Raw genomic sequence first — 72,089 nt, forward strand, 5'->3', positions numbered from 1 at the left:
TGTTTTGGGTTTGGGATGAGAGGAACTTTGATGGGACCTTGAGGCTTTAGTGGTTGTTAAGTGGTGCTTAGGCTGGCCAAGGCCTTTTTGGCTTCCCATGCTCTGCCGGGTGCCTGTAACAGTGGGAAGGAGCCCAGCCAGGAGACCTGAGCCCAGTGGCCAGTGGGGTATTCCATAGCATGGTGTTGTCCGTCCAAGAGGGTTTGTTAGAATCATAAAGGTTGGAAAAGACCTCTAAGATCGAGTCCAACTGTCAACCAACACTACCATGCCCACTAAACTATGTCCCTAAGCACCTCATCTACACGTCTTTTAAATACTTCCAGGGATGGTGACTCAACCACTTCCCTGGGCAGCCTGTTCCAAGGCCTGACCACTCTTTCAGTAAAGAAATTTCTCCTAATCTCCAGTTTGAACCTCCCTTGGCACAACTTGAGGCCATTTCCTCTTGTCCTATCGCTAGTTACTTGGCAGAAAAAAACAACATCCACATCGCTACAACCTCCTTTCAGGTAGCTGTAGAGCGCGATGAGGTCTCCCCTCAGCCTCCTCTTCTCCACACTAAACAGTCCCAGTTCCCTCAGCCGCTCCTCATAAGACCTGTGCTCCAGGCCCTTCACCAGCTTCGTTGCCCTTCTCTGGACACGCTCCAGCACCTCCATGTCTTTCCTGTAGTGAGGGGCCCAAAACTGAACACAGTATTCGAGGTGCGGCCTCACCAGTGCCGAGTACAGGGGCACGATCACCTCCCTGCTCCTGCTGGCCACACTATTTCTGATACAGGCCAGGATGCCATTGGCCTTCTTGGCCACCTGGGCACACTGCCAGCTCATGTTCAGCCGGCTGTCAACCAGCACCCCCAGATCCTTTTCCTCTGAGCAGCTTTCCAGCCTCTCTTCCCCAAGCCTGTAGCGTCGCATGGGGTTGTTGTGGCCCAAGTGCAGGACCCGGCACTTGGCCTTGTTGAATCTCATACAGTTGGCCTCGGCCCATGGATCCAGCCTGTCCAGGTCCCTCTGCAGAGCCTTCCTACCCTCGAGCAGATCAACGCTCCCGCCCAACTTGGTGTCGTCTGCAGTGTCATTAGGCAGCGTGCAAGTGGGTGGTGGGGCAAGTGGGGCGGGGGTGCTGGTGGGGAAGGGTGTGGACCAGCACTACCCTTAAGGGGCCTGATCTCGGAAGCTTAACCAGCGGTGGCCCCAGCTACTGCCGGGATGGGAGACCACCCCAGGGCACCCTTTTTGGCCTCTTTCCGGTTTGGGGTTTTTCCCCTCCTCTCCTGGCCTGGCTTTGGTCATCCTCCTTCTACAGGCTCCTCGCAGCCCCCGTGGCAATTGGCTGCCGGGGTGGAAATGGGTGAAGGGCCATCTCCGCCCTGCTTTTTGTCCCGCCGGCGGGGTGGTCTGCAGCGTCTGCGCCTGTGGTGCTGGCCTGTAGAGCGGGAGACGCATCTTCCGCCTCCTTGGGGTGGGGTGGGTGGAGGTGTGCGAGGCCTTTCTGCCCAGCCAAGGTGGCGGGGGGGCTTCCTGCGTCCCCTCTGAGGAGCTGGGGCCAGTCCCCTGGGCCTGGGCCGGGCGGAGCGTGTGGTGTGCTGGGAGGCGGTGGGAGGCGAGGGCAGGAGGAGGCAGGCAGCAGGCAGGGCGCCGATGGCAGCGCGCCAGCGCTGTGGGTGCCGCTGGGGTAGGACTAGAGGTGGTGATCTCTTCAAGAAAAGACATTCCGAGAAAACCTTCCACCACAGAATTGCAAGCATTTGCAGGATATATCGCATTTTCAGGATGTATCGCATTAGACACCACCACCGAACAGGAATGTTTTAAAGCCTTAGTTTCCCCGTTAGCCACATTTGGCAGGTGAAAGCAAGTGATCTAAGCTTGTGCAGCAAGCCTCTGACCAAGGCAAAAGAACAGCAAAGGCCCCTTCCCCTGCTTTCATCTCTGACAACGCTGAAGCCAACTGTCCTGGTTTCGGCTGGGGTGGAGTTAATTTTCTTCCTGGTAGCTGGTATAGTGCTGGCGTTTGGATTTAGGATGAGAACAATGTTGATAACACAGTGATGTTTGAGTTGTTGCTAAGTAGTGTTTCCATGCGTCAAGGACTTTTCCGCCTCCCAAGCTCTGCCAGGTGCACGAGAAACTGGCCAAAGGGGCCTTCCATACCTTATGAGGTCACGCTCAGTATAGGAACTGGGTGGAGTTGGCCGGAGGGCAGCGATGGCTGCTCGGGGACTGGCTGGGTGTCAGTCAGCAGGTGCTGAGCAATTGCATCGTGCATCACTTGCTCTGTATATTCTTTTATCATCATTATTACTATTTTACTTTATTTCAATTATTAAACTGTTCTTATCTCAACCCACACATTTTCTTACTTTTACTCTCCCGATTCTCTCCCCCATCCCACTGGCGGTGGGGGGAGTGAGCGAGCAGCTGTGTGGCAGTTGCTGGCTAGGGTTAAACCACAACACACACAAAGTCAGAGCAGCGTACAGAGTATTTTTGCACATGTCCCGATTACTGGGGAAAAAATTAATAGAAATGCAAAAAAACCCCCAGCCTACAACACCCAACTCCTCTTTAGAGAGTCTTTTCACTTTAGAAGCAAAACACACCATAAGTTTGAAGATTTACAACAACCTTGCAAGGCTTTCTGAGGACTTCAAAGCACCACGGCTAACACAAAAAGCGCCCAGATAATGCAAACGCAAAACTTGGAGAGTATTAAGTGCTCAACGGGATACTCAAGAACATGGGACTCTGTCATGCCTACACTGCAGTCACTACCATAACCACCGTTCGGTACGGAGGTGCTCTAACACAAGCTTCAGCTGAGTAACAGGATTTCAGCATTTAGTCATTGCTGAGCTCTGACCTAAATTCTGCTGGTACTCAGGTAGGCAGTTTACAGTTCAAGTACAGCTATAGTGTACTTCAAATGCAGCAGCTGTTACAGTATAAGAACAATATAGGTGGGTCTCAACTTCCAGTTTCTATGGAGCTTTGAAGTCCAGCTTTGAGATCCAACTGGGAAAAGAATTGGCTCCAAGAAGGAGAATTACTTCTGAGGACTAAACATTTAGCTGCTAAGAGTATAAAATGTACAGCAGTCTAGCCAGTTCTATGTGTTAAACTAGGAGAACAACACCAGGAAGCAACATAGGTACCTATCTGTATAGTAAAGCAATAAAACATCCATGAGGAATACATACTGAGGAGGTCTACATTCAAATCTTTTCAGAATCAGGCACCAAACTGCATAGCCCTTCCCATGTGTTAATTGAGCTAACTAAGCAGAAAAAGTAATTAAGGGCTGGAGGAAAAATAATGGAACTTGTCCTTTCATTAAATCTAACCACTTTTTTTTTCCCCTACCCTTCAAATAGCCAAGATTTTTGCTCCCAGTATGTTGGGACATGCGATGGGAGAAATGGGACGAATCACTTCACGTCTGTAAAATTATGCCACTGTATCCAGCACCCACATAGAGAGACTCACTGAACCAAGTTAAGGGGCCCTGTTAGTGCTGGGATTTGCAGGCGAAAGCCTTCAACACTCATTCTCCTGGCACCAGCCAGGAGCCTAGAGTTTTCAGAAGTTTATTATTCCTGTTCCCCAGTACACAGTGTTTCACTGATGTATTTAAACAACCTCCTGTCCAAAAAAAGGCAGACACATGCTTACCACTGCCGGGGTGTGATGTCAAACTAACACCAGCCAGTCCTGGGGGAAGGTCCAAGCCTGCAAAAGCCAAGGAGAAGGAGAGAGGGAAGGAACCGAGCAACAAGTCCAATACAGGCAACACAACTCCCAGGAGAGGAGGCAGCCAAAACAGAGCTCGCTAAAGGCATTTTTTAGCAGCTAGTTCTGCTGAACCAAACTGAATTGACTCCAGCACAGCTCTGTCAGCTGTCCCTTTCCATATTGGCTCTGCATAAAGCTTTAATGCCTGAAGTAGTTTCTAACTACTCAAGGCATTGAGATGGGATGGGAGCTAAACATCCAGGTGCCTTCAGGAAGCCTTAGCAAGTGACTTCAGGCTTAGGATTGCTGACATTTTTTTCTTTTAGCTTTGTATTTCCTTGCTGAGCTTCAAAGTTGTTTAGTTGCACATTATTTTTATACTCTTTCAGTAAAACTTTTACTCCCCTCTCTCCTACCAGCCTCCATGAAAGCCAACCATTTTTCCACTTACCTTTTAGCCCCAGATGACTTGCCTCATAGTCGCACCAGCCTGCCCCAATCAAAGGAACAGTATCCATTATTAGAAAAGATAGCACTTAGTTCTTACAACCTATCCTTTCCTATAGGGCCTCTCTACAGCACTTTACCACTGGCTCAGGGAGATGCAACACTCTCAAAATTTGTACTTATCAACACAGTCCTTAAGGACAAGGACCTTCCTAGCCACTCACCATTTACACTCACAACACTAACTCAGACCACGCTAACCCAACAACCCCTTATAGACTGAGCAACATTAAACCCTCACCTGCCAGCTGCACAAGGCTCCCAGCCTTTCTATAGACTCCTGCCAGGACTGTGTTAATTCATATCAGCTGCAGCTTGGAACCAGCTTTCTCCCAGCTGATGCTGTTTCAAGTCATCTCATCCTGAGATAACAGAGCTTAGTAGATGCCATTAGTTTTTCTGACTAATATGTTTCTTCTTCTGAGAAAAAAAAAACATGGTGTCATCCTTCTAGGGGCTTTTGGGATCCTTAAAGGAACCAAAGCAAGCACCAGTTCCTGCCCTAGGACTACATGATGTTCCTCCCGCTGCCCTGCAGAGGGAGCTACTGTTTCTCCTTACAAAGAACAGAGAAGAAAGACCCCAGAGTCTCTCATCTTCCCAAAAGAAGGAGTTGACTTGTTAAACAAGTACTCAAAGGTGAGAACATAGCAAAATCCAGCCCAAATGAGGAAAACCGTTAAATCTACACCAAAGGAGGTATTCATTCTCACAGAAGTCAAGAGGATCAAAGTGTGCAAATTTCTCTGAAGTAGACTACCGGGCCAACTGAGCCCAGAAACACAAATCTTTGCACACCTGGTGGTATTTGGATCTGTGTTTGTAAAGCAACACCTACTGGTACTGCCCTGATTCAACGAGGCTGTTGTCCAGCTGCTAACGCACTGCTCTAATAAAGTTAAGAGGGGTTTTGAAATTCACTTGGATAAAAATTGGGCCAGAGCTAAAGGACATCCTCAAAAGTGTTGCTTAGCAAGGATCTGGATGACTGAGATTTAATAATGGATGATTAGAAAAGCATTGCTGCACTTCAACAGTTTGAATAGTGCCAGTACAGTGCCAGGAAGAGTAATTCAAGTTTGTGTGAACCAGTACCAAAGGAAAACCATTTTCATGAGTTAAGGATTGACCAGTCAACTTTCACGTACAGGATTAAGCTTTACATTTGCCATGGCGGACAATGAATGATAAAAGAACTGTTTTGTTCTAGGATCACTGTACTGAGAAGTTACTTTTCACCTCTGTTTTTTAAAACTATTGTGTTTATCCAAGGTCACTCATGGGAAAAATGAATGGTTAGTGAAACACATATTACTTAGTTGCCAAAATAATAGGCAACTTTTTAAAAGGAGAGAAATGACAGTACCAAATTGACTTGAATTTATTTGACTTGAATTTTCTCCTCATATGGGAAAACAAATGAATATTTACATACTGTAAAGTCAAGTGTCTATCCACCAAAATAATGTCATCAAAAAGTCATCAGAAGAAAAGGTCTTATTATTTGGATAGATTTTTTCCTTCTGTGGTTCTTTCTTCTTGAAGTCTAAATAAATACTTGGGCTGCAGCCACATTTCGTCTATCAGAAGTTTGGGAAGGTTGCGAGCCCCAGTGTTTGAAGTGCAAAAGATTTCCTCTCGGTGAGCAGCATAAGCAGGACCCCAGGGAACTGAGAGAGAGGCTTCACGGCCCAAAACAATCACCTCTTCAAACTGATTAAGATGAAACGCTGTGGGAAGACATTTCCAATCCTCCCCAGCTGCAGCCAGAGGAAAACAAGCAGTCTCAAGTACACCACCAGAAGGAGCAGAGATGTCTACCCTTATGAGATATATACCATAAACCACGGGATGACATTGCCCAAAGGAAGACCACCTGAAGTCCTAGACCTGAGACATCTCAAGCTCTTCACTGGAAATCAATTCACCGCCAGTATAATGCATTTGACTACACGTTCTTTAGGAGTGGAGCCTCGATCTGCCAGGTGCTGAGCACTCTCCATATCTTCACATTGTAGTGGCAATTAGAGGCACTCCACGCTCCAAAAAGATTCACCTGCGATGCCTCTAGCCCTCCTAGGAAGCAACTGCAGACCCAGCTTCATAGGTGCAGAGAGAGCCGGCAGGAGAGCCGGGGAGAGGCTGTACGGCTGCAGCTTCCCAGCCGGGCGGAGCTGCAGCTCCAAGGAGATGTCCCGAGACATCACCTGGGAGATGCCGCTGGCAAGCCACAGCTTTAGCAAATCAGCAACAGCTGCTGCTTTTTCTTCTGATTTAGGACTGACCCAAGTGATAACCCTCATGCCAGCCAAAACCGCGCTGAGGTCTGGCTGTTTTCAGGTGAGCCGGAGCTTGGAGCTGTTGTGGATTTTCATGTAAGACAATGCTTGGGGATTGTAGGACAAATGGCAATTGTCTTATTGAAACTTCTTCTTAATTAGAAAATTTCAATAGGATTTTTCCCTCCCAGTGTCAGCTAGATATAAATGTTGTGAAACAAACCCTTCCAGACATCAAAGCAAGGGAGTGATTGTTTCTGGGTTTCAGGCCGAGCCTGAAACTGGATCCAGACCAGTACTTGGAGACATGCTCTTTCATTTTGAAGAGCCATTGCCCAATGCGATTTCCCAAGGCCCCGAGCCTCGGTCCATATGAGCTTCATCCCCCACGTTCCTCCCGGTGGCCAGTCCATTGTTTGTGAGCGTCCCCCAGTAAAGCGGTTGTAAATAATTTACACAACCCTCAGCCAACCGAGGCAGAGACGGTACCACCACGGCCACGTGAACATCTCCAGCTATAGCTGGGTTAGTTCACACGTGATGCAAAATGAAAAATAAAGCCCTGAGCATTCCAGTCATACCAAGTGTGCTCCCGACAGCGTTCTTAAACAAATCTCCACTGTTCGAGGGACAGAGCAGAACTGGAGTCTGTCTACTTCGATTTAAATCTGTCCCTGAATGATGTCCATGAGTTAACGGGGAGAATTACAAGGGAAGGAACAAATAAACATTAGAAAAAGAAAAAGAAAACCAGACTTTTTAAACACTCAGATGCCTGGATAGTTCCCAGGCTAAGCATCCATGTGTTAAAGAGGAAAAAAAAAAAAAAATCTTCTCAACAGCATACAAGTGTTAGCAGCTCTGAGGCTGCGTAACCTATCTGAATCAGGTATAGATTTACCGGGGGGGCAGTGAAGGGCAATCCCTGCCTTGTTCCCATGAGCTGTGCCTTGCAGGGTGTATGGTCTCAGGCCATACTACAGGGCTGTCTGTGGGCACACAACCCACCCGACGCGGGCTGGCGTGCAGGTTGTCCTCTCCGGGGCAGGGGGAAGCCACCCAGGAAAGCGCTTTTGTCTGTCAGTGTGGGCAATACACTGGGTGGTGTGGTCAAGTGCAAAGAGATTTAGCTACTGTACATGAAGGAGAGGTCTGGCCACTACTGTTTTTTAGGACCATTTCTGCCTTTGCTTTCCCCTGCAGCAAGGGAAAGACTTACTAAACTTTGTTTTGGATGTACCTTAGCCAAAGCTTTTCTGGTTTTAGGGCAATGGCCCCATGATTCTCCGTTTGTGCTCACTTATGCTACTGCAGGACAAGCAGAAGGGCCATGTAGTCCCTCACTCCACTACATGAGACATTAGGAGCCCAAGTTTGGAAACGCGATCGAGGAGCCACTGGTCACAGCCTGGTGTTAATGTACAGCACTGAAACACGGCAAGTCCCCGAGTGACAGTAAGTCGCTTAAATGGTATCTAGCTCATCCCGCAAAAAGCCATCTAGATTCCCATTTGGCCCAGATCTTGTATTTATGTGGTTCAAATTCATGCTCAGGTTTAATGCAGGAATGTTAGAGCTTGAGTGTAATTTGTATTTGTACTTCTAATAGCTATCTAGAAAATATTAGACAAAGCCAATAAAAGGAAAAGCTTTCCCCTGTCTCTCTCCTGAAACTCCTCTTCAGCTTAACCCAATTTTCCAAGTCACTTAGAGGCCTTTAAATAAAATGAAATCCTAACGATGTCGCTGCCATGAATAATTAATTGTACCAGTACAATCTCTCAAACAAAATCCATTCTCATTAGATTAGAGGTTTTCTCAAGACACACAAGTTCATTATGGCATTTTTACATCCTTCTTGTCTCTTACATTTCTTTGTCTTTCCTTATCTATGTCTTGTCTTGTTTGTGTCTGAGACCCAGGACTCCATCACCTCGGTAGCCTCCAGAATGAGATGCCAATGCCCGGGAAAAAGAGCTCCTGTACAACCAGACACACAGTGACAGGAGTCATGAGAGCCCTGTCTGTAGCTTATGGGCAGGCCAGTGGGGTGGGCAGTTCACTGGAGTTTTTCCTGTTTCCAGAGTCCAAGAACTCGATTTGAAAGGTTTACCCTCTGCTAAAAGCTCTAACCTTGAAGAGTTTAGAGAGCCTGGTTCAAGTTTTGTGCAGAATCTTAGTTAAAGCCATTCTCAGTGTTTTAAGTTATAGGAGGTTAAAGTGTATTACGATTCTGATATTAATAACCAGGCATCATTTTTTTTTTTTTACCCAGCTTTGTATTCAGATTAATAAGGATAACAGGTGAGGTAAGGATAGAGCGTCAAATCCATTGCACATAGGAATTTATTTGTCTACCACCATTTTGGTAGGCAAAACTTCCAAGACACTCAGAGCTGCATTTATTCAGAGACCAAAGAAACTATTTTAAAGTATAATAGGAGTCATTCACAGTATCCTTAATAATAGGCTTTGCCGCAAGAAATAAAACTTCTGTCCAGGCACGACCCAATTTAAACTGCTGGCATCTCATGCATTTTTTTCTCGAGCCTCTGACAGTCCAGGCCCATCCAGTGGATTTTCTTCTTTTGACAGTGACAATAGTGTAAGGAATGAGAGCTCCCTGCAGTCCCCAAAGCAACTATTATTAGTCTTTTGGAAGATGCATAAAAAATAAAATCCAGATCACCAAGTGTCTTCAGGAATCTAATTTGATTTTTCACAGAGGCAAGCATTACTTTCGGTGCTGGGGACAGATTCCAAGTCTGATAATTACACTTCACCTCTTACATGTGCCCTGTGACTTCAGTGGGATATGGTAGTGCCGTGCCACTTTGGCTGCTTCCTCACAAACAGCAAACCCTGCAAGGACATGCTGGTAACAGAGAACTGAAAAGCACCTCTGCCCTGTCACGGGATTCCCCAAGCACCATCTTGCAGCTAGCTGTGGTCTTCATCCCCATCACTTTTCTTGGGAGTATACCACTTCCATGGTTAGGAATCATCTTCTGGCCCAAATTTACTTCTTGGAGCTTACATCCATTCCTCTGTAGGCCAGTTTTGTCCTTTACACTAAAGAACTATTCTTCCTGCCAGAGCTTATCCCCTTGATGTATTCACAGGCAACAATCATAATTTCTCAGCTTTCATCTTCTTAGATGATTTAAATTCTCCTGATCATTCAAGTGTCCCTTCCCTCCATGCCACTCCATTTTGGAGATTATCTGTGGTGAAAATGGGAGACCAGAACTGTATTCAGCATTGCACATTAACACCTTGGAGTTAGTAATTCCTTCCCTTCTGCCAATACCTCATTTGAGGTACCTTAAGGCATCAGGATAGTAGATACTTTTTTCCTGGTTACTTTGCACCTATGACTCCCTATGAACCTCTGATCATCCGACATGCCCAGCATACTTACTTCGCTGTTTCCAAGTGCTATGCTCTTGGTTTGTAAAAGTAATTCTTGATAGCAGTCACTAATTTCTCCACCTACTCTTTGCATTGCTGCATTTCATCCCATTTTCATTAGCCCAGTCCTCACTGAAGCACATCACCATCCTCTTCGTGTTGCTGATGCCTCATAACTTCATGTCAGTATCACATTTCATTGGCACTCCAGAGCCTGGCCACAGACGTGTTCTGGCTAGGAGGACTGTAACCACAACATATAACCTAGCACTGGAAAAGCCCAAGGGAAAGGGATGTTACCCCATTATCGTCTGACTGCCCATGTTAATCCATCTTTAAAAACACTCCTAGTTTTTATGCAAGATCATGAACTGAACTATTCAATATGCATTTTTTCCCTCAAGGCTATGTTTAAAAACATGTCTCCAGCCCTGTAATCCCCCTGTCAGCAAAACTTCCTGTTATCTCTTCTTCATCTAGCTTTTGTATTCATCCCTATCTTATCTATCTAAACTAATAAGTTCTCTCAAAGGACCATAAAATCTGCTCTGCCAGACATGACGTTTCTTGTTCCAGTTGTCTCTGCAGCACTTCCCTATAAAGCTTCTGTCTTCATTCAAAGTCGAGAGAGGTTCTGCACTTTTGATGTTGGCTCCAAGACTCCTCTAAAGCCAAGTCCTTGAGCTCATTAGTCCCCCTTGCTCCACTCGTTACTACTCTCAAAGTTTGCTTTCCTGAAATAAAGCATCTTAGTTTTCTTTAACTGACTTTCAATTTAAAGGAACTCTACTGGCATTCAGTCAATCCGAGCAGTTTGGTTTTGATAACCAATTCTTTGGTAACTTCCTTGCTGCTGATCATGAACGACTCTGCAGTACCGATGATTCCTATTAGGCCAATGGCTGGTGAAGAAATCTGCCAGTTACTGAACACAAGACTACCTGGATCCTACTAATCCCAGCTACTGTTCTCCCTACCTAGATTTTCCAGATCAAATTCAATTATAGAAATCCACCCATTTCTAAATCTAAGCCTGGGTATCTGCAAACAAGACTCCCAAGACTAGACCAGTAGATTTTTTTTTTTCTTTTTTACCATCCTTCCCATGAATATTTAATTAAAAGTGGTCTATTTGACCAGTGTTACCCCTTTTAGCTTCTTTGTCATCTGTCATACTGTGAACACAGAATTATCAATACCTTTAGCTTTATTAATCTTTCCTGAACAGTGCACCTCTTTGAACATCTGATTTTCTTTTATGATCTCTGTTCCCAAAATGTATTTGCAACTCCACTGAGATCCTTTGCCAGTAATTCATGTGACTCTACTGCAATATTAATTATATGTTTGTGTTAATACCTCGCTGACCTTGACACTACAATTTTAATTTTAAAAAGAGGAAATGTTTGTAGAAATATACATTACTCTGCATATATATATGCCCTGCTCCTTAACTGAAATAGACTTTTTTTAATGATCTGGGTCACTTCCCTGGCTCTGCTCTCACCAAAATTAGTACTTGGAGACTTACATCTGACAGTCCCTGTACTCCTTTATCTACAACTGTACGCCCTGTATATTATTTTCTTCTCCCTGCGCACAGACACCACCAAGCCTCTCAGGTCCTGCGCTCACAGGACCAGTTCTGTTACTCACTGGTAACTCTTGCAACCAGCTACCACAGTGTACATGTACACCCTCAGGCCAACACTAGCTTGCTTTGCTTATCCACCCCTGCAGTCACAAGGACTCCTCCCACAGGTTTGGCACCTACCCACCTTCCTTCCTCAGACCGCCTCCACCATTATCTCAGGAGCCATCTTTTGTTCTGTTGCTTTGCTTTTAAAAAAAAAAAAAAAAATGAAGTGCAGCATCCTCACACCAACAGGATCATCATGGCTCTGGCTGCTGGGCTCCCCTGCTCTCTACTGGTTTGTCTTTTGCAGAGGTCAGCTCCGTATCTTCACTGAAACCCAGCAACTGACAGTTCATTTACTGCAGTTAAAGGCAGAAAATCTCTCTCATGGTCTAGGACCCACAATTCCTCTTCTACACAAAAAACCCCAACATTTTGCAGCAGATTCTGAGTAGGCTATACTGAACTAAACAGTAGCTTCTTAGATATGCATGTAATTGAATGTGAGTGAGTGCATACGTGTCTATGTGACTATACAGAGTGAGTCAGTCTGTTATCCCTACAAGGAAGGTCACTATAGCTATTAAATTACAATGGGCAAAAACATTAGTGTAGCCATTAAAATCAAAATCAAATTGATTTTTGAGATGATCATTATCCACATTTGCAATTACAATTTTTCCTCTTAAAAATGGAAAATTCTACACTGACAGAAGGGCAGTACAATAGAGTTTTCTGTTAAACTTAGAAAATCAAGATAATTCACCCTTAATGTTCCTTGACCTAATTTCTTTGCCTTTTAGTATCACAAGGGCCAGAGAATATTAAGTGGTATCATCTGCGATGTGGGTACCAAGGCAACAGGCTCTCATCTTAAGGACAAAGTAAAATCTCGTGGTACTTCTATGGAGCCAACAAAGCTCTCTGAAACCTGTTTCAATGATGCTACTTGTGCTCTCAAATACCCGATTTAAAAAACTTACTTGTATTTGTGATCTTGCTATTCTTTGTACTGTTGGGACACTGCAGACCCTCAGTGATGGGCAATTATATCGTGTGAACTGGAAGACCCTCCCCAAGAAACACAGAAGAGGAGTTTAACCTGATGTCTAATGGGAAGTGCTTTCACAACCTTCATCTCAATCAGTGGCATTTCATATTGCCAAATTCTTCACAATAGCCCTGATACAATTTAAAATTATTGGCAAGACCAGTTTTTGAGCTGACACAGAACTGCCAGGAGAGGAGAGAAGGGCAGGGGGAGAAGCAAAGATTTTTCCAAAAATCATTCAGTGCTTTCATACATCACAAAAGCCAGCTCCCAAGGAGAGCTTTTCAGCAGCAGCTCTGGATGCACAGAAGAGGCCAGGATCTTTGTCCACATAAACAGAGAGGCTCCAAAAGCACTGCACTAGCCAAAGAGAAATCACCCTGGGTACGTGCAATGGAATGGAAATGGAAAGATAGCCATTGATTATTTCTTACTTGGGGGGAAAAAAAAAAAATCCCTATTATATAACAACCCACAATTTATTGCGTAAGTTCTTCAACTTGGTTGACAAAAAATCCTGATGTTGTTTCCCTTCAATTAATATTCAAGTTCCACCTGCTTCTTTAACAGACATCAGACATCTCAAAATGCTTACAAACACACAGCAAAGAGGAAGAGACCTTCCCAACAAACAGTTCCTCCTCACAACATATTCCCTGAGCTTCACCATCTGTTTTTCACCACTGCCCACCTTGATGCTACACCAGTCCCACAGAAACAAAGCAGTGCCAGAACAAGAAAAACAAACTTTTACTGTACAGTTATCACTATAATCTATGCCTCAAATTTTACACATGGAAGGTCCTGAAATTACAGTCACAAAAAGGGAGATGAAGCCACTACCGAGAAGAATGGAAGGAAATTGGGATCTATTTCCCATCACAAGTCTCTCGAGTGCTTACAGTCTCCCGTAAGAGGACAGAAAAAAGACCTACTCTAGACACACAAACAATCCGAGGTAGAGAGAAACTGAAGGATATATGATGTTACATATTTCACATACATGCAAAATTATGTACGTCTGTAATAGCTCAGATAACCTTGGGGCCAGATCTTTGTATAGTGCTAGCAGGCCCAAATCCACCCAGCTTATTAACCAGCTTCATATGATGCACACGCACCAGATGAAGAAGAGGGCCAACAGTTCTAGGGTTCTGCCTATGTTTTACTTATATTTCCCTTGAAATTCAAAACCAAGATGATGTCCAGACCAGTTTAGTGCCTTAAAAATGTGCATTCCTAGTTCCTGAACGGGACTTTGGAACAATAGCTATGGTCTCATGAGATAAAGTCTTTGACAGCAACATCCTCTTAAGATATTGCTGCTGCTGAGTGGTGCTTCACGCCACGCCATGCTGCCCCCCTCCTTTGCACTGGGTGATCTGCTCATGTGCCCATGCTGGGAATCAGACCAGAGAACTGATTCAGCCTTTGCAAACCCCATAAAAATGACAACCTCTACGTGATTCAGCCCCTGCCTGGTGCCATGCTGTAACACTGGATAATGTCACCAGTATTACATATTATGGTACCGGATCTCTGCAGATAACTGGCACCTCACTTTGTAAAGGACCTTAAAAGCCCTCTATCAGAGGCCACAGGAATTCCAGCCCTTAACAAAGAAATGCAATCGGCAAAACAGCATTAAGAAGGTATCAGTTGTCCTCCACCAGCAGTGGCTGGGAAAACTTATTCGGATCACTGAAGACAAATGTTTGCTTCAGCAATTAAAAAAAATACTTGCTCTGAAGAATCATACATCATAGCTATTTGCTAGGAAGACCCATCCTGTCTTTTGCATTATAACTAATAGGTAGGAAGATTAATTTAAGACATATCAAGACCAAGTCAGGCATAATCATCTTAATTAATGATGCTTCTGCTGTAACTTATGTGTTACACCCTATCCTTGTGGTCACAGGGGAAAAAAAAAATTAAAAAATCAACAGTGTTAGAAAACTAGCACACAACCCAATAAACGGATGAGTCCACATTTCCCAGAGCCAGCTCTATGTCACATAATCCGGAGGCTGGTTTTTTTCAACCAGATGAAGACAGCAGGGTGCCTAACTTGTTACAGCGGCGCTTCACCAAGCAGCAGTGTTACCACATGCATCAGAATGTGAGAATCTAACTGCTTGGGAATAGGCAAGCTACAGACACGACTGTTTGGAAACAGCCTTGAATATGAAGCCCTCGAGCCAGAAAAGAGATACAACAATGGGAACAATTTCACAGCTCCCTCGCAATACTTCATCCACTTATCTCAAGCAGGACTCACTTCTTTAGCGGCGGCGGAGTGGTTAGCCTTCACGCCAATTGCAATAACTCACTTCTGCTGAGGGTACCGCAGAAGGGTTTGGGTTAGTGATGCTTTTTTTAAGGGAGAGCATCGGCTACCTTATGAACGCGAAGCCTGCTGCTAGCAAAGATACTTGGTAAAAGTGAAAAGAAACATCTTTTTAAACACGCAACGCCCACTCGGCACACGTACGAGCTTCAGCGGCCCGCTGCCGCAGGAGGACAAGCACGCAACAGGCCTTCCCTCCGCAAGAAGCGAACCCGGGACGGCCGCCCGCGGCCAGGCCCGCACCGCCTCGCCGTCCCCTCCCGCTGCCGCCACCAGCGCCGCTGCCACCGCGGGGCCGGCGGGCGCGCGCCCCCCGCAGCCCGCACCCCGCTGACAGCCCGGGCGGGCGCCGCGGCGGCGGGGCTGGGTGGCGGCGCCATCTAGCGGGGCGCCGGGGCAGCGCCGCGGCCCGCCCCCGCCCCGGCGCGGCTGGTGTCCTGCCGGCACGGCACCCAGCGGCCCGGCGAGAGGGGGGCCCCGGCTCCTCCCGAGTTACCCCGTCACACATGACGTGTTTTCTCATTTAGTCTGTTACGCACTTCCTTAATTATCTTTGGTTAACCAATTCGAGCATCAAGCGCTCACTGACTAGGCAAATTGCTCATTTATTTTTACAGCAGTGTGCTGCGGTTATTTCATCACCACAGTTTAACCTTGCACAGGTTACCAACCAAAACACTTCGAGAAAGCCACCCAAACACGCTAACTTTAACACAAAGACAGGGTTTCGCTTTCCTTTCCAACCAGCAGTTAAGGTCAGCACAATCTTTCTGAACATGTAAAGAAAACATGCGCACACACAAAAAACCCGCAGATTTTTAAAAATTAACATACCCACAACTCCCTTTACTTCCATTCCATCTAGATTCTGCCTCCCCGGATTTCTGCAAAGCTAGGAAAAAATGTCAACAGTCTTCCTGTAAGTTTTGTCCTACTTATACACACACACCCCCATCACCACCATGAGATTTAAACTACAATTGCAGCTTCCTACTTCCTGGTATAAACTCCCTACTCCAAAAATGACCAGTAATTTTGCAGTTTATTCCTAGGACAGCTAAAACTATGTGAGGATGAGGAAAACCAGTTAACATCGCCTGGCATTTCATGAGAAGTCTGAATTAAATTCTAGGAATATAATCCTTTCCTTTCTGCTCCTCTCACAGCCTTGAAAAATTTTAGGACCAGCTTTGTTACAGAACTGGCACATAACTATGCTGTTGTAAGACCCACAGAGCAAAGCTTTAAATGAAAGTTTAAACAAAGAGATCAACAGAATGACCGCACGTCTTCAGCCTCACCATCCCAGGCCCTGACAATTCAAGCAGTGAAATCACATCAATATCACAGATGCACATTAAAGGGTGGTGGGGGGAAGATGAGTATTTATTGTTTTACAGCAACATTTCCTCATGTTGTTTAAACAAAGTATAAAGCTCTAAACCAAGCACAAATTAATGTTTTGGTAAAGAAGTGGAAATACCGTTTATGTAGCTTGGGCATTCTCTCACCCTACACTGTGCTTGCTTCTGCAAATTCTAAGAGAAGAGAGTAAGTTAGCCAGCCCTAGCATTTTTATGGATAGTTCTTTCAGGTCCAGTATGTGCTTCCCTCCTCTCCAACCAGTGCTACGGGGTAGATTGCCTTGTAAGTCTAAACTGCTAAGCATTCACATTAGTCACCCCGGCTTCTTTCAAAGCAAGACCTCGAACAGACAGCTGCAAGTGAATAAATCCAGCTGAGAGCAAAAAAAACACCTCCTATGTGGCAGTAGCTGAACAGACACTAGACCTAGCACTTGCGTAGAGCCACTGCCAGGCAGAATGTCTCAATCCCCTTTTTTGGGGTGGGAATCATGATGAAATACATTTATTACCTTGTATTATCTTGTTACTCAGACAAGCAGCAGCTTTGAGGCAAACAAGGGCTGTGAGTGATAAAGTAATTCATTCCTAGTTTGCATCATCCTGCCTATAACAAGTGTAATCGGAAAGAAGAGTACATCACTCACATGCAAAGCCACATTGGCATTAATTTAGTTAACTTGATCACCTGTAGCATCAAAGCTTTCCCAGCACAAGTAACACAGTATCACCCTGGATACTTTGGCAGGTAGCTTGCCAGCTTGCCTGCAACCAAATTAAGAAGGGTGCATCCAGCTGGGCTGCAGTTTCTCTCTGATTGCCCACCTGAACACATCCAGAAAAAACAGGTCAGAGTTCATAATTACTATGCTGGGGTAAATTCTGAACTGCTTCCTTGCAATAGCAAAGGCTGCTAAAAAAAGGCTTACGCTAGAAAACATTTAAAGTTGTACAGGAAACAAGCAGCAGAAACGTAATTATTCACACCACATGATGGAAGTTAAGTGATTTTGCATCCCCTGTTACCATTACAAACCTCACACACGTTTTTTTTTCCCTTCTGCCACAGCAATAGTAAGAAGGTAGTGGAGTATGTCTGAGACAAAAGCAGACTTTTCCTGAAGTACCATGTGATAATTTCTGAGTTACCTGAATTTAAGGGCAACAGGGAGCAACTGTAAAGCCAATGCTGCCTGTGAAGGTCTCCAAACCAAACAATAGCATGAGGAAAAGCTTGCAAGCTCACAAGTTAACAGGAGAAAAAGGATCCCTCTGACCACTATCTTGCACCTAAGAATTCTCCAGTTTGAGTTTATGTTACACTTGTTTGTTAAACCAACAGTCCCATTGCTAAATATAATGTAAATTGTGGTCAAGAAGTCAATGCAGATGTATGTGGGGACATACATCAGTTGCAAAATATTTTTTTTAGAATAAGCACAATATTGAGAAATCATGCAAAAGAGCAGCTGTGTTACTCTTTTCGTACACCTGCTCCATCAGTACTGCTGATCTCATCTGTCTCTTCACAGCAAGTAGTGTTATGGATGGAATATGCTTCGATCTTGTGTCTGTTTCTGGTGTGACTGTCTCTGCCTTAACACACTGTGAAGCTGTTGCACATGCTGGCATAGACTTGCTATTAGATACAGAGACTTCCTCTAAATGTAGGGTATCTGTCATTTCATGTCTTCCTGTAAGGTAAAGGAAAGAATGAATTTCAATCACTTTTTCTGTATTCAAAGTTGTAAAAGTGGGTGATGCACAGGTATGTTACAGAACCATTAATATTGGGGCACATCCTATGCTGCCTTAATCATGCCTTTTGTTCCATCTCATGTTACAGATTTGCTACAATTCAGCATCTTAGCTTTGCCTACAGCCATGTACTACACAATTGTGTTTTGTTTTATGCTATAGAACAGTTCCTACAACAAGGACACACTAAGAAAAAGCAACTGTTCTCCTAGGGTTTTCATTTCTATTCCATCATCACCTGTTACATATTCCATGCTGTTCAATTCTATACCTGAATTGCTCAGAAACTCACAAAACAAAGACCTATCTGTCTAGTTTTCATCAAGCTCTTTCCTTTTCTGAAAAGAAAAAAAAAATGCACCTCTTTTACCTCAATCTGCTCTTTGATGCTTGCTTCATATTTATTCATGACCACACCTTCTCTTACCTCTGCTCCTCCCATTGGCTCTCCTCTGCCTCCAACTCTTTCACTACTTTTTGGTAATGCTTCATACCTCATTCTTATTTCTCACTCATTTTCCTCAGTAACCATCTTTATGCTTTTCCTTGCTGGCATCTTGGGAAGGTTCTGGAAGCTGAGAGGTTCAATGACCTTAAAATGTTCTCGTGGAAGTCTGGCTTCTTCAACTCATTGCTCCTGCTCTACAATCCCATTAAAAATCTCAGAACATCTCCTGCAATATCTAAGTAACTGCCAGGATCTCCCTTTTCACTGTCTCAACCTTGTGTAACCTATAAACGAATCTCTCCTTGCCCAAATACAAACAAGCAGTGACAATTCTACACTTTTCAACTAAATCAGGACTAAAAGCATAAGAGCAACTTTCTTAATCTAGTCTGCTAATAGCAGAGAGCTACCACCAATTGCTTCCTATAGCATGGAAAACAAAGGAAACCTAAACAATGACAGCAAGAAGCAACTGACAGCTGTTAGTAGCTGGATACCAGTAGGTCGTAACTGCACAGGTTACGGATACATTAACCCCAGAACAGAAAGAAAAATGAACTTTTGGGAAAGGCAGGAGAGAGAACACACAGGTCAAACAGATGAAACCTCTTCAATGCATTCCAGAAATAAGTCTTATGACATCCAAGACTGCCACTCTGTGCCATTCCTTTAAAAATGTTAAGTTTTTGTAATAGTTCTTAAATGTTAGTCAAGTTAGATCCATCCACCAAATTAAAAGGGTAAAATTTCTTGGACAATTCTACACATTTTATGTTTATGTAGTAAAGAACCTAAATTGAGAGCAGCTCTCCATAGTAACACGGGAGTAAAACATCATAATTAAACATGATTTATTCATCATTGCTGCCTATACAGCAAATAAAATAATTGATGCTTGTAAGACTTACATTTCTATTTCTCCTCTTGACAGATTTGTAAATGAGAATTATTTTGTAAATCAAACATTCTATTTAAGCGGTTTAAATTAAAATCATTATTCAAATTTATTTTTCCCAATTGAGAGTCAACTCTCAATAAGGCCTACAAATCCTGACAAATGTTTCCAAGTATAAACCCAAAGAAAATTTTTTAAGCTTTAAAACTTCACTGCATAGCTTCAGTAGTTTGACATGAGCAAGCAAAAAATAAATCCTTATTTCTCACTTGTTGAGGCCTATGTAAGAGCTTTGCCCTGTACCTGGAAATCAGAAAATTAGATAAGCTTTCTTTCGGTTGTAGTATAACAGAATCTTTGCAACCATTTTTAAGTTAGATAACACATGGTAACTTCAGAATTAGGAACAAAACCAAATTAAACTTCTTGACTATGATTAAAATATAAAGAAAGCAACCGAAAACAAACTGACAGTATTACTGTGCTATTATCTCATGTACAATTTTCCTTTTCTCAGTTTTAATTAGGTTAAGAATACAGATATCCTGCTGCTGAGATCACACCTCTAACTGTGTATGCACTGCTACAAACATACCACTTTAGTCAGTATCAGTAATGCCACCATGATAACTTTATTCCACTCTCAAGTCTATCATATTCTCATCCTTAATGATGCACTATTTAGTTGTTTGCATTCAAATATGCATATAAACATCCAAAAGAGTTACCATAACAGTTTTTATTTAAAAAACCTAATGTACATGTTTTTCCCCAGTACAGCTGTATTTTTCTTAAAAAGTACTGTATGTATCAAACATTTAAGGTTTATCCCATCACTGTCAACTGTCTTTGAAGAGCTGTCAAACATCTCCAACTTTAATGAACTTCAGTATACCATCAAGAAAAAGCTTTTAGCTTTCTAAATGTATGAGAAGAGGCTTAGTACTTCGTGGCATGAAGACAACATGCCATTAACAAGTAATCCCTGTGTTTACAGCATTCTCTCTGGAATGATATAAACTCCAAATCCCAAGTGATAATTCATACCCTGCATAAAAATAACACAAGATACATTAAAGTTATTCAGATGAATAGATAGCATTTGGAAAGGTCTGTCAACATTCGTATTTTTAACAGCTCTTTAAAGAGGTAATGGTGCAGATTAAGTACAAGCTTTTTGCTTCAGTATAATACACATTTGAAATCAAAATAAAACATGGAAGACCAATATCTTTACATTTTATTCTTCAGAAAAAGAAGAATCTTAAAGAAAGCATTTAGTAGTCCACTTGTGCTTAAAATATTCAATGCATGAGAAAGCCAAAAGAAAAAAATACACATTTTTGTACACCATGATCAAAAAGATAACATTATAAATTTTCAGAAATTGCACTGTATTTAAAACACTCTCTAGAATCTGCTCCACTTCTACGTATGGCTGCTGAGGCTGCCTGACACAGTTCCTTTTCCACTTTAATTGCCAACCTGTGGAGGCCCTTCAGGGATAAGTGATGTGAAGAAGGTTGTGATAAAGGACCAAGCAGAAGCCATGAATCCAGGCTGCTGCTCTGTATTGGCATCTTCACCTGCATCTTCTCCGCTGTCTTCATCAATCCCATCATCCATAAGTCGTTCCTTTAAAAACAGAAATTGAAGCAATTCAACTGCTTCTTTTCAGAGCTCTGACATAAGGTAACCAGCAGTATCTTCCTACATTAAGTAAGTTCTCTCAGAACAACCTCCTGAAAAATAACTAGCATGAAGAAAGTCTGTGATTGAAGTAGAGTAATCGTCAGACTGGAAAAATACAGAATTTAAGCAGCAGGCTCAACACTGAGGACAATACTGAAAGCTTTCTAGTTAAACCGACTACATTTCATAAAATTTGACTTTCCGTCCAGACATTATAGCATACTTGACAATATAATACATAGGAGTCTCAAAAGACATGTCTGCTCTTATCTTACTCACCATCTCTTCAAGATCAGGATTTGCATGTTGCCCATCACGGTTCACTTCCACGTTATTGGCTGCCTGTTGTTGGCCTCCCTCTTGCCTAAAGGGGAACCACCCAGCTTGGTGTCTATGTAAGAAAATGGAACAGTTGAAAACCTCTCTTCTGAAAGGAATAAAAAGATTTTTCTGCTACAGCTAACTAATGCAGTAAATTCTTCAAGTACTTTCAAATGAATGAAGCTACATGTATTTTTCTGCAAGTCTTACTTCTAGATTGAATGGCTATTCTTTGATGTCTGGGTTAAGAAGAGTCTTGCTAAGAGCTGTTCTTTAAGTTTCAGAAGTGCTGTTCACAGCCCTCTGTTCCAGAAGATGAATAATTTACTACAATTAGGTGATTAACTATGCAGAATACTTTTTCTGGGTCTCCTCTCCATTTTTAAGTACTTAAGTTATATTAATTTTCAAAGGCGGCCTTAATTTTCATAATTTAAAGTTGACTTTCTGTGGAAAAAATAACTTAAACTTCAGCTAAAGCTTAAACTACACTACCGTTGTAAATTAAATAAGCCTCTCCTACGTTTTCAAGTGTCTATATTCTGATTTCAACTGTCGCATCTGCATGAGAAACGGAACAGTCCTTGTGAGGACGGAGACTACAGTGTAAGGAAACTCTCAATGAATGCCATCAGTCCAAAATATCAAGCGTTACTGCTGTTTTCCATTTCTATTTACTAAGGTATTTTCACATATAAAGGGAAGTGATGACAACAGTACTGATATTTCTTAATAAAATAGAGAGCTTAAGTCTTTATGATGCATTGTAAAAATATTTTAAAGTCCCTGCAATTCTAGTAGATCTAGCACCCACTATTACAATAACATTACCTTAACTCTGCCTAACACAATTTACTGCACAAATCCCATATGTTATTTTTGAAATATAAATGAGCTTAGCTCTGCAATCTTTCTTTCATATCCAAGCAGTAAATGTTTTAAGTTTATGCAAGCATACGCTTGACCTATATGAACTTCCTTCCCCTCACCCCCACTTTCTAAATTTCCATCCCAAAATTCTACATTTCTACAATACTGATCTGTTAATATCACCAACATTTAAGAGCACTGTGTTTCATGTGTAAGTGGTATCCAACTTACTGTAAAAATATTTTGAGAATTATTTCTTTTTTTCACATCAGTTTCTCTGCTTGTTTGAAACACAATTTTTTTTTTCCTTCCCCATACACACACCATACTGTAAAGGAGCAGTGCCTAAACGTTTGTATTTGTATAATTTTTCACAGTTTAAATGGATTATACACTAGCACCATACTCCACGTATCAGATCTGCAGCTGTACTCAACTGTTGTACTCACAAATAAACCAGCAGCATGGCTCCCATTACCATGACAAATCGACTGAAGGAGGAATAGAAGTATACAATGCTCAGAAGAATTGCTGCTCTAGAGAACGTGTACATCCAGTCCAGCCAGTCCCGGTTGAAGTCCTCCTCATTCACCACCGGGCCACCCTGTGCATTCATCTGAACATTCGGGTTTACAGGCCTGTTCTCCTGGACGGCTACATTTGGCACTGCTGCGGGCTCATTCGCAGGAGCATGTTCTGAATTTACAGCCTGGGCAACTGCAGATCTCACTGGCTCAGTGCTGGAAGTCACTTGGGCTGAAACAGCAGCTTGGCTAAAAATTTAAACATAAAACTAGTTTGTCAAAAAACACGCACCAAAATTTCTAAGCCTATTCTTGTCTTCTTCTCTACATTAATAAAAACAAAGTTTCAGATGTAGTACATATCCAAACAAACTGCATTTTCCCTTAAACCTTTACTTATTAATACATCAATTTAATTCCAATCCAAAACTGGATTTTATAATTTGCTGGACAAAACTTAGTGTAAAACAGCATAGCCAGACAAAATAAACACAAACATTCTGATCCTGCAAACAACATTTAAGTTTTTAATACCTTCCTTTCATTAGTGTAACTCGGTACTACCTAAGATAATGCAGACTTACTATTGCATGTAGTACTGACGTGCATACATTTGTTGCCACCAGATCATCTGTAAGGGACTGAATGCAGGATACATAGAAAATCCAGCAGGAACACCTTGGCCTGGAAATTGGTTGCCTATATTGCTATAAAAGGATTTAAAGAAAAATATTCAGTTCTAAATTGCCACACTTATAAAATGCACTAATATTCAAAAACAATTAAAATAGCATTCTTCCTCTTATTTGTCCCCCTACAACAATGCACTGAAATAACACTGAAACAACATGTAGTGAGATCATCCCACCCATTCCAAAAAAGCACTATATTTTCATACAAGAAATTAATAAGCAAAGTTATTTCTATAGAAAGAGGATTTACATTTTTGTACTTAGATGTCTTGTCACTAGCTGCATCTCTGGGACAAAACCACATTGAAAATTTTTCAAAATTGTGTATATAACCGCAGAAATTTTTCCATACAATTCCTTTTAAGTTCAAAGGTCACCCTTAAAGGCACTGCAGGAGCTGTAAAGGGAAAACTTACTAGTTTCTATAACTTTCCTTTAGAAGCAAGACCTGAAATACTACTGTGATCAAAGACATGAAGAAATGAACATCAGCAAAGACAACAAACTAATCTTTCAGATACAGCTTCTGAAGAACGCAACTAAGAACACTGTAAATTATTTACTTTCCCCCGCCCCTCAATATTTTGAGCATAAGCAATTCTCATCCCTATGGGTTTTTAACTCTGGTTCACATGCAAGAGATATAAAGCTCCTATACATAAGTTTTAGGTTTGGTTCTGTCTGCTTTTAAACTTCTTAGCCTCTCTTACCTCCTAGAGCATATAGCATGTTTTGGCAAGATTTCCAACTCTTTCCCCAAAGATTTTGATGTAGTGAACTGCAGTAAACCAGGACATCTTTCAGGACAGCATGAGAGTATAAAGCATGAAGAAAAGTTTATTCAGACTGCAGGTAGCAAAAGCTGAGACTGCTGTAATTGTACTGCAGACTACACCTGTTCCCTAAGTAAGGCACTCCCTGCAAAGATATCACCAAGAGATTTCATTAGTCTACCAGGCATTCAGATACACAAGACGTGCCCAGAAAGAAAGATGGGAGGAAGACATCAAAATTTTTTTTCCAATCTTACACATGAATAAGTATTTCACTGTAATTCTGGACAAGAGCCTGCCATGCAACTTCATGACGTCTGCTAAAACTGTTTGTTATGTTTGTATTTCGTCACAACCTGTTTTGACAATAGTGGGGGAAGGGGGGGGGGAGAAAAGAAAGCAAAAGCTACTTTCCTGATACCACAATACAAACTGAGATAATCATAGGTAATACTCTAGGTTTCTCCCAAAAATTGCAAGGGTGAACTGGCAGCCCTGCTGATGCTACTTATTTATGCATAATTAACATGCGGGAACAGCAAAGCTGTCAAGCTGCTATTGAAGAACATCAATCATGCTTTTATCTTTATGGCTGCAAGCTTTAAGAATGTGTTTTTCTATCACCTGAACTGATAAACACTTTGAGAAATAAGACTCCTCCAAAATTCATAAAACATTTGACCCTCAAAATGTAAAGATGATTCAAATATTCTACATGGGTGTCGTTAAGTACTATGTTGTCACAAATCACTGAGCAATGTCTCAATTTCAAGCAGGTAGAGTATCACACAGGGATGCTAACAGGCAGGACCCCTCACTGTTCAACCATACCTATTTTCTCCAGCTCAGTCACCAATAAGCAGTGGCACCCAACTTGCCTGAGTGAGTTCTGCAGGAATTCACCAATTCTTTTTCACATCAGTTACAGATTTTAGGGTGGTTCTTCTTTAGAACTGCTAAGCTGAACTCAACAAAAGTTGAGAGGCCTCAGGCTAATAGCCCTCCCTCACAGATATGTCTTTTAGAAATATTACAGGATCTGAGCCTCTACTTCCTTCCAAACTCTTTCAAAAGTTGCTTTCTTGATGTCTTAAAGCTTAATAGTAGATTAAGAAACCAGTCAACCAAGACAAACCACAGAAGATTTCAGTTACATCATGTTCTTTCCTTTCCCATTCAAATATTTTGGTGCGGTTTTTTCCTTTTTTTTTTTTTTTTTCCCCTTTTTTCCAACAGCTCTTCTAGGAGATGGGACTTTCAGAGAAGCAAGACTTAACTTTTCAAGATCTGACTCCATTAATGAGAAAAAGTAGACATTGATATTCAAGAACTGGCTTCTGCCTTAGAATTCCAAATAGCTCTGCAGTATTTTATTTCCTCATCAAAAATCAGAATGAGGCAGCTATTACAGCTGCCAGGGTATTAAGTTAGCTTTTGAAATTCAGGAACAATTCTAAACACAGTGTAATGTATTTCAGGGAGAAGAACCTCTCCAAAGGAAGAGACTCTTCTTGGCAAAGCAAGCTGGCCTGCTGTTAGAAGAAAAAGGAAAGTAGCACATGCTTTCTCCTCATCTTTTTCCAAAAGGAGGAAAGAAAGGCAGGAAGCAGAGTATTTCAAAAGAATAGCAGCAAAAGCACAAGAGCAGAGAAGCAAATTGGATAGGCATAGGCATTCCAAGATCGGAGAACAAAGCAGAGCACACAGTAGAAGAACAGTTAGATAAGTCAGAAAACAGTTTTTAAGGTTCAAATGGTAGAGGTAGATTCAGAATATTCTGAAAAGAAAGAGGCATGCTACTCCTTAAATGGCTACAAAGCTCAGAATTACTTCTTTTGGTCTATGGAAGACCCTAAAATGAGCTAACTGGGATTCAATTTGAGGGAAAGTCAGACTAGTTAGCTACTGTCGTCATGAAGATACTGCTCACCGCTAATGGAAAAATAAGACTTTTTATTCAGACTTAAAATCTGAATCTTTTGTCTTCTGCATGACTGACAATAACTGCATTTGTTTAATGACCTTGACCCACAAAGACATCTCATTTAGTGTTAGTCTCATATGAGCCTGGGATATCAACTTGAAGTGATATTTCAATATCCTCTGCTATGTTATTTGCTACTTTAAAAAAAATATATACAGTAAGCAAGGGCTAGTGATGAAGCAAGGTATTTATGCACTAGAACATACTGTATGCTGTCAGTATGTCATTTTGTTGTTCGCTTTCAAACATTACTATGTACACAATATGAAAACATTTCATCATATGGACTGCCCACACTTGACAAATAATCTCACTGCCTTGATGTTGCTTGTCTGTTTACTGCTTCCAAGTACTCTCCAGTCTGAAATGCAAGACATTTCAGGACTGAGCCCATCTGTTCTGTTTGTACCTGCGTAGCACAGTGGGGCCCTGATCCACGACTAAATCCATAGGAGCAGACAACGCTGTGCTTGCTCTCCACAGCAAAAGACTGACTTGGTAGATATATAAACTACTTGCCCAATCCTACCTCAAGTCTAGATTTTTAGAAAACAGCATTTACAAGAGTTCAAAAGCAACGAAGTTTTAAATTGCTTTCTCTGTAATATTTTAACAATCTGAGTTAGCTGTTTTCCCCAAGGGTATTCAACTCGCACATTGAAGCTTTGTGCCAGGAACTGAAAAAACATCAAAACCATAATTTAATCACCTAATGTTCATGTTACTTATTTGTACAAATTAGTAATGAAAGTGTTGCAAAATGCTCAAGAAAACTGACCCTTACAGACATTTTCAAACATCTGGAGACCGCTCCCCATCAGAAGAGCCTACAGTTCATCATGTGGCTAGAATAAAAGTGTTTGATCATGAAACAGTAAGAAAAATCCACAAGGCAATGCAAATTTCAGCTACGAATCTTCATTGTTCCTAACAAGTCTCAGTCAGTGTATAAATTACATTAAAGCTAGATTTCATTGCCCCAAACAATATTTAAGAGAGCAGCTAAAAAACAGAAGGCACTTCTTATTGCTGGAATACAAGTAGCATTGCCCTGAAGCAAAAACAGATGCATCTGAGAAGATTACTGAAAGCACTAAAAAGGGTTTTTTAAGATGACAGCAAACTACAGCAGGCACTGGCACAGACTATTTGGAGTGGAGCACAGCCAGTGCCCAGCAGTCTGCAGCGAAGATTTACCTTAAGTTCTGATAGCGTTCCATTAAATTACTTTTTAAAATAAGGCCTAAAATTATTTAAGGTTCATTTATTTTGGCCTTTCTTTTCAAGTCAGGACTGCACTTTTGAAGCAAATCTCCAGTCAATTCCTTTTACTAGAGTTTTGTTTGCACCACTTGGATCACCATCTGGATTCCTTTTGGATTACACAAATTGAAAGATGCGATTTAGGTGCACTGCTAATGCTCTTTAGCCACAAATAGGCACCTATTCCATAGTTAAAACTAGAGATACTCCAAATAAGACAGAAAACCCTGAAATACGTGCAGTGTTCATGTCAGGTTCTCACCACCTCTTTCAGTCTACAGATCCACTCCTCTCAATCCACATTTCTTGCTAATACAGACATAGACTTAGTATTTTTATTTATTTATTTTTTATTCTTTTTTTCCAAACATAGTAATGTCTTCCTAACTGATGCTTCCTACTGTATTTTAATTGAATTATTTCAGCTAGAAGACTAAACAATGGTTCTGTTCCCTTTTTGAAATCCATAGGCTATTCCATTCGCCATGCATACTGACAAAAAACTCACTCTCAGGGTATGCTTACGTGAAAAGCTAATTAGAAGGACATTAAAACTTCTTAACAGATTAGTAATTTACACAACAAACAATAAATTGCTTCCGGAATTAATTTACATTACACCAAACAGCATCTTGACAGTCAACCTAGCATCACCTAGCTTTGTCATAAAGGTAAGTATAACCACTTCTGCAAGATGCATGTGGTCAGAATAACCCAAGTGCTCCACCCATTGCAAAGACAATTTCTTTCCAGTAGACAGTACATTTCAGATAAATAACAGAAAGGACTTGAAGGAATTCAGGATGAAAACTAATAAGACTAGTAAAGTCTAGGTTAACTAACAAGAAAGCAAGTAAACTGAACTGAAACGAAATCATTTTTCAACAGTTCTTGACATCTGTTTTCTTTCCAGTGACAGAAACAATTGCTACTGTTAGCAGATTCATAGTTTTTTTTGTTTCAACATTCTCCAAAAAAAAAAAATCTATAGAGTACTGGGAGAAGACCTTGTCAGAAAGAAATCTTTAAAGCATTCCCTGAGGAAGTGACAGCTATCGAATGCACTATCCTCCCATTTTCTCCTTGGAAGAAAATAAAAAAAAGTTTAAGAAGCTGCAAAGATCACGTGGGTTAAAAATTCCTAAAGCTGCTTTTTAAGTGCAAAAAAAAAAAAAGTCGGAATCTTGAAAGTTACATAACAACAGATCTGATCTAGAAATGTACACTGGCTACATTTCACTGGTATGTATGAAAATACTTAAAAATTCTGTTGTAGATACACAAGCGCTTACATGTACTCAAGACACTGGTATATCGTTTCTACAGTTGAATCCAATATGGAGAAGTGAAGAGTTACATCTCTTATGTGTCAAAAAACTAAGAACCATCATATTCTGGTAAGAATTTAGTGTCGATGATTACAATAAAGGGCTAGAAAAAGCAACCAGAAGCAATAATTTTATCAGTTACATTACTAACTACATCCACTAGATAAATATTACAGCTGCACTTATCAACAGAAAGTTGAGGGCAGAAAGCATGAAGAAAAAAATAAAAAACAGTCTGAAGGGGGGCACCAAGAACACTTACTTTTTGACTGACTCCTGGCTAAAAAAATTAATGTTCATATTAAAAGTGTTTCTAAATGTGACTTATGCTTCAAGATGAATTAGTCAAATCATTTTGCAGACTGTGAAAGAAACATAATTGTAACTGAACATTTAAAGTACTTTTTAAAGAGTATCTTTAAATTGCTTCAATCTCACTTACCCTTGCATTAGATAAGGGAACTGGTGGCTTGGTATGGGATTGCTTTGTGCTTGTGGAAGATTACGATGCCTCACTCCATCTGCACTAGTGTTCAACAACGTAGATGAAGCTTCTTGGTTTGTGGGTGAGGCAGCAGTTGATCCAGAACGGTCCAAATTCTTAAAAATAAATAAAATTGAGGTTGGGGATCTTTTTGCCACAATTACAAGATTTACTACTGTGTCTTAAAAAACTATTTGCTTTAATGTTTTGTCATAAGTTTTATTGAGAATATAAGCACCAGGCAAGTCTTCTGGGGTTTTATTGGTTCTGGCAAGTCTTCAGTAAAAATAGAAATTCAAAATTGCACTCAGGTGCACATATAAAAAAAGTGAAGTTTTCAGAAAGACTCAACACTTGACAGGTCCCAGAGAAAACCACAAGTCACTGGGAATCAAAGTTTCAAAAAGCTGAAACAAACTAAAGCTTAATCCAAAAAATATTTAGCAGCAACAAAAATTCTAGTGGCTACCATTAACAAAAGTAACTACCACCTCAGGATACAACTTTATATTCAGAGACAATAGTGCCTGCAGTGGCTTAAAACACCATTCCTCTATTCTTGTCTTCAGTTTCCCCTTCTACTCTTGTACTCATCATCCTCTTCACTGTGCCAGCTGCCCAATCCAAATTGCTGTGCTCACTGGGAAGGAATGGGGGTGGAAATAAAGAAGTAGCTAGGAACTACTTAGGCTCCCAGAAACACACCTAAAACTAGTGTGTCAGACCTTCAATGCTTTCCAAGATCAATACTTAACCCTGGAAGCAGGACAACAGCTGGCTTTCCTAGATTATTTGTCACCATAACAAGACTGCAATTTGGCCATTGAGATGCGTTATTTTAGTTTTAATAAATCCCCAAATCCTGTGGCTAAGCATTACTGTAACGTTTACTCAGTAGAAAATCCTCTTCAACTTTGACAACTCAGGAAGTGAGGAGCTGCAATTAAAGACATCCATATCACATTTGCCCTACAAAGGAAAACAAGAAAAATTTACCACTAGACAATGGGGGGGAAATAAAAATAAAAAACAAATGGAAGAACAAAGGCCATTCAAGCTTTGGGTTTAGGTTGCTTTCTTCAAAGTATTATGAACTTCACACTGTGCATACTGACTGCTTTAAGCAGTCATTAATACAGTCATTTAAATATGACATTTACAACTGATCTACGTAGCAATAAAACAATCACAAAGGAGGCCCCCTGTGTCCTGCTTACAAACAGAGATATAAATACAGCCTTTGAAAAGACAATGTAACCACTGTCCACTCTCTACTATTGCTTAAACTGCGTGTATTTCTGACTGTCACACAGCAGTCAGAAACAGTACCCTATCGACAGAAGAATGAAGCCAGACAGCTTATTACTGGAAGGGTATTTCCCATATGCTGATAATCAACACACCACAGATGAGAAGCACCTACAATGGTATTGTACACATTCCTTTCTGACTAACCTTCTAGGGTTGCTTAGTGATACTGCCAGCTCTGGAAAAAGCCAAGACAATTACAGTGATGACGACCAAGTCATCAACGGAAACATTACCTGCCCTTCTGTTAAAACAGAGTACAATCAAAGAACATCATCATTTTTGGAGGGTGTGGAAAGGGGAAGACTCAAAACACTCTAAACAAGTGTTCTATGAACAGCTTAACTAATAAAACGTTAAGAACACTTTCTACTTCTCACTGTCTTACAGACACTATGACTACCTTGAAGCTACTACATAAGTACTGGCCAATTCCTGACAAGCAGAACGAATGCTGGCCAAGCTCTACCTGCCTATCTCACCACAAGGGCACTAATTTGACTGGTCTCTCTTCAATGGTACAAATTTTCACAAAACAAATCAGAACTTAGTTGTTTTTTGGGGTTTTTTTTTGTGGGTTTTGTTTTTTTTTTTAAATCTGAATACACTGCTCAATTTCTGCCAAAGATATGGGGATATGAAGAGAAAGGAAAATGTACTTTTTGTAAAGAAAAGTGTTAAGAATAAAGAATAGCTTAGAAAAAGTAGTGTTTTATCATCTAATAAACATAATTGTGTTGTAATTTGAAAACAGGTCATCTTTGTTTAAATAAAGTGACACCCTTAAATAATCAAGTCTAATCGTACAAATTCATATGGCATGCTCTACTTTCACCACATTATTTTACAGTCAAATTTTAAAAATTAAAAGAGAAATTCCTGGAAAGCTTCCTCAGCGTAGAAGAAATTAATGTCCTATGTATGAAAAAAACTCACTGAGCTACTGCTGGAGGTTGAAGCTCCGTGACCTTCTCTACTGGTGCTGGGTTTTGGAGAACTTGGGGGTGTCCGGGAAGTACATACCAGATGAACCATATGATATTCATCTTGCTAAAATTAAAGAAAAGGAAGAGCTAAAGCAACAATATTTGAGAAATTTATAAGCAAAAAAGGTCTTTAAAAAACCACTTTCAAAGCTGCCTTTGCAATCAGTAAAGAAACATCATACAAAATGGAGAGACCATAAAGCAAAACTTGAGCCTAGCACAAGAGAAGTCTACTGTTTCACAACTAGTGTTTTCTTTGCAGCTGTCCACAATAATATATTGAACACTCACTTACCCCCAGTTTTCTCTAGAACTGCAATATAGCAGAACCAATGGAAGACCACACAGAGAAACATGAGGAAGTATATCATAAGCTTTAACTTTTATTTTGGAAAAATCTCAAACCCTTTACAGGGCTTGGTTTCCCTCAAGTTAAGAATGCTTACATTTGCATTGAGAACTAATGAAGAGTATTATTCAATAAAGACATCAGGATAAATGAAAAATGTAGGCATTGGAATTACACAAGCTGACCAAGATAAGAAAAATTTACCAGCCATTGCCTCCACCTCACTCCAGTCTAAGCTTGGCTCAAGCCTAACCTGTAGACGCCCAACTGAAGAGCCCATGCAGATATTCCACACTCAGGGAATGCTATTCGAAGCACTAGATGGGACTTGAGTATTCCTAAATATTTGAAAGTGAGGAAGCGAATGAGTAGCACCACTTGAAGCTATGTCAGCATGCAGTAACCAGTCCACACCAATTCTTCAGAATATGCTCCCACACACAACATGGATGCTGTAAGAACTTCAATCTGAAGCTATTTCACTGTACCAAATGAAAACACTCCATTATATCAGCATGCCTGAAGCTTATATGCAACAAGAACAGCTATGACTGTGTATTTGAACTGCACACTACAGCTTCCTCAGTAACAAAATTTTAAACAAGAAAAGCAACAAAAAATCCCTCTGTCCTGTTCTGACATCAGCACGGTACTGTCAAGCTGCAGTTTTTAATGAGATGACATTTAGAAATACAAGGTCTGGAGTTTTTTTTAAACTATTAAAAAAATGTTAAAATGTTTTTTCATTTTTAAGTTTTAATCTTTAGGAATGAAGAAAACTGGATAACTGCTTTTATACACCATATGCATGCATTACTGCCAGCATAGCCTATCCACATCCACATTCATTTAAACTCCTCTACATGTGTCAGTTTCTAGCCCCAAGCAAGCCTCACCATTACATTAAGTGTAATGTCTTACTAGTTGGTCATAGTAGGCAATGATCAGAGAGCATTGAACGCAGGTGATCAGCATCCTGACCACATCAAAAGCCTTTAACCTAACTAGTTACCTTCTTTCTAGATAGGAACTTATGCCACTCGGAAAGGCAAAGGAAGCTAGACATGTTACCTGTAAGCTTACAGTGTACAGCTTTATGCAAAGTGACAGTTTATTGTAATATATTTCTATTTATACATAACAGCATTGGACATCACTATGCTTGAAGAGTGCCACAGCTTCCAGCCTCAAGTATTTTATATCAGCGTGCCCTGGTTTCGGCTGGGATGGAGTTAATTTTCTTCCTAGTAGCTGGTATAGTGCTGTGTTTTGGATTTAGTATGAGAATAACATTGATAACACACTGAAGTTTGAGTTGTTCCTAAGCAGCACTTGCATAATCAAGGACTTTTCAGCTTCCCATGCTCTGCCAGTGAGGAGGTGCACAAGAAGCTGGGAGGGATCATAACCAGGACAGCTGACCCAAACTGGCCAAAGGGATATTCCATACCATATGACATCATGCTTAGTGCATAAGCTGGGGGGAGTTGGCTGTGGGGTAGCGATCGCTGCTCGGGGACTGGCTGGGCATTGGTCAGCGGGTAGCGAGCAATTGCATCGTGCATCACTTATTTTGTATATTCTTTTATTATTATTACTACTACCATTTTACTTATTTCAATTATTAAACTGTCTTTATCTCAAGCCACGAGTTTTCTCACTTCTACTCTTCTGATTCTCTCCCCTATCCCACCAGAGGTGGAGGGAGTGAGCGAGCGGCTGTGTGGTGTTTAGTTGCTGGCTAGGATTAAACCACAACACAGCAAAATGACATGCTCAGTATCAAAGAGCAAGTATCACAATGCTACATTGAGAGATTTAGTAAATCCTCAGATAATATTAGGAATTTACAGCTAATCAAGTAGGAAGAATATGGCAGAGAATGAGATTGAACTTAAGAGTAATCATGCCTTTTTTCCAAACGCTCTTAAAAGCTTGAGCACAAAAACCTCCTCTTCTCCCAACACAAATTTTTAATTTTGTGCTTAAGACTGATGACTATGTTTCTAAATTCACTAAATTTCTTTAACTAAATCCAAGGCCTATAGCTACCAAAACGCCCTTAAAGTCAAATATAGCCCCTGTATAGTGAAGGAAGACATTAGTTAGGCAAAGTTTCTCCTCTTAGCACATAAGCAAGGTTTGAAATTGTGTTTCCTAAAACCAGTCTGCTGTAAGCAGGCCAAGTGAATTTAAGGGATTCAGACTTCATTTTGTCCTTAACAAGTAAAACTAAGCTTTGAGGTAAGTTATATAACCATTTTCATGAACATTTAAGTGATACAGGACATATACTGGTTGGCAATAGTCCAGCTCCAGTTTTCTAGTAAACCTATACATAGTCAATTTCAATCACTTTTGGTAAGCAGTTACATCCAATTTAATAAAATCTATTTCAGAATGAAGATTACTAAGTAACAACAGTGTTAGTCTGCTCAACCAATACTCAAGATTCCTCTGTATCAGTTTCTCCATACTTAATACAGAAGTTCAGCTGCCTACTTTCACTAAAGCATTATTCTCGTTTAGAGACTTTCCTCCATACTAAAGTGTAACCCACTCTTGCAGTCTGTACATTGATTTTTATCTTAATACATTACAAAAGAAGTATCATTACCAACACCCAGGTACTGTATTACAGAGTTTACCTATTTCATAGAATTAAAAACTGTATAATTGTTTAATAGCCTAAAGTATTTTCCAGATACAGTTATTGACGCATCCTGATCTGTTTACAAGGAGTTTAAAGACTACTCAACATAATGCATTATGTTTTCTGTTACCATCAAAACTGAAACAAAGTTCTTGATAATCTGCTCTAAATATCATCTTATTCTATATATTTTTAAGAACTTTACTAACTTAAGGAAGTCCCTATTACTTGGTAGCATCAATCCAAACTATTTGAACCAATCTGAGAACCAAGTGCATGTATTTCAAGATGTCCTACATCAGATGTCACGTGTATTCAGGATTTGGTTTAATTTAGATGTTGACTGAAGAATCCAAAGTTAGATCAGTACAATTATTTTTTCCAAGATAAACCAGCAGAATAAAAAAAAAAAAAAAGAAAAAGAAAAACCGCAAGAACCAACAAACTTTCAAACTTCATCAGGAACGGTTAATAGCTGACGAATAAAACCAGGACAACAAATAGCTTTCCCAGCAGAACCATTCAGGAATTTAGAATTCTGGTTTTGCACATAAATATATTACCCTTAATTTGCTTACACAAGTGCCACTTGTCATGTAAGTTCTTGGATTTAAGTATGTACAAGAAATGAAATGATGTCCCAAACCAACACAAATCTGTTAAATGACTCCATTTAGGTCATAGTGGGAACTGTCCAAAGAAGTCACTCTATGCTACATATCACTTGCTTGGGACTTACATAGCCTACTCGCTCTCCCACCAATTGGAACCATGCCTCAATCCACAAGTATCACAATCCTACATACATGGGATACTTGAAAATACATTTTCCTGAACATATCAGCATTATATGGTTACAGCTCTCAAAAAAACAATGAAAATTTGAAGCTAAACAATACAAATCTAAATTCCTATTTCCCAGAAAGGGATTTTGATCAAATATCATATGGTGTTGATATAAAGCTTACTTTTCTGAGAACATCTTTCAGCTGCAGATGATCAGGAAGCAGTCTGCCAGAATACACCAGTCTCTGATCCTTTGTAGACTAGGAGATGGGACAAAGAAAGGAATTTAGCTTTTTCCTGCTGCACAGATATACAGCTGGAGATAACATTTGCAGATGAGAAAACCCCTTATAATTCCAACCACCAACAGATACCCTTAAAAACATTTCAGAGGCTTCACAAGTCCAACTCACAAATTAATTCTAAAACAGAATTCTGCTATCACGCACTCAGCAAGAGTGCCATAACAATTAACAACACTTAATGGCAAATGCTGCTTAGGAAAACTATCAAGTATATTCAAAAATTCTTTTCTTTTAAAGATTGCTCTTTACACTGCTCCCACTCCCAGGCACTTGCTGCAAAAGTAGATGGAAAAGTGGCTGGGGCAAAGAAAAAACAAAAAACCCCAAAATAGTCAGTAGAATGATGCAATGATAATTAAAATACACAGAAGGGGGGCACAAATTTCAATCTTTTTTTGACAGAGAATTTCTATTATTAGTCCCTGTCCCCATCCCCATCCTAAAAAAAAAAAAAAACAAAACACAAGAGGAAACAAGGAGGAAAGCATTAAAAAGCATGAAGCAGCAAAAGGATTTTTTTTTTTAAAAAGTAGCCTTCAAACTTTGGTAATCTTTTTTGCCTGTTCTTATGTTTTCACAGTTTAAAATACCTTAGTAATGCAAACAAAGATTTTTTTTTCTTTTTTAAACAAACAATACGCTATTCATAAGGTAATACTTTTAACTATTCTACACCGAAGAGATAATGACGAAATTCTTTTGAAAAGGAGACTATCTGGGGTACCTACCTACAGTAAGATGTCCAGTACAGTAAAGCAATAGGCAGTTTACTTGGTTAAAGAAAACAAGCAAACAAAAACCCCAACCCCACTCAATTCAGTTAATGCTGTCAGAAAGAGTTTTAAATAGTCTTAATACTAGTAGGTCACTAACATACTGTAACTACGCGAATAAACAGCTCCCCCCCCCTTTTTTTTTTAAGCGCTTTAAAATTCTTTTAAGACAGATGAATATTTAAGAGAATCCAACTAACACATCAGTTCAGTTTAACTACTGCTTGCATCCTAAATTAATACAATAGTGTTCATCACTTGAAAGAGAATGCTAACATAAGCAAATGCTAAATAAAGAAATCTAGCCTAACATCAGTGGAACAGACATGCATTATCAGCATGAAATATTTGAAGATTTCCCCATCATGCAAACAGCTAGTCTTACAACATCTCTCCTCTTTTTCTCCCAGCTTTCTGCTACCCATTCTGCAGTGTTATTCATGCTAATACTAAGACACAAATACCTGAGATCCAGATCTCTGTGATTAGAAAAAGCTTTCACAGAAGTTTTGCGATTTTTTTTTCTTGCAATTGCTTTTTACAGATTCCCTGTAACTCAGCAGAACACAAAAGATGCAGAACTTGTTTTTTCCCCAAAAAAAATCTGATCATATCACTGGAAAAAAATTATAGATATCTACACAAATAATTATAAAAGTACACATTAAATCTGAGAAGCTTTTGCTTTAATTTTTTTCCCCCAATTCATACTAGCTGTTCATGATTAAATACATGGCTTTAACAAGTGAGTGCATAACCTGCCACGTATAGTACAGAACTGGTTATCACTTTTACTGAAGAATCATTTTCTACATTCTTCTGCATTTTTCTGTATTTTAAAATAGTGACATAATACACTATTTTTTTAAGTCTCACAACACAGGGAACTATTTATTTGCAGCTCCAATGGATAAAATACTGCAATTAATTCAACATCGCGCTGTACTATTTCTATTTACATTTAAAACAAGAACAAAAAATGCCTGTCTCTCATGTCAGACTATTTTCTTTTGAACTATACGATTTTGGTTGCTCCTTTCAAGCAGGACCAGTGGGCTAACACAATACAAGCTTACTTGCATTTTGTATTCGGGAAAGGCCTTCTTAGAAAAACTAGAATTTGCAGCATGCATCGAGATTACAGAAAACTTTGGTTTCCTGTAAATTAGAAACTTGTTGCTTTACAACGACCAGTGGAGCCAGAAGAAAAGTCTCAGAAACCTTGTTTCTGGGTCCTGAGATAGATTACCTGGAGATTAATTAGAACAGATAAGCAATTAAAACAAAAAAAACCCAAACTCCAAATCTTTATACCATCATCCAACATGGCAATGGAGTGCTGTTTTGCCTGTCCCACTCATAATACAGCCTTCTAGATGGTCAAATTCAGATTCTTCTCTTCAGTACCTTATATATGCACCTCCCCTCAACCCCATTTAATTAAGTACCTTCTCAAACACGATACAAGTAGTACAAATTTTTTTTTTACTATGAATACTTCACAGAGAAGAAACTGTTAGATTAAAATGACCCCTCAAAGCTGACTAGTACATAGCCTTCAGTAATGTGTTTCAGCTCCCTACAAAACCACAAAAGAAAAGGTTACACATATGCTGAGTACTGTTAATCATATTAAGCTAGAGACATTAATGGGGGAAGATGCGGACTTAAACCCCACACTCCTCCCTACGTAACTTAAATACCCAACTGTGCACTACAGGATTAGCACTTGTGATTCTCAAGGTGAAAGCCATCCTGGAATCCTGAAATGTGGGGTTTTTTAAATGCAGATGGAAGAAGAGCTGATAAATGTGAAAACAGAGTAATTCACATATATGCCAAAGTAAATAGAAAAGGCATTGAACTCATCCTCTGCCAAAGGAGATTCACTACTACACTTCCTGCTTCAAGGAACAGCATGTTCACTGCTAGCCCAAATACTGAACTGTGATGCAAAAAAGACTTTAAAAAAAAAAATAATTAGAGTGGCCCCATTTTCAGAAGCAAGCACATAGCATCAGATAAAATGATTCTAGAACCTAAAGTTTAGAAGTGAGGTGGAAGACAGTTTTCAGATCATAATCCAAAAGCTATGTATTTAAAACCAAGAATTCATCAGCTAGTGGTTGTTTTTTCTTCCATTTTTCAAGCAAAACTCCTTCTGCAATGCTTAGTCCAAGTTAGCTACGCCCAGCACATTACCAAAACCGCCAAACCTAAGCTAAAGCAGCAACTGCCTTTAGAAACATAGACAACCTCTGAGCTATCCTGTTTCAACTACAAGACATTGCCTCTCTCCCATTCTTCCATAGGAAATAAAAATTCAAACCACCATATCTGGTTAGAACTGTGGGCAAAGTATATGCTAGATGACAGGTACTAAAGGAAATGAGAAACAGCAGTTTCAAATTAATGTTTATGGGTGTAATCGATGAAGCAGTTAATGCACTGAATGTAAGATCTGACTGAGACATACAGGTTGATTTTCCAAGTTTTCCTTTCTTAAATAAACATTTTATTTAGGGACACTATAACTGCAGTACTCTAGCTATGAAAAATTGGTCTAGTGAAGGAAAAAATAATATTGATGAATGTGAACCTTAGTATAGACCCACAAACTAATTTAACACTGTTTTAAACCCATTTAGCTTATTCAGAGACTTACTTTAGTAAGTATACCAACTTTAATAATGACTAAACCAATTTAAATCTGCCTATACTTGGAATTTGTACATATTTAGCTAAGTGATTTACACAAATTAATGTGGAAAAACAAACAACACTGCCTCAAGGCCCAACTTCTCGTTTGCCTATTTTAACCCATCTCATTTTCTAATAAATTGTAAATTGCCATTTTTCTTAATAAATTGTAAATTTAAGGACAACATTTACAGTTACCGTCAGTTTACCAGCTAGTTTACAGATGCATATAGGAGAATGAGGTACAAGTCAAACATGAGAGACTATGTATAGCAGTGATAGCAACTGATTTCTATTTCACACCCTTCACTTCAAGAACACTGCAATACCTGTATAGAGCATCTGTGTTCTGAGGTATTCTTGCACTCTTAAATAGCTTTGTAATAGAAGTTATTTCCAGGACCTATCACATTCAGGGAATGTAGGAACTCGATCGACAAGCTTTTGACATTGATCTGGTTTAAAAAGAAAAAAAAAAAAGGAGGAAAAAGAGCTCCTAAAAGCACAAAGATTTAAACAAATTTGAAAAAAAGCTGTAACACTCAACGTCAAAAAACATATCAAGTCAAAAGTACACTTTTCAATTTTACTATACATAGGACATACCCTATTAAACACTTTTCTTCCCTCCCATGTTATTACTTTCATTTGAAAGGTTCTATGAAATAAAAATATTGTGTTCACTTAAGTTTAATTGAAATTACAGAAAACCCAAATTAAATTGGAATTACTGAGATGATTTTCACTAAAGAAACTCCCCATTCTTTAACGCAGAACAATTTTGGGGATTCTGAACTAGTCATTTAAAATGAAAGGCATGCTGAGGAACCAATTTTCAACAGAAGAAAGATGTTCCAGGAAACTGAAATTTAATATTATACTACTGGTTAAAACCTACAGTGCAACATAAAAACCTTTTGTTCATTAAGGATTCTTCCTAGAAGCCCAATTTAGCAAGATCATTGCATGAGTCAGAAGACTAGTGTTTAAACACAAATACGTCAGAGGAGGAGATTCTAGTGAGGAGGAAGAAGCAGCAATCAGCTGAACTGATATATTTGTTTCTTTCACAGCAGATAGGCTCTCTCAGCAGAGAATTACTCACAGCAATAACTAAATCCACACACTCTCAAATACTGCTTAACAGATCTCAATGTACCAGTGACACAGCCTAAGCCATTTACTGCTTTTCTTCTGCTTTCTCCAAAAGGCAGAAACCCCCTTTGAGACATAAAGCCACTATTTTGCCTTTTTTTCCCCCCAAAAAAAAAGAAATCAACAATGCCAATAATTCTACTATTGAACTAGGTGAATACTAATCCTTTACAATATAAACGCAACCTTTGTCTGATGTTTTCTACAGCAAGGTCTAGGCCCCACATGCTGCTGCAATGTGGAGGCAAAGTCACTCCCTTTATACAGTTTTCTGGAACAAATTTTCAAATATACTGTTCTGTATGACTGCCATTCTAAACAGGTACAGTATTATCTTTCTATTATTATCTGTATGGTTTTTCATAGTCTCTTTTTAATTGCCAAATTTAGAACTTAAAAGAATTTAGAAATAAATCGTATTTTCCTCAGTGAACAAAAAAATACAACTTTTATATTAAGTTTCAAAATGCAGTCAGAACTGTCATACAAGTTTGTAGAACATCTGAGAGCAGAGTTTTGAGCACAACCTCAAAAAATGGCTTTTCAAAGAGGAAAAAAAAAAAAAGGAAATAATTCTGGAGGTTGTTCAATTGCACGTTTCAAATAATATTATGAATAAACATCTATCTGCTCCACACCTCAGTGAATTCACTATGTCATAGTAACTTTAGCTATATCACTTAAGTACTGTAATTACTTCAGACAGAACTCTTATATTTGCAGAAATTAGTCCTAAACTGAGTTAACGGAGATATCTAAATTCCAGTTTCTAAAAAAGTTAAATGGAGCATTAAGAAGTGTCTTCAGCGATACTACCTTTCAGGATGCTATATTGCGATCTTCTTAAACCATATGAAAGAGCAGCTACTTGTATTGCCAACTTCCCTGAAAGCAGAGACCCAGCCACTGCCTTTACACAAACAGCTCTTTGGCAGTAGGGCTCTTCCTTGTTTATTTTGCAGAGCACCTAAAGAAAGTCTTGATCGACTGTCCAGAAGTTACTGCAATGCCAGTCTTACGACAAGATGAAGAAAAAGGGCTGGCCAACAACTCACCGGCTTACTGGGGTAGACTTTAGAGAGGTGAGATTTTAGCTTGCCCACAGTCCAGTCCAGAAAGCAGTTAATGGTCTGGTCGGTGTATTTCTGGTTGGGGGCCTTGATGATGAGGGTCACCGGGTGATCCACGACGCTTTGGTCCATACTGCTCGCAGGGGCGGTCGGCCCTGCCCTTTTCGTCTCCCCGGGGAGACGAAGCCGCTCGAACCTCTGGGCGCTCCGGGTGGGTTCAGCTGCCGGGGGCGAACTTCCAGGGGAAGCTGGGAGATCCCATCCCCGTGCTGGCGCTCACACCGCGGGCAGGGCGACGGCGGCACCAGCCGAGGTCTGCTCGTCGAGCAGGGGGGAGGAAGCAAAGAGAGGGGCGGCTTAGCACGTCACACACAAGCACCCCTCCCCCCCTCCGGTAACCACAGCGACGGGGGCTCGCGCAGGACAAACGGACGCACCCTCACCCCCCGCTCCCCGCCTCCCACCTCCCACCTCCCGCTGCGCCGGCCGGACACCCTCCCGCTGCGCCCGCACCCACGGAGAAGGAAAGGAGACGGGACAGCCCGGTACCCGGAACGCGCCCGCCCGGGCTGGGCCCCTCCGCCCGCAGCACCACCTCGACCTCCGGCCCGCTGTCGTTTGCGTAAAATGGAGACCGGAAGCGCGGCGGCGTCACTCCTCCCGCCGCCGCTCCCCGCACGCGCCGCCGGGGGGCGCCCGCGGCCTGAACGGGCAGGGCGCACGCGCGCTGCGCTCCGCCTCCGGGCGGCGGTAGCGCGGGGGTGGGGGGGGGGGGGGACGTGTGACGCAATGGCGGCGGGCGATGCGCGAGGCGGGCGGTTGGGCCAGGCGAGCGCGTTTCCCTCAGGGGCGTGCAGAGCTCCTCCGGCGTCTTGCCGAGGGCGTGGTAAAGAAAGGGAAGGGAAAAACTGCGTTGGCGGGGCAGGACTCGGGCGTCTTGAAACGGTACTTTGCAGCGGGGAGGTGCGGGGGGGAAACGGGCTGGGGGAAGTGCAGGTCTTCAGCCCCGCCGGGCGCCGGCTTTGCGGCCGTGGACGGAGGCCCGTGGTACTGGCTGTGGGGCGTCCACCAACTTCTTCGTGTCAAGGTGTTGGTTCGCAAGGCGGTCTCACGACTGAAAAGGTTAAATGCTTGTTAGCAACGGAATTAGAACTTTATTACTTGTTGTGTGTCTCGCCTCCATCACCATTGTGTGGGAACACCTCGGTGTATTTATCCCCAATATTCTCGTGAGGTCAGGAAACACTATTTTATAACCGGAATGGAGACATAGGGAGAGATTTGCCATATGTTGCACAAAAGACCTGTCTAAAATCATAAAACAAGTTTCTGAAGTCCCAGGTTAACACTGTAAACTTATGATCATCTTACGTGATTTTCAGTTGCTGAAAAGAAAATCCTTTAAAGGGTAACCTTCGAGTTTTGATGGGTAAAATGACAATGAATAAGGGAAAAGTTCAGTTCATGATACTTCTGCTACAGATCTCTGCAGTAAAAGTTGGCCTCATTAACTCAATAAAAACAATAAACTGCTTATAAAAAATACTTCAAATTGTCTTTTGGAAAGAATCAAGAAACAATGCTTTCTATTTCATTCAGTCTTCAAATGCTGTATATAACTACAGAAGGCAGGTTTCAGACAGGTTTGATTTTTCAAGTAGATAGTGTCCCTTTAATGCCAAAGAATCATACCTTTCATTAAGCTCTGCAGTATGAACAAGGAGTGAGGCACAAAAAGTTTGCTAATAAAGAGAGGACCCTAAGGAAGTCTAGCCTCTGAAGGGAAAGATAAAAAGAAGAGTCTGAAGGAATATCGTTGGCACCCAGGACCTAATTCTTCCTTTTAAATAAAACGTAGATACAGACAACAGCTAATGTGAGACTTTGCAAAAGCAGAGAAAATAGTCTTAATATTTATGTTTATTGACTTCTAATTATTTTCCTCTACAACCATTCCTTTGCATACCTCGTGTTCGAGGTGGAGCATGGGACCTCTGTGTTTCTACAGCACCTGTTGTCCTTGAGACGGCTTATCAAATCATAAATGTGGACAACTGGTACTTGACAACACCTGCAAATGTAATATCTGACATACTCATATCGGTTTCCCAGCTCCCTGCCTTGTTATATAAGAACAATTACTTGCATTTCTTGAACATTACTTGAAATTCTGAACATGCTGTCATTACCAGGGCATGTAACTTGGAATTCCCAAGAATTTCCAAGAATAGAATAGAATTTCCAAGCACTAGTTAAATATTTGTACATAGGATAATGCACCAACATGGATCAGCTAGACGAGCACATGCAAGGATTAATGAACAAAAATCAAGGCAAATGGTAAGTTTTAAACTTTGCATTTAGGATGGTTGCGATTTTATTGTTTGACAATTTGACTGTCTACATACACATAAGATTTCTATAACACACCCATTAGCTACTTTAAAAAACTTCAGACTTGGGATGACCAAGAAATCTTATGAGTCACAACCTGAGAACAGTAAGATCTTTTCTGCGGTGTCATTTTAGAAGCTGCGTGTTGTGCCAGCTCTATGAACAAATCCCTGTACTGTGCACAGGCCCTCGGGGGTCAGAATTGCACTGATCTCGTTTTAGGACTAAAACTTAAAACCTGGTAAAAATAGTTTGACATTAATTTACGTTCCAGAAAACATTTTATGAATATATATTGTGAAGTATTATAAAGTATCACACCAAGAGGCCATTTGATATTTTAACATGCAAGAAATGATGTCTTTATTCTTAATACTTGTCTGACTTGACATACCTTGCCAAAGCCACAGTCATCTTTTTGCATACTTGTATTGTCTGTGACATCTCTGTAGTTCAGAGGAAAAATTATGGCAAATCATCTTTAAGAATGCCAAAACTTAATATTAATTGTTTTAAATAAAGGAATTCATGCATTATAATGTTATGAAAGACTGAGGGATCATCTGACCCTTGAGGCAGCTAAAACAGGTACCTGGTTTGAGAGTTGAGGCTTCTTATACAGCCATTAGACTATCCAAGGGACAATTCAGAGCATGTAAGATCCTGCATCTCTAGGTTCTTAACTAAGTTAGGCACCAAAGATACATTGTATGATTAATCTATGCCGATATCCATTTACGGAGTGGGTAGATCAAAATCTCAAGTTATTGCCAGTAAAATACCTTCTCTGTTTCTTGATTTTTATTTATTTATTTTCTGATAGGATAGTGATCTAAAAACTCTGGATCACTTTTTTTCTTTCTTTCTTCTGCACAGGCCAGCAGGGCTCAGCCTAAGCGCTGTAACACCAAGTAAAATCATAGCAGTTACAAGCTGGGTTGTAACTAATGAATTCAGCCTCTTCTGCTATTTATACTAATGGTTGGGGTCATGTGAAATTACTGACCTGTATGTGGGATGACAACCAAAAAGAACTTGAGAATCTGTATGCTCAGAAACATCAGTTTTCTCCAAGAATTTTTAAAAACTCTGCCTTACCATGAAAAGATGACAACAATTCGCACATTCCTTCTTCAGAACAAATGGCTTTGAGAAAATCGATATTTCAGACCCTGCCAGGATTTTCTGTTCTAAATCACAGAATTTACATTTCATTTAATGGTCTGGAAAACTTGATATACAAGGAGGAAAGAGTGGGTTTGTGCTGTTTGTGCTCCTTTCAGTTGTATACATGAAGCCAGAGAGGTTTATTCCTGAAGAAAACTAAGGGAAAGGTCATGTTCACATGGGTTTTCTCACTGTGGAAGTGTATATCATCTCTTCTGTACTAGAAATCTTGCTAATTCCCAACAGTACTATAGGAATTTCCATATGGATTTCCATGAGCAAAAATGGCTCTGGAAGTCTTTTTGTTGCCATATTAGCCACACTGACAAACAGGTTTGACGACATGTCTTTCAACAAGAGCTATGCAATTTGTCAGTCCTGATATTTCTGCAAGCAAACAAGCTGAAATGCATATATATTTAAATATAATAATGGGCTTCTCAGTTGTTTGTCAGGACCTATACGCTGATGTTTTCTATATGTACCAGCTGATCCTCCCCCTACCCTTTGAGCCCAGTGGCCAATTTCCATCAAACTTCACGAGGGGTAGCAGTCTCAGACATTACAATATTGAAGGTTTGAAGAACTAAGGGCCTATTAAGAGAGAGAGAGACACCTTACAATCGTATCCACTGGTAAGAAAGCTAATAAGCTTTCTGCTTTCTAGCCACCAGAGAATTCAAATGGAGCAGGCTGAGAAGGAAATACAGAACGACTCGCTTTCACTTGCAAATCACCTGTAAAGAATGTGACAGTTTAAGGTCCCACTAGCCTGCAAGAGGTGACTGGCGGACGGACTGCAACATGGAATTGGACTTCCAATGACTTCAGCTGGGCGATGCAGTTTCAACATTTAATTTCTGGAATAAAATCCCACAAGACCAAATATCTGGTTTCTAACGGGGGCATGAAGATGGTTTTACTGACAAATCCTGAAAACATGTATTACTGGGTGCAATGTTACTAGCAGTGGTAGTCCAGTTGGCGACAAATGTATAAGGAATAACTTCTTGAAATGGTTAAATGAAAATGTGATTCATCTGCAAATAATTTTGCCCTGATGATAGCTTCAAGACTGAAGAGGAGTAGCAGTTATCCATAAATTTTCCCTCTGACATGTGAGGTGCTTCAAAAGAGACACACAGGTAAGAGAATGTCGTGGTATCTTGCTGTTTCAAGGAAAATCAAACAGTAAATATGTGAGTTAAACAGCTGCGGGGATAGAAAAGTTTTAGCTGAGCAGTAACTTTCTGGGACAGAACTTAAAGGGACCCTTCTTTATCCTGTAGAACTGCAGTATAAAAGAGCTAGACCGCTGTGTTACACAGTCTCAGATCAGATCTCTGATTTGATCTCGGTCATGGACTATGGTTGTATAGAATGGCTTTTTGCTTACAGATTTAGCATGGAGTTTTATTTGGAATTTTTTTTGTGCGCTATTAATTCTTCCTAAGCGTGGGTTCAAATTAGACCTATTTTTTCAATAATTTCTCATCCATTTTAAAGATTATATGCATTATCAAAACCATTGTTAAAATGTCTATAAACTGTTTTGCTGTGGAGTGCTAAAGAAACACAATTTCAAATATTTAATTAAAAACAAATTGCTAAAATGGCCATGGGAAATCTAGCAAAACCAGATTTTTTTTTAGAAGAGCATTTGTCTTTGTAAAAAATGCTATTTCCACTTAGCAAATTCCTTATCTTTTCAAATTTCATGTAATTCTAAGTCACTACCAAGAAAAATTGGAGACAAATCAACATGGTTACAAAGGAAGATTGTTTTTGCAGGGCAGTGAATAAAAGAAAATCTACTAATATAATTGATTTTTAACTTTCAAAAAGCCTTTGACCTTATTGCCCACAAGAGGCTACTGAGGAGATCAGTGCTGTAATCCAGCTTCTGCTTTCATCTGCAACATTCTTTATTCATGTGACGCCCCATTAACATTAAGAGACCTAGCAGTCTGCCCACATGAAAGAATTGCAGTCCTACACAGACACTGATAGGGTAATATATGATAAAGTGACGCTGAGACCTGAAATATTATTCCTCACTCTAAATGTTTCCTTGTTTTCTGTTACTTGCTTAACTTTTTTTTGAGTCTATAAGCCCTTTGGGGCAGAGACCATTCTCCACAGTGCCTAGCTGTAGACTAACTAGATCGTTGTGCTTTACAGACGTGTGAAATGAGGTGGGTGCGTAACTGCCTGCAGAATCGGGGCTTATTTGTGCATTGCATCCTGGCACAGTGCCTGGTGCCCCAGAGTTCTGGGTCCCATAACTGTAGGAATAGTAAGTCCTAAGGGATCTCTCATAATTTGAGAACAAAGCGATATTTAATTAAACTAAGAGGAAACAAAACTAATGCAACCCTTTTTCTTAGCTCTTTTTACAATAGTGTATAATTAGTCCATGGAACTTACTATCTCAAGATACTGCCAAGCCCCAGTGTTGGGGGCAGTGTCAGGAAGGATTTGGTTAGGGAAGGGCACAGCTTACAGGGGGAACGGAGTAACTTCTCCCCCATCTAAGAACTGCCGAAGTGCAGTCTGAAAAGATGCCTGTTTCATTCTCTATAATATACAAGCTAAGTTGAGGCATTGCCTATAAGGGTATTATCCCTTCCACCTCCAGGAAGCAGTGATGGACTCATCTGGATCAATGGCAATGTAAAATTTACTGTCATTTGAAAGATCACTCCTTCCTATAGTTGAAATTTTTCTCTGACTGTGTTCAGGATTAAAAACTTAAGAAAACAAGTGACTTGATGGTAGCCAGAATTTTTCATGCTCAAAGGAAAAGTTCTTCTGAAACCTGATAGGTTGCTGATTGACATTACAAGGGCTCTGTCAGATATTTTAAAAGTGTTTTATCTTATCTTGTGTAGAGTTTGTGCCAGCATCTCTAATTTCAGCTTGGGACAACACAGGCAGAAACGCGGATACAGGCATCTCCTGGCACATACTCAGATAACTAGCACCTGTGCAGTAAGCGTGACATGCTCCAGATACCTCAGATTTATATTCACTTGATCACAGGTGATCTGTGTATGTGTGCTGGCCAGTTATCAGGACAGCCATCATTTGATCTGCACTATTGCACATCCAGTCAGGTTGCTGGCTATCCAGAAATCCCAGACATGAGGCCAAATTCCTGTTTTTCTGTTTGAACAAAATTTAGGGGGTGAGGGCAAGAAAGGACACGCATGGAAAGAATTAAGATATGTAAGTGAATACCCAGCTTTTTATTACAGAAAGGATTGCTCTTTCACTAACCACTACAGTGCTGCTTGTCTCTGAGTGCCTCCCCAGTTCCCGGGACATCATGTGAGGAAATGGCAAGGGCAGAGCAGAGCAACACTGCTAGTTCCAAGCCTTCTTCGCCACGCTACGGGCACGGCATGGTCCAGCACCACTGCCTTCTTCCAGTGGCATCTGAGGCACAAGGGATGGAGTTAGGAGTGGGGTTATGGCAAAAGTGTCCAGGTGGGAATAGGGTAGGAGGAGCGCAGTGGTGGAAATGCTTGGAATTAGCAAGGCGGCTACTCCCTGCTTGCAACTCTGGCGTAGCCATTGCCTCCTGGCAGTACCCCTCCCAGCTCTGCCCTCAGCATTTCTCTCTCCCCGCTACCATACGCCATGTCTGTCAATGCTGCACAGGTTGAAAATAGCCACATAAATAATTCACAAATTGTTGGGAGAGCATGCAAGGCCGAGAATGTGCCTTCATGAGGGGGAAGAGGAAAAACTTTAAAAACTGCCAGTCTAATGATTATGAAATGTCTAAACTTTTCTCAGCCTCTGCTTTATGGCTTTACATATAAGGCTTATTATTACTTATAACAGAAATGATCAAATGCTTGCTAAGTATTATCCAGGCCATAGAAAAGAAACCGTCACTGTTCAGAAGAATTTATCATTTTTGAAGTTCCAGTCCTACAGGTTTGCAAATGTCACTGCACATGACTGGAGACTTATAGACTCTAACTAATAACTTTACAGATGAACAATCCCAGGAAACTCGATGTGTCCACTCATGTGCATAAGTATTTACAGAAACAAGATCCAATTGTTCTCGAAATCCATATATTTTCTATATTTATACTTTGTTCTGTCTGAGCCATTGTCTCATGTCTGTTGTGATGACACTGTCATTTATTTTTGAGTGGAAACAAGCCGGTTTTAAGTTTTGCTTCCAAATGTTTCCAAATATTTTGTTTCCAAATGCTTCTATATGCTTCTTTGTCTTTTTAGGTGTCATCCTGACATCTGTACTCTGGAAAATACAACCTTCTCAGCCTGAAATGCTATTCTTGTAGCTATAAGATTTTATAATAGCATGATATTTATTTCTGTCCATTAAATATCACTCTTATTTAAAGGAAGTTTTTACAAATTCTTGAATATATCATAAGGAGGGTCTCGAGTCTCAGTTTAAAGTCTCAAATGCTTGTTGCTTATATGTGTGGAGTTTTACACTGTGTTCTGAGAATCTATAGTAACATCTCATTTACAATAGCAAGATACAATAAAATAACCTAGGAGTGGTATTTTGCCTGTAGTTCTCGATGCCTTGCCTTTTGGATGTTCTAAAAATTGCAAAGGGTGATTTCAGCCTATATGTTATGTAAGCAACAGGAATTAAACATAGTTAAAATTTAATCCAACCCGTGCTGAAGTGATTGCAGGAGGAAGAAAGGCCCAATTTCCTCACAGTGACACTTCAAAGAGAAGTCTTAGTCGTGTAAATCTGGATGCTCCAGTTTCAGCAAGGGTAGGAACCATACGTGTGTATGTAGGTCAGCTCGCTCCAACAGTTGCAATCAGCCTGCTGCCTACAGAGCGCGTAGCGCTTTCACAGCAGCACGGCAGGTTACACGGCTCCTCCTAAACCCCAGCAGGATCGTGGGACTTCATTCACCATTTGCAAAAACCATGTTCTATAAGCTGTCATGAGGCTCATTGTGCAGATTTGGTTGCTCTGGTCAGTCTTGATTCCGACAGTCATTTCATAACAGTGTTTTTATATTTACACATAGTCTGCTGCCTCACTATGTTTTCCTGAGTGCCTTTTGGACTGCTCAGCCAGCTACTTGTGCACCAAGTATGCCCGGTATTTTTTTCAGTTTGCTGACACAGACACTGTTCCTGCTGAGCCTTGTATGATTATTAACCAAGACTTCATTTTCCTTTAAGGATTACAAAAGCCTTTTGGTAAAAGGGAACTTCTTGACATCCATCTAGGATCTAGGTGTTACTGTAATAGAAACTATCTTTAAAAGCAGTATTTCATCCACTTTCATTCCATTTCCATTTTCGCATCTTTCATTATAGTTGTATGAACTCGAAATGTTCTTCATTAGTTTGTTTTAATGAGAGTCTGTGGCAAGACATGGACTTCCTGCAAGATTCCATGGTCTTAGGACATGCAAGCCCTCAAGTCATGTAACACACAGGGTATTGCACGTCAGGCTCCATTTTCAAACACCTGCATCATCACACAACCTACGAACAGCTCTTAAACGCAATTAAATATCCTGAATAATTCCTGAGTCAAAGACTCCCGTCCCCTTATTTTGCCAGGTTGCTTCATCAGCATTGCGTTGGTGTCCAGAGTGTTTCTCTAAAGTGATCAGTGTTCAGGAAACACCAGTGTGAGGTGTCAAAAAGGGAAGAGGGTAGCCACAGACATCAGGGAGTCTTGTCTCATTCTTAGGTGGAAATGTATTGTGATTATGATTTTCTCTTAGCCCTGCACAGCAGCAGAGATGTGGGAATGGAGCCCTTGCATGTCAGCTGCAAAGATGTGATGCCATTTTACACTTGGGAAAATATCTGGCACATGCTTAGGAGTGCTTATATGCACAGCTACCTAACCAGATGTCAAAGCAATGAGTAATAAGGAGAGTCAGCAAGTTACTAATCAGCTATTAATTGTGTGCTTCAGTAATTAGCTTCTGCTGAAAACCAGTTTTCCACGGGCCACAATTTTAGGATGAAAATAGAGAGCGAGTTAAATGACAAGCACATAAACATGCTGTGGTTAACCTTGTCAGTCAGTAGATGGCTGTATTGCTTCTAGCCATCTTCAGGGAAGGAAATTGCATTTCCATGGCCAAGACAGAGAGCGCCTTTCCCCAGGGATACAAGGAGCCACTGACAGTGCATGCAGGCCTTTGCACTTTGTTGTTTTAAAATGGTTCAATTCGCACACAATATTGTTCCTTTATTTATTTTTATGTAATTATTTGTTAGTTGCACAAAATCTTTTTAATGTTCTGGTTGAGCAGTCTATCTGTTGCTGTTTTATACAACTTAGCTGAAGTAATTATCATCTGCTGTTGACATCACCTTAATTTCACAGCAACAGGTTGCAAAATCACAAATAAGCCACTATGGAGGAACGGGGTATTTCAACTGTTTAAAAGTGGGCTGTGAGTTTCTTCACAGATCTGGGCTCAGATCTGGGCCACATTCATAGTCACTGTCCTGGTTCCTTCTGATTTTCACCTTCTGATTGCTGGTGGCCTAGCAATCATAGGTGTGAATGGTTTCCTGTCAGTTTAAAACATGCTGACGCTCACATCACCAAAAAATACAATTGCTTCATTGATTAGCCCCAGCAATGAGAATGAATAAGCACAGAGTTTGAGCTACACTTTCCTTCCAAAAAACCAGTCACACCAAATTGGAATTGCAGCAGACTGCCAGGGCATCAGGAGGAAGCTTGCAGTGTTAGGCTCTCTCTATTCGGCAGATAAAAACAACATTTCAGTTACCCAGAAAATCTATTAATGAGTTTTCTCATGCATTAAATGACCACACAAAACCCTCTTCTCCTCTGCCCTGAAAACAGAAGCCAGCATGATGCCAGAAGAGCTCAGTGGTGGAGGAATTTGCAACAGGCACAAGGAGATTGTATTGGCTGCAATGGAAAGAAATGAGAAAAGAGACAAGTTTATTCTCGGCAATTGTGGGCAAGTACATGAAAATAAGCAGCAGATGTAAAAAAAAATAGTAAACACTTTCAGATGCAGGTGGATTTATGTTCAGAGGGTGGTAATATTAGCTGAGTTCTTGGAGTGCGTCACGGCACAAGGAAAGCAGCCTGTAAGCAGGGTCTGCAATCCTCTGAAAGCACTGGGAATGTTTTTATGGGTTTCAATAGCCCATAGAGCAATGGAGCTGCCAAATGTCATGCATTTCACTCAGGCTAGCGGGGACCTTCTCACGCTGGCCTGGCTCTCCGCTGGGTTCTCAGGCACTCAGGCTGGCGGTGGGAAAATGTGCCAGGCTTTTGGCTTGTAGTTCTGTCTTGGGGCTGCTAGGGGCCCCCGTGGCTCCATTCCTGAGGCACGTAATCATGTCTGTAAGAGGATTATGCCCCTAAGCAGTGGACCTGATCCAGGCCAAGGGAACCAGGATAAAAGTTCCCAAGCTGAGATATCTGTAGCCAGTTACGGCAGGATCCCCTACAACTTTTTGCTCCACAGGTGAAGTAGCTTCTACCTGTAAAAAGTACAAGAGTCAGAGCATCTACTGCTTTCCTCACCCAGCAATGTCTTACCCATCCAGCATCCTTCTGCCACTGAAGTAATCTGGGTCCAATGTCTGCTTCCCTACCGATGGTACTGTCAGCCTTGGCGACCATCTCTCCCCATCAATCCCCTTGCTACTTCCCAGCAGCACCCATCCAGTAGCCCTCTCCAGCACTGCGCTACCCCGCACCTCTGCTCTGCCGTGGCTTAGAGTAATGGGTTGTTGCTCACTAGTCTGAAAATTGTTTGCAAGCATGTGTAAAATTGCACGCAGGGAGTGGGGCACCTTTTGGAAGCACTGTTTCAGTCCCAATCTGGGCCAATATAATGAGGACAATAATAATAACAAAATCAAAGAAACAGTAGTAGCTGAGGCACATCAAAATTTCAGCTCGTGGAAAATGCCTACAGTCAAGGAATGACTGCACAGCATGTGGAAATGAACGACCAAGGATAGGTCTGGAACAAGATAGGATTTATATTGCCATAGGTTTCATACTGGATGGCAAAAAGCAGCAAACAGATTGAAATAGCAGGGGAATTTACCCAGAAAATGCTGCCTTACAGAGCTATGAGAACATGGAACAATAACAATTCACACTCAATGAGGGGTCAAGAGAGATATTTAACCTTTCTTGGACTGTACACATATGAAAAACTTGTGTTAGATGGTTACAAGCTTTAAAGAAAGCTGACCCATTTTGCTGTTTAAAATATTCTGAGACTTCCATGGAGACTTATCTGATGCCACCTATATATAATGACCTAGATTTTAAAAACAGTTGGGAAGCAGACGTCTGGAAACCTGCTGTGAATTTTAACATTTTCCATACAAAGATCGAGTGCAAACTTGCAGTTTAATTTCACTTAGGAAAGACTAAAATGCTTTTAGGACTTCTCAGTTACATAATTAGGATCATCTTGTTTGGGAGATGACCATGAAGTGACAACAGAGCCATCCTTTCCCAGCCAGATTCCTGTCTTAAAGGACACTCAGGTAAGCACAGGTCTAAAGTCATTACCGTTTAATAACTGTATAGTTGTCTGTATGCCATATCTTAATACGCTTATTAGTAAATGGGTGTCAGTGTCACAAAATTCACCGGCACCATTAGTGCCTGCCGGCTGAGTTATCACAGTGACCGACAAATGAAGCGGTAAAGAGAATTAATTACTTTGCTAAGATGGAGCAGTCAGAATAAAACAGACATGGTTTGTGATGATCAGGATGAAGCAATTTAGAGGGTGGCTTCCCTTCTCCTCAGATTAACAGTCTTCAGTCCGCAGATTTGTCTTCCCAGCTATATTCTCTGGAACTCACTCAACCATCCAAAGCATGGACTAGGTGAAGTGGCATTTCTAGAGTTCAGGAGGCAGGCTGCCAAAAGAATCTCCTCTACTCCTATTTTAACATTAATTTCTATGAGTTGGGGAAACAAAATTAAGCAGTCATATAAAAGAGAATTGCTGGCAGAAAATGTTTAGGGAAAAAAAAAACCAAAAGGAAACTGAAATGTCTCCTTTTGGATTTTAAATAGGAAATATATCCCAGAGCCCCATAGGCTCAGGGATCCAAGGGTCAGTAGAAACAATAAGTAGTAAGCCTTAAAAAAATAAATAATCTAGCAGGGGGAAAAAAGGGAAATTTGTAAAAATAAGCAAAAGCAAGTTAAAGGGTAATTAGTGGGATAAATAATACTGAATTCCAAAAAAATATTTCGGCTGACAGCAAAGGGACACAAATATGTTTTTAGTGGAAGCTGACCAAAGATAACTAAAAATTGGTCCATGGGAGCATAATTGGCTTGATTGTCACAGCTATTTAAATAAGAGTTTTGAGATTATGAAAACAGTTGTGTGATACTGCTGAAAGGGCTCATTAAAATAAAGTAGGCATTTCTGCAGGCTGATAACGAGAGTTTCCTAGGAAAAGGTTTGATTAGAGTTTGTTCCTGAAAACCTCTCTGCACAACTTTTGGAGACCAGTGTACACATGGAACCAGAGGAAAGTAGAATTAACTATCTGCACTTTTCTCCCACGGTTTCATCAAAATCTTAGCGAATCACAGTCTCTTTATAAAATCAATGCTCATTCTAATCCCCTGCGTCTCACAAGTGCAATCCCTGTTACACAAACAAGGATGACTCCAGACACAACAATTATGTCTTGAGAAATATCAAGCTAGATCATCTTTCACCAGGACAAGTAAAGACCAGAAAAGATAAAATACTATAAAAGTGTGTTACCCATTTTAGCAGATGTCAAGGAATAATCTGCGTTATAGTAGTAATATTGAATGAAGTCAGGGCTAATCTTAAAGTGATTATTGTTGTGCAGAACCATACACTAGCAGACGTGTGCTACGAATCGGAACATACCAGATGCTTATTCAGATGAATCTTTGCAAAAATGAAGTCTAGCGCAATAAATTTTACAGCTTCAGCTTCTCAGAAGAACATGCTTTGAATTACTGCCCGTAAATATTTGGTGGTTACTCTTGCAACTTTTTATTTCCTGGCTGCAGTCCCGTTAGTATGAGATGATGTTCCTTGAGTCTTTTTAAGTCCAGCATCAGAGGGGACTTCCACCTGTTTTATGCTGGCCCCACGGCAGAACACACTGGTTTTGGATGAGGCAAGCATCAGGGGCATTTGAGTGGCAACTGGATGGACCAGGTGGAAACCCCTGGCAAAGGAAGGCCTGCAGCAGTGCAGGGGGGACACAGAGCCTGAGCAGAAGGCAAAGCAAAAGCTAGGGATGGACAGAAGACCAATGCTGCCAGACCTGATGCTTTTAACATCACCTGAGTAACACCCAGTAATTTTCACTTAACTGTTCTTTCTCACAACTACCACACAGAGAAGTTTTGCCAAAGCCTCACATTCTTAACTGCACTTTTGCAGAGGAGAATTTAAACCTCACAGAAGCCAAGATGGTACTGCTGGCAGCAGAATGGGTTTTGTATCTGATTTTTTTAAACTGCAAATGGAAATAAACTTTTGTTAGTGTATCTTGTAATTTCCAAAATTGACTAGTTATTGCCTATCATATATTCCAACTTTATTTAAGAATAACTCAGGTGGTAAAAATATATAGTCACTTAGCCATCTCATAGCTTGCAAAGTTGTCTTCCCAACAATTTATAGTTCATGCCCCCCCGCAAACATGACAAGAGTCAATCCCCAGAAGTTAAACGAACCACATCCTCTGTGAATATACCAGCCCCCAGCCATCTGCAGAAGGCCTGAGAAAATAGAGCTAGTAGTATAACCCAGAAGGTCAATAAACTGATTATTTCAGACCTGCACTATTTTGGAGTTGGAGATAAAAGCCAGGATGTGAGCTTTCTGAGGCCGCTGCTTCTCTACCTATAGCTGCACATTCATAAACTATCTAAAGACAATTCAGGGCTATGTAAAGTCTTCAGCTTTTCACACTTATTTGATATTTCCTAATTACAATTCCCCTCAGTGACAGGCAAATTGAAATTCCTATGATCCCTGTTGTAGTTGTTTTGCAGACTTCCTTTATCTACATAAACATTTCCTGTTCTGCTTTCTCATCCTCCCCCAGTGTGCTATAATGGCTTCCTATCATCGTTTTTTTACCATTTCTTTCACTTGAGTCCAAATTGTTTTTCACTGGTGACAGCTCTGTCTGTGATATTTCTTGCTTTAGAAATACATCACGGCTTCTCACCAAGTGAAGAGGTTTTCTGTGTGCTACTAAATGCTTTAGATAAAATGTGTAGCGTAATGTTTAAAATTCTGCATCTTAATTTGACCGGAGCTCGGGCGCATCTGGTTCATTGTATTGTTATGATGGCACCACTCTCTTCTGCATGCTCATGACATACAGAGGGTTCTTGTAGCGTAAGAGATCCTCTCAGAACTAAAATTAACTTTCTTTTACCACTACTTTTTCCCCAAAAAACTGCTACGCTAGTATTCCAACCCTGTTGCAGGAGCCATTCTACAAGTACAAGTTCTACATCCTACCCTTTTGTAATCTATTTATGCAATTTATTTTTACAGCCAGGTAGGTTATTATTCATAGAACACCATAGATGTACTTTAGATACCGTTTAGGTGCTGTAATTCTCTGCGCTTTATACTTTACCACTATAGAGCTTGCAGTCTGACTGAGAAAGTTACAGACCACGCTGCAAAAACCAAGAGAAAGACCGAGGCCGTATAGCGCCTGTATGGAAGTTAGTTCATTAAAGTCAAGACAAAGTCAAGTCGAAAGAGAGGAGTCTTAAGGAGGATCTTAAGTCTTTGTTATGTGGAGTAAGGGAGGCAGTGCATCCTGAGGAAGGTCTGGGAAACAAGCCTGAGTGACGTTTGTCTATCCTCACCCTCACTGTTGTGCTCTGACCCAAAAACTTGCCTCCATTGACTGCTTCATCCATTCGTCTCTGCTCTCTCTCCCTACGGGCCTTAAATCATATCAGTCACTTTTACAGCCTTTGTTTCTTATTATTTTCCTTTCTAGCCATAAAATTTACGAATATCCCTCAGCTACCACATTGGCCCTGTCCTCCTTACCAGCTCCCCCAGCCTCTTGTTTTTCCTATCCCTTCCATTTTGGGTATCATAACCATGTGCAGTTAGTCTGCAGCACATTTTGCTGCAGTCGCCTAAACTGCACCTACACTACAACCCAAGGGATTCTCCCAGTAACGCTTAAGGGGGCTTTGAGCTCTCTTTGGCGCTTTTCATTGAAAAAATGTACAAGCCTGGTCTTTTTCCCTTCCCTGAAGGCCTTTCATGAAATACTAGTTTGTAGCATGTAACTGCATCCTTCTCTGTGATGGTGAGGGACTCGATCCTATACACCTGCAGGCACTTCTGTTGGTGGGTCTCAGTTCTCAAGTAAGAGTGCTCATCATTAACTCGTATGCATTCCCATCATAATTGTTGTTATTGTGTATGACCACCAAATAAAAGACACAATTTTCTGCGTCACTTTACTAAAACAAGGGCCGGTTTTACCTCAGATGGGAGAGAAGATGGGACGCGGGTGCTTTTTGGCATGCTGCATGTCACTTAAGAGGAAGGATTGTGTTGGTCCATCCTCAGCTGGAATGACTCTCCTATACCTCTTGTCTTTGGAGGAATTAGTGGATATAATATCGTTAAAGTAGGAGTCGAGGGAGGTAATTTAGCAGGCAATATATCACTGCTTCTGTTAAAGAAAGGCTTAGAATAGAATATAAAATAGACTATTTCAGTTGGAAGGGACCTACAACAATCATCTAGTCCAACTGCCTGACCACTTCAGGGCTGACCAAGTTAAAGCATGTTATTGAGAGCATTGTCTAAATGCCTCTTAAACACTGACAGGCTTGGAGCATCGACCACCTCTCCTGGAAGCCTGTTCCAGGGTTTGACCACCCTCTCGGTAAAGAAATGCTTCCTAATGTCCAGTCTAAACCTTCCCTGGTGCACATTTGAACCATTCCCACGTGTCTTATCACTGGGTACCGGGGAGAAGAGATCAGCACCTCCCTCTCCACGTCCCCTCCTCAGGAAGCTGCAGAGAGCAGTGAGGTCATCCCTCAGCCTCCTGCTCTCCAAACTAGACAAACTCCATGTCCTCACCCATTCCTCAGAGGACATGTTTTCCAGCCCCTTCACCAGCTTTGGTGCCCTCCTCTGGACACATTCAAGGACCTTCACATCCTTCTTAAATTGTGGGGACCAGGGCTGCACACAATACTCAAGGTGAGGCCTCACCAACACTAAATACAGCGGGATAATCACCCCTTTTGACCAGCTGGCTATGCTGTGTTTGATGCACCCCAGGATGCGGTTTGCCCTCTTGGCTGCCAGGGCACACTGCTGACTCCTGTTGAGCCTCCTGTCAACCAGCACCCCCAGGCCCCTTTCTGCAGGGCTGCTCTCCAGCCACGCCTCTCCCGATTTACACTTGGGCCTGGCATTACTCCACCCCAGGAGCAGAATCCGGCATTTTGACTTGTTAAATTTCATCCCGTTAATCAAAGCCCAGTGCTCCAGTCTATCTAGATCCCTCTGCAAGGCCTTTTGTCCCTCAATAGTACCTCCCAGTTCGGTATCATCAGCAAACTTGCTAAGGGTGCATTCGACTCCTGCATCCAGATCATTGATAAAAATATTGAACAGGACTGGCCCTAGAATTGAACCCTGAGGAACACCGCTGGTGACCGGTCACCAGCCAGATGTAGCCCCGTTCACTGAAACACTTTCAGCCCTGCCCTTCAGCCAGTTAAAGCTTGAGTAAACAATATGCATCTTGCAATCTTTTTTTAAAAAAGCAAGCAATGATCTTCTGCATTTTTTTCTTTTTTTTTCTTTGCCAGATGAATTTCTGTAGCAAATGTGTGTTCTTCACACTCAGTCTCCTCAACTGATCTGAGTTTCATTTCAGTCATGACAGTTACATCATCCCCTCTCAGCAAGTATCCTTGGAGTGGTAGGGAGGGAAATACAGTCATTAATGGGGTTGAATCCTATCCCGTGGAAAGCCGAAAAGAGAAAGATCATTGTTCTGCTTTAAAGCAGCTACTGAATGTGGAGTCACTAAGCTGCAGGGAAATATGTTCTGACATGTTCCCATTTGCCTTTGCAGCTCAAGAGATGCACAACTCCTTGGTGGACTGGTTAACACTTCTGAGCAGCTTTCTGGTCAGTTTAAAAGACAAAGCATTCCCATCTTCCATCTTGGAAATAGAGAGTCACAGGGACGAATGCCGCAGTCCCAAGAAGCAGGTTGGATTAAGATGGAAGGAGTGTAAGATGGCTTCATGGGTGTTCAAACACTGGTCAGAATTAAGTATTACCTGAATGCTGATATTCTTGATACTCTCTCATATATAATCTCTCTTTAGCAACTGATGTAAGGAGGGGAAAGTCGTGATTTCCTTAAAGTGCTGTACCATCTGTCAGCTCTACTCATCTTTTCTTCAAACTTATTTTGAGTTAGCTTCTTTTCTCCTTCTGACATTCACTATTCCCAGGCTTGGCTATAGTTGGATGATTGTAATGTTCAGCAGAGATTATGAGATACATATAACTGTTCATTTTAAAAATCTGAGGTATCTCATCAAGTCACATCCCATTGATGCAAATACTGATAACTAGCTTTCCATGAGGGGATGTGAAGCAAGGAAGATAACCATTACGACCCTGGGGAGTGCAGATAGTTTTCATCTTTACAATGACTCCACTGATCCCAGATAGCTTCTGTGGAAAAGCAGCCAGATCTTAAGTTCATTTGTGTCAAAAGCTGCTGATAAACCTTGCAGACTTTTACCAGAGATAAGAGGATCATATTCACAATGGCCATAAACCATGCTAAGAAAGGTTTGGATTCCTGTGAAAGGTGTGCATTACTGAACCTGGATTTTTCATATTTTTCTTGACTCAAAAAAACCAGTGATTATACAATGCAATAAATATGCTTCTTTTATATTTAAACGTGATTCTTTTATTGAGTAACATCTGAATTATGCCTGTGGGAAGAAATTATGCAACTTTTAAAATCCTGTGCCTGTTTATTAATTTTAGTTTTGCGTATACTTTTTCTTGGCTTTTTAATTTTCTTTTTGCTGTCAATAGAACTTTATTTTAGGGTTTTAATTTTGGACTTTGCCTCTGCGGTCTCTCTCTTCAACAGAGCACTAACCCTCAAGAGGTTAAAATGACAAAAAAGGCACATCCTCATACAACCAGGATGCTAAACCCAGCTGAGCAAAGCAAAGCAGAGTGCAGATGCAAGACAGAAACAAAATATGCAGCAAACTCAGAAGGGAAAGAATAAAGAAGTCAGTATGGCAAGCAGTGAGAAACTAAGCAAACACATTCAAAACACAGCCCACGAGGGAAGCAAACACGCACCAAATACAATGAGAAAGGAAAAGTCAGGCTCGAGCCATCCCCACTCATTGGCAACACATGAAGAGAGTCAGCAAATGGAAACTGCACGGGTTTCTCTAAAAAGAAAGGCTTGATTTTTCAGAAGCACTTTTGAGGATGGAATTTTCTTCTTCCCATGAAGCAGCAGATCGCTTTGTAAAAGTCAATCTCTCCAAAAAGTCAAGGCGAATACCGGAATGTGGTTTAGTGTTTTGTCTTCTGAGGAAATGTTTACCCCCACTAACTGGGGGTAATTGGAAAGAAAGCGTTATAAATTATCCATGGAACTTCAAATTTATCTTTTTCATTGTGTCGTGTGTTGGCAGTAAAGCAGAAGTAACTTAACATTGGTGATTCAGGGGGGAAAGCTGGAACAGGAAACATCAGGAACAGCTAATACATAATACATAATTCCCAATATGTGGATGTTATACACACACCTGGAGCAAAACATGCATATGTACGCACATGTGTACGTATGCACACACCTCTGCCACGCAGACACTGAGGCAAGAGGCAGAAAGACCGGAGAAACGAACAGCTTAAGCGCTCTGGGCCCCTGTTCACACGTGTTAGACCTCTGTCCCAAGCCCACCCACACGGAGCCCTTTTTGTCCACTTTGCTAGTCTTGAAAAATCTGATGAAGAGCCCTGGCATGTGGGAAAAAGCTAGTGGTTTGCTAAAGCTCTTAGGGGTTGGTCTGCTTTTTTAAGCCTTTGTTAAATGTGTTCACAGCCCAGAACACATACTTTTTTATGTTTCGCAAATTGAAATAAAAATAAATAAATAGCTAAAAGGAGCGTGCTGGCAAATTTAAATTATCTATGTGTTGTTATAATTCTGCTAGCAAACATAGAGTTTTTCAGAGGAGAGCAGACAGGGCTCAGGGCTTAGAAGAACAAAAAAGCAGAATTAAGGGAGCAGGGAGCTACATCCTATGCCACCAGCCCAGCACCTATTACTAAGGTTGTCATACAGAGGCAGCAGTGACATATTCTGAACTCAGGAAGATCTCTCATATAACACATAGGTGGAACTAACAAAATTTTAAAAGATGTGTTATTTTAAAGGATAATGAATAAAGATATATGTGCATTGTTCCATATTCCAGAAACGAGCAGATATTCAGGGCGGGGAACTGAATAAACCTATCGCTTTCTTCTTCCATAATTTTCACAGCCAGAATAACTTAATGGGAAAGTGACACAGGTCACCAACGTAGCAAAAAGCTGAATGTCAGATGGTGAGGGGGGGAAAAAAAATCATCAGTGGCTGTAATATTATCAAGAGAATCAGAGGCTTGTGCTTCCCTGAAACAAATGCTGCTACAACCAGCTCTCACAGCATTTGAACGAGGGGAACTGCTGATGCAAACAAGGCAAAGCGAAATTAAGTTCAAGTAAAGACCTATTGCCGAGGGGTGGAAAGGTTTAAGCACAACAAACGCCTCAGCTTGACAACGTAAATTCTGCAAAGACTCAAACAGAAAGGGGCAATTACTGCCTTATGTTCCAGTTCTAATCTTAAATTATAGGATATTTTCCCAATGAGGGGGAACGTTGCCGGAGACAGCTGTGGTGGATGGAAGGGAACACTGCTATAATTACAGATCCTTGCACATCGGTGACAGAAGTTCCCAAACTCCAAGGGGAAACACCTTCATAATGTTTGTTTCTGCAGAATCAAATAACATTCTCAATTTGCAATGGAATGGAAACATTCGAGTATGTGAGCCTTTAAACCGGATCGCAGCCCTACCTGGTGCACGTTAGGAGCTAGACTAAATTGGCAGAGGTGAGCTAGTGTACTGGGATCCTAACTCAGACTGGGGGTACAATAATGGTGGTCAACTAGAGAAATGCAAGATATGGCAGTGGCGATCAAGGGAAAGAAAACAAATAAAGAAAAGAAGGAGACAAGTCTTAGGCAGAACATCTGATATGGCAAAGTCAAAACAAACTCGTTCCCTTCTTTCAAGATTACTGCTAGCAGCAAGGGCGTTGGATGTTTTATACACTTTCTTATTGCACAGAGCATGTTACTGGAAAGACCGAGAAAACAATTCTTGATTTAACAGGGTTTTTTGCCTTTGTGAGCTATACTGTCAGAGACAGTGGTTTACAACATGTCGTCTACAGACTCCTAGGGTTCCACAGATAACTTCCAAGGGCTGCAGAAGAGGTAACTATGGAACAAGTTGTTGTCTTGTCCCTATCCAAGGGTCTGCATCTCTCCTGCAAAGTTTATAGGGATCTACAAGTGAAGAAAGCTCAAAACCACTGCTTTTACACTATTACTATTACATGAAACCAAATGGATGGTATTTTTCCAATTAGTACTTCCATGGATGACTCAGCTCCTAGTAGCATGATACATAACTATATTTTCAGAGTAGCTCTGCTTCAGCCAGTACACAGAACAAGAGCTGGTCATGTAATGAGCAACTGTTCAATGATTTGTGTTCTCCTGGTTGTTTAATGCGGCTTTACTGTGCTGTATTCTTTTATTTTGCTCTGAAGGAAGAATTGTTTGTTCCCCAAGGTAGTTATTTACTGGCATTTAATGTTATAAAATCTGAGTACTTCACAAATATTAATGTTTTTTTTTAATAAAACTCTGAGGTGAGTGGATGAAAAATGGGGAAAAAGATAAATTAATTTTGGCATCCAATTTGAGGTATTAAAACCTGATCCTTCTAAGCACTTGACTATTTTTTTTTTTGGTATACACGAAAAACATAGCCCCATTGACTTTAGTTATAGCTCTGAACACTCAGCACTTTCTCGCATCAGGCATCACGCTGATCACCGGGGAAATGAGGAGCTTCCAGGTAACCATATGCAAAGTTTGCCTGGTGTGCAAGGAGTTTTGGAGCAGTGGGACAGAGTCCAAGGCAGCATTTAAACCCCAGGGGCCATTTAGCCGCACCACATCTTCTCCTTGCCCTCAGCTTTAAGTCCTGTTCCTCTGATTGAGCCAGTCCTCACCTCTGCTCCGTAAACTTCCCACCCAGTCCTAATCTTCTTGCTCAGCAAATCCTAGGCCCTAGCAAATCCAAGATAAGTGGACTGCAGACATCAGCCCCATGCACAGCTCGTTGCCTGGACCAGCGCCGTTATCCTCTCCCTGTCTTGGCATCGCTGTCCCCGCTGCCTTTCTCCCTTTCTCCCATGCCACCTCAGGCAGGTTCAGCCCCAGGCTCTGCTCGTGGGTACTTCCCAGGTCCCCCAGCTCCGATGCTCCCTTCCCAGCTCCCTTCCAACTTCTCCCCTCCAGTTTGCTTCAGCGCCAGTGTTCTCCCCCCATCTCTGCTGCTGGTTTAAACCTCTCGCCCTTCCCTCTGCCACCTCCGGGGCCAGTTTCCACCATTCTGAGGCTCCCTATCCCCAGCAGCTTCCCCTTCCCTCTGTAGTGCCAGCCAGGGGGTGCTGGCTGGAAACCAGGCTGTGCCCCCCGCTCAGATCAGATCTCAACATTAAGCGTGACCTGTCACAGAGCCTCGTAACAACTGTACAGGGGAAAAAATTATCTTAAATTTGGACTGGGGTGAGCTCAAGGCAGACAAAATCGTCGGGGAGGTTAGCTGCTAAAATTGTAAAGGCTTCTGTTGAACACGCGTGAGCTGCGAACTTCCAAAGGCCTCTCTCTGCCTGAGCGAACTGTGGCTGAGTTTGCTAAAGGAGTGTAAAAGAGAGAACCCTTTCAGAAAGACCACCTCTCCCTCCTCCTCCCACACCTCCTGACTGCAAAGGCCAAATCCTCACTCCAAACCCCTTTGACCTGAGCGAGATACAGGTTTCGCTTTTATCCTGTATTGGAAAAGTACAGCCACGTGCACGTAGGTGTACCTAGTACAGCCAGACGGCTCTGGATGGCTCAATTCTAGGAGCTGAACTCAGAAGTTATAGCCGGCTGGAAACAGGGCTTTGTAATGAGAGGTGCAGACAACTTTAATAATACCTGGAGCCACCAGCCTCACCTACAATAACTGATTTCATGTGGAGAAATCTATACAAAAACTGTTTTGGTGAAGCCTACAGTAAACAGGCTCTTTTGTTTTATCCTCCTCCTCCCCATGTTAATTGTGACAGATACAGCCTGACATCATTGTAATCTGGGAACCAGATAGTTAGGAGAGGAATTGCAGCCACACCTGCACCTAGCTTTCATCTGACTTCTTTTTGCTCTTTGATCTCTTTAGCTGGCTAATTAAGAAGCTTGAATCAGCACCCTGCCAAAATAGGTTGTGCCTTTTTCCATACCTGTGACCCTCAGAAAGAGCATCCAGTGTACTCACGTTCAGTAAAAGACGTATTACTTTTAAGTCTTTCAGCCCTGTTCATTTAGGTGACCATATCAATGTGTGCTGTGTTCTACTATGGACCCTCCCCTTTCTGCGTTTCCTATTTTAAGATGAATTGGGGGGGGGGGGAATATAAGCCTTGACATCACATTTTGCAAAGGAAGCAAATGCACTCCTCCCTAAAGACTAAATGAATGGCCTTTTAAGGTGACTGCTGAATTAAATTCCTGAATGATGAAATCAACAGGCCTGAGAAGGTTCTTATTTCCGAAAAAGAAAAAAGCTGCAGGAAAAAAAAACCCACCCAGTAGTGTGATTGCAGGGCTGAGAGCTGAATAGGAGCTGTTTACACTGACTCAATAAAGATCCTTTACTCAGCTTTGGTAGTAATGCAGCTTCACAGGCTGAAGAGAAACAAGGATATACATATTCTGAGCCTGCTAAGCTTCTCTAATGTAAGACATGTGCATTTAGTTGAAGTCCTGAAATACCTCACTAAGAAGATGATCGAAACCCCAAGCACATCTTTCTGGTTATCATACATTACATATTTCTGACATACTTTAAGCAGTACTGTATGCAGCTGACATTGGTCTTTATATGTATAATACACTTGTAAGGTATGCAGCTAAAACCCAGTTTCTCTGAAGACCTAAAATACCCTTAAGATAGAGTAAAAATAATCTCATTAGGGGAATGAGGCACGTCTGGACATTCTCAGGAAAGAAGCTCTACCTGAGCACAGCCTGTCGCTCTACCCTTGTAGGGGGAAATCACAGTGAATCAAACTGCCGTGAAACACAGAAATGAAACAATCCCCCTGTAATTTTGAAAAAAAGAGCCAGAGACCTCCATGAAAACCATAAATTCCCTAGAGCTCAGGAGGTCACTGGTGGTTGATTAACACTACCTAAGCACTTTTCTATCATTTTTCACTGGGATATTGCAGAAAGACGAGAACACAATGGACATGAAATCTAGTTCCATTTTTTTTCCTCTCCTTACACCTGCTGCCCCAGTGTAACTCCAAAACCTGGGTCTCCACCAGACTTTCCTCCATAACGTCTTCTGTTGTTGGGACTTCCCTTGTGGCTGGAGTCTCCACAGCAACATGAGCTTTAGGGCAGGAGAGGTACTGTTAGGTGTTGGTGTTTTTTTTATTACTACATCAACCAGACTTGCTTTAAGTAAGGTTAGACCACACCGTGATAAAACACTGATGTCTTATCTTAATTGTTCTCAGTGTTGCTACAGGCAATGGTGCTACACCAGAGATAACTGAATGTTAGGGGAGGGTGGCTATTTTAGACAAGCCTACATATGCAGGAAGGAAGGGAATGTGACACCTCTGTAGGGATTTAGTTTTAAGATAAATGAAGGAGAAAGCAGTGATTTTCCTTTTTTGAACGTAATTCCTCCTACTATCACAGATTTACAGGTGGTAAATGAATTACTTGGACAGTTCAAACAGAGAATGAAAAGGGAGCTGAATGACAGCTTGAAGACCTTCTGTAGGTTAGTCACTTCAGTGGACTAGAAGGATGTTAGGGCCAGATTATCACAACAGGCAGGGGAACACTGCAGTCACAGCCACTTTCTGTGTCATAATCTGGAGCTAACCCTGAATTGGATGTCTCAGCAGGGGATGTGACAGCACTACTATCTTTTAAGTTCTTCTGTCTTCTTTGCTCTCTATCTACTGAAAGAATGAATTCCGAGTTTTGGACCCTACATATATTTTATCCATAGCAACCACAACACTTCCCTCAGATTTGCTAAAACGCAAATCTTTAATTTAGAACCAGGAAGATGGATCCTCCCCCTGATATTCTACTTCTGATCTTGACTGAAATTTAGAAGTCAGCATCTTTGCTAGCATCAGGGCTTCCTGACGGCCCTTCCCATCTTAGAGCCTCCAAACTCTGGCTTAGCAACCCATGACCTTTGCTAGCAATCACTGGGAAAGTGCTGAAGAAAAATTGTTGAGTGATGACTCACTCTACCACAGTTTGGTTGCTTTATCATTTTCTAATGCTGCTGATGGGAAGATGTTTTCTACTGTGAGAGGCTTGTTTTCCTACTCCATAGGAACAATGATCCATAAGGATTTCCTGAAGAGTGACTTCTCCTTAGAGTGTGAGAGATTTCTTGTCTCTTAGCTCCTGGAAGGCTAATTTAATTTAATTACCCATCACCCAGTTACTTACTACCTTCCTGTTCCTTCTTGCCTTTTCAACACCTTCTTTAGTGCAGAGGGCTCCTCATAGGACACAGGCACTGGGAAACAGGGTGTGACTAATGAAAAGCCTTCGTAAATCAGCAGTGGAGGAGGAAACGCGTAGGACCGGGCTAGTGGACGACAGCGTGGGGGATTGCACATGGAAGGGAGCAACGCTGCGGCTTCAGTCCCGGCTCTGCTGGCCTTCTGTGTGAACTCCAGCTTGGAACGGCCACGGCCGATGACGAGGGTCACAGCAGAGGACTTCTTTCTTCTCCGATCAGAAACTGCACTCGGGGCTTCTTAGGAAAGCAAAGGCGCAACAGCAGTCAAGGTTTATCTGCTTGGGCAAAAGGCCCAAAGCCACTACATTCTTCTCCTTTTATTTACAGCCTTCGGCGAGGACTCCTCTCCTCTGATGATCGCAGATTGTAGTGTTTCATTGCGAGCACAGCTGGCTGGTTTGGGCGGCTTACAGGCAGAGCTGCACCTGTTAGACTAGATGCTAAGAAAAAAAGACATGTTCTGACAGATACAGGGAGGTTGTCTAATCAGTGCTGGATTGCACGGCCAAAAGAGTTTGTTAAGATCATCCTGCGTGACCTCCTGCATTGACCATCCATTGACTCCTGGTTGGGTGACAGAAAGTCTTTTAAGATGATACCAAACCTATAGAAATGACTCTGATCTGATGGTGAGTATGGGTAAATATATGTGTGCGCCTAGAGGTTGGCGGGGTAGAAAAGATGTCAGTCACACTGCATAGCTCGCTATTGTCCCTTTCTCTGCTCCCAGGAGGCCGGGAGAGGCAGCTGTATTGCAGGGATGCCAACTGTCAGCAAAATACAGCAATTGTTTTATGAGTTTAATGCTCTTTATCTCCTAATTTATTTACCAGGGGCATGTGTAATGCTCAGTTTGCTGAGGAGAAAAGTCTTAAAAACACTCTTCCATTTGCTATTGTGTTATTTCTTAACAAATAAAAGTGTTATGGTTTAGAAAATTAAAGCTTTATTTTAAAAAAAAACAACAAAACTGAGGGTGGGGAGGGAAGAGACGGACAGGCAAAGTCCAGAATATTGAAATACCTCCTCAGCTCATGCTGAGAGAAGACAGCAGCAGGTAAATGGGAAGGCAGGTCGGCCAGGTTTCATCTTCTAATTACTTGCCCCAGCAAGGATGGGGACCCCATTGCCCTGGGAGCGTGCGGTCCCTGCCCCAAAGGCTCACGTGCTGAAGGGTAAGCGGTCGCTTTGTGTAACCGTATCTGAAGGAGTTCAATTTGATCTCCACGCAAATGCGAGAAAGCTGCTGGCTTGGTATTTGCTAGCTCAGGTACTGCCATCTCCTTCGTGTTTATGTACAGATATCTGTAATGGTTGGGACCCCACGGCGAGCGCTGCCATCCTCTGTACCGAGTGGAATTAATTGCAGGATAAGGGCCCACTGTGGAGCAGATAAGAGGGATCTAGAAAAGCGATGGACGCCAGACAGCATTAGATAAATGGTGGTGAGAAAGCCTGCATTAATAGCACTAATGTAGCTGTGTTTCCTGAAAAGCAAGCAAGAAATTCCCTAGTGTAGGCATACTTCTTGTTGGCCAAAAAGCATTCTGAATTCCTTAACAATCAGGCAGGAAGTGGTAAAATCCGTCGGACAAAATGACCAATATGTTATTTTTTCCAATATCATAACTATTAGAGAAAAACATTTTGTGACCAATCAGATTTATTTTTTCAGCCATACTAAATTTGTCGGTGATGTACAGCAAATGGAATTTCTGTACACAAAAATGTATTTTAAGAACTTTGTTTCAGTCCGGATCAATACTTTATCTTATAGGTGCATTATTCATGAGCACTCACTGCTCTTCCAAAAATTTGCACAAATAGAAATTATGTTTTAGTATTTTCCCAGTCAAGTAATTAGAGAGAAAAGCAGAATCATAATAACCATGGGGTTTGTGCTGCCTGTAAACGCCTGGAGTTTTTATCACAAACTGACACAAAACATGTAAGGTAATTTCTGATTTAATTTCGTCACTTCGTGTGATTACTTTTCTTTAGTTTCCTCCATGACTGAAGTAAAAGTGTTGACTTTGTATCACAACCGGTCTACAGTCTTGTACCTAGCTTGCTTTTGGTTGGCCGTTCTGAGAACCTCCTACCAAGATTTCCTGTTGCCTCCATTTTAAAGGAGCTCTGTCTTTTCTCTGATGAGTGGAAGTTAGTAAGACCCACCTGGTGCTGCTGCCTGAGTTCAGTCAGCAAAGTAACACTGCGATTCCTTCCAGCTCCTTTGCTTGTAGATAAAGAGGAAGGAGGATGCTGGCTTAATAACTTCTCCCCATTGTGCCCCAGATGTTAGGCATCTTGCCATATACAGATGTTATCAAAAATGAATCATTTTATAAATAAACTGTGAATTAACAGCAGTCTGGATAAATGTATGCTTTGGTTCAAGACTGATGTATTCCATTCTTTGAGAACATTCTCTAAATAAACTGAATGTTTTCGGTTTGTACTTTGTTATGATTTATCACGTTGTGGTTTATTTAAGTCTTTCAATGCTCTCTCTTCCATTTGCTGAACTTTAGATATGGAATTAAAATATCCTTGACTGCAGAGTCTTCCCTCTGTGTTCAAAGGAGAAGCCGTGTAGTTATCACAATAGATTAAGACATCCTACATTAAAAACCTGTGTCACTTTTGCAACTGTGTGCATTTATGCAACAAGACATCAGTAGCTAATGGGTCCATCTAAGACATTAAGTTGAATGGACACTTTTTTCATAGCTGTGGTAATTTTGAATACTCTGAAAAAGGCTTCTTTGCCAATTGTAGCCCAAGAAAATTGAATACTGTTCTCTTGCAAAAAACACTCTGCAAGTATTCAGCCATCTTATGCCATTACAAAAAACAGCGACTTGTTTATTCATTGGAAGTTACATGTACATACAGTAGATCTTTTGAAGGTCCATAAATGCTACTTTAGCCTGCTTTCTGTCAAAGGCATGGCCTCAAGCTCCATTTACCTGCTGTGGACAGCCCATAGCACTAATAGATCCATAATCATAAAAATTCAATGATCCCCAATTCTTTCACATAGAATTACAACAGTCACCTTTGCTCTCTGGACTCAGCCACAACAGAGTTGTGGGGTGATCCACGCATCCACAGAAAGGATTTCTTTTGGGGGACATCTCCCAAAACATCAGGACCAAAGTCTCGAATGTGCCCAAACCAACTTTTTCTAGAACTAGGGTTTTCCAGGAAAGATTATTAATGGTGCTGAGGTATATTCACAATAAACACCTTCTGCTGTTACCAAACATATCAACTTCCATTTGGTATTTAGTTATGCCTTAAACCATTTATTTACTGTCTAGTTATGATTCATATAACTATATATTGCTGCCAAGTGAATTCCATTACCATGGGGATATTTGCAGACATTTTAAATAGTTGAGATAAATACAGTAAAGTAGAAAAACACCAAGAAATAAATTGATATAAAATGGGAGATCACTGGCTCACAAACTGGAACTAAATAAACTGAATTTTTGGACCAACTAGTCAACACAACAGTAACTGCAGGAGCCGCGTAATAATATGCTACAGGTAGAACAATACTATGATTCTTTTTGCAATAAAAGAAGTCAAAACACTTCTTAAATAAGGATAACGTAGGCAAATATTTGCTTTCTACACAACTGAACCCTCTTTCAGTAACATTCAATTCTTCAACTAGATATTTCAAAGAAATAAGAACACACAGCAACTAGTCTGTAGCCAAGTGTCATGTCCAATAGACTATTTCTATCACAGTGTCTTTGGTGAAGATGAGTAATATCTGAAAACGGGCATGGGCATTATACATGTATTCATAAAACATGAAGTCATGCAACTAGGCATTCCATGTATAAAAAAAGTGGGTTTAGTTAGCATATTATATGACAGAGCTGTTCCCATGCACTCTGTAGAGCACAAGATTAACTATCAAAAAGTGCTATCAATGTATAACCAAACAGTACATGCTTCACATATATTCCACCACAGGTTCTAACCACAGTTTTTACAGAACATTGGGTATTACATTAGACTGTTAGGAAAAAGAGAAGAAGAAATGTTGGCAAGGAGCTTAGGAACATTCTGGATAGGAAGAGTCCACACTGCTGGTTAGTCGAAGAAGGACATTTAATGACCCCATGATCCAGAAGTGGGAAAAAACTGTTGTTTCATAAAACATATCTATGATATTATGCAGATAACCCCAACCCTAATTTTTCTATGCTAACACAGATTATTTGTTTTGCTTTAAAATGTATACACTGAAAGAACTGAGCCTGAAGTTTGGCTCTGTAACAAGCACATAATTTCTTCAAAAACTCTCTGACACTCTAACTTTCTGTTATTACAACAATACAAGAACTTTTTTTATCTGGAAGACTGAGGATATGTCTTGGGTTATGCTAATGGATCTACTTTGAAACAAGCTCTTGAAATATTCTTGGCTTATATAGTGGATTCATCATCAAAAAGACCATTATCTTCCATTATGAATCCCAAACGTCTACATAACAGATTCTTTCAGAACTGTGCTCTATTTCTAGTATTGCTCAGTCATCATCGCAAAATCACTACGTACTGTTCTCCTTATGTAAAAAAGAAGTTCAGCGTGATGTAATTCAGAATACAAGTATGAAAAACTAATGTGAATTAAGTTTCAGCATTTTCTTTGATCTACATTTCAGTTTTTAATTTTTTCCACATTATTCACCTATAATTTAACTAACTGGATTGAACTCTAATGTGTTTTGAGTATTTCTATACCATTACATTCATATTTTAGCTGTTTGTGGTTTTCTTAGAAAACACAGTTTTGAGAATTTTTTTTATAATAGACAGATTTGACTGTAGGAGATTGTATAACCCTTAAAACCAATTGCAAAATTCCCACTGTCATCAGTGGCAGTAGGCTTCAGTCAGTTCCATGTGTAAACAGACACCAATCCTTACACATGGCTTAAGAAAAAATTGGTTTGGCGTTTTACTTATTGATAAGTGTTTAATATCACCTTTTGTTGCAAGGGACAAGTGAGTAGCTCTATTGGA

At 41.0% G+C, this 72,089-nt stretch overlaps 1 protein-coding gene across 8 annotated transcripts; it reads right to left on the reverse strand.

Moving 5' to 3' along the window:
- Window positions 1-19,378: 19,378 nt before the first annotated feature.
- Window positions 19,379-42,139, reverse strand: HERPUD2 (HERPUD family member 2). Of its 8 annotated transcripts, none has more exons than XM_075143062.1 (9): window positions 42,002-42,139; window positions 41,438-41,767; window positions 35,632-35,709; window positions 31,612-31,725; window positions 29,326-29,483; window positions 23,428-23,550; window positions 22,769-23,092; window positions 21,408-21,519; window positions 19,379-21,071 (listed from the first exon to the last, which is right to left on the reverse strand). In XM_075143062.1, the coding sequence occupies exons 2-9, from the start codon at window positions 41,582-41,584 to the stop codon at window positions 20,910-20,912; spliced, it is 1,218 nt and encodes a 405-aa protein (XP_074999163.1). In that variant the 5' UTR covers window positions 41,585-41,767; window positions 42,002-42,139; the 3' UTR covers window positions 19,379-20,909. The 8 variants fall into 8 exon arrangements, with proteins under 8 accessions (XP_074999163.1, XP_074999164.1, XP_074999166.1 ...); XM_075143063.1 differs by having other exon boundaries at window positions 41,966-42,094; XM_075143065.1 differs by lacking the exon at window positions 35,632-35,709 and having other exon boundaries at window positions 42,002-42,117.
- Between the last annotated feature and the right edge of the window lie 29,950 nt (window positions 42,140-72,089).

The sequence above is a fragment of the Calonectris borealis genome, chromosome 2 (genome assembly GCF_964195595.1).
Source record: "Calonectris borealis chromosome 2, bCalBor7.hap1.2, whole genome shotgun sequence".
NCBI classification, from domain to species: domain Eukaryota; kingdom Metazoa; phylum Chordata; class Aves; order Procellariiformes; family Procellariidae; genus Calonectris; species Calonectris borealis.

Bases quoted from the DNA above. Each gene is read 5' to 3' on its own strand.
- HERPUD2 (XM_075143062.1), bottom strand. From the start codon at position 41,584: ATGGACCAAAGCGTCGTGGATCACCCGGTGACCCTCATCATCAAGGCC. The intron at 35,710-41,437 runs GTGAGTTGTTGG...CCCATCTCCTAG, and splicing joins AAGTCTACCCCAGTAAGCCG to TCTACAAAGGATCAGAGACT. The intron at 29,484-31,611 runs GTGAGTTTTTTT...TTTATTTTTAAG, and splicing joins CAACCTCCAGCAGTAGCTCA to AATTTGGACCGTTCTGGATC.